Source organism: Capra hircus, chromosome 6 (genome assembly GCF_001704415.2).
Source record: "Capra hircus breed San Clemente chromosome 6, ASM170441v1, whole genome shotgun sequence".
Taxonomy (NCBI): Eukaryota; Metazoa; Chordata; class Mammalia; order Artiodactyla; family Bovidae; genus Capra; species Capra hircus.
This window is the reverse complement of record NC_030813.1, coordinates 37379020-37451108: the sequence shown is the minus strand read 5'-3', so window position 1 is coordinate 37451108 and position 72089 is coordinate 37379020. Positions and strand designations below refer to the sequence as shown.

The following is a 72089-nucleotide window of genomic DNA, read 5'->3' as shown; positions in this document are numbered from 1 at the left end:
CTTTGAGACCAACAATGGAAGATTTAACTGGCTGGCAAAGTCAGGCATAAGGAACTGAGATCTGAGATGTTCCTGGAAGTTGGCTGGTGAAGATGTGAAGGACAGTATTCCAGACAGAAAGAGTGGCTGTCCAAAGGCCCTGAGGCAGTAAGGGCTTTGGGGGTTTAAGAAAGAGAAAGGAAGTCAGTGTGGCTGGGGTGCAGAAAGTGAGAGAACTGACAAACCTATGGTTATCAAAGGGGAAGGGTGAGGGGGGAGGAATAAATTAGGTGTTTGGGTTAACATATACACACTGCTGCTGCTGCTGCTACTGCTGCTAAGTCTCTTTAGTCATGTCCGACTCTGTGCAACCCCAGAGATGGCAGCCCACCAGGCTCCCCCATCCCTGGGATTCTCCAGGCAAGAACACTGGGGTCGGTTGCCATATCCTTCTCCAATGCATGAAAGCGAAAAGTCAAAGTGAAGCCGCTCAGTCGTGCCAACTCTTAGTGACCCTACGGACTACAGCCTACCAGGCTCCTCCATCCATGGTATTTTCCAGGCAAGAATACTGGAGTGGGGTGCCATTGCCTTCTCCTAACATATACACACTAATACACATAAAATAGATAATCAACAAGGATTTACAGTATAGCACGGGGAACTCTACTCAATATTCTATAATAACTTATATGGGAAAAGAATCTGAAAAAGAATGGATATATGTATAACTGAATCACTTTGCTATACACCTAAAACTAACACAACACTGTAAACCAATCATATAAAATAAAAGTTTAATTTTAAAAAGATGAGGGTGTATGAAAACACAGCTGCCACCTCCCATGAACTTTATCAAGTTGATAAAAAACAGTCAACCCTGAAGAATATTAAGTTTATTGGACTTCAAAAATAGAGAATCCTTTGGGTATCCAGGCAAATCAGATTGTAAGTTCCCAAGTTAACTTACAAGGGAAAAAAAATGTCAGACTGCTCTCAGACTTCTTGACAACAAAATTGCACATCAAAAGGTAATGTAGCAAAATCTATAAGATTCTTAAAGAAAGAAAATATGACACAAAGATTTCCTACAAAGCCAAACTATATTCCATGTATAAAGAAAAGAGGTAATCTATTTTGAAAATACAAAAATTCAGGAAGCAAATTCTTCAAGGTAAAAGCTATAAAGTCTTCTTGAAGAGTTAATATATTGTTAGGCTTCTTTCTCAGCGTGCTTATTTGTAGTCTGTTTTTAAGTACCAGTGGTATCAATCAGGGTGCCTCTAGATCCCTGTTTAAGACAGTGACGGCACATAGTGAACTGTTTTATAGTTGCTATATCAATGACTCTGAACATAAAGGAAAAGTTGGGTACATACTTATTCTCTTGGATTTGAATTATTTTATTCCCAATTTTCAAGTAAAGCTAGTTTGTAATCCTCATTTAGCAGCTCACATTTAACTGAAGCTTGTAATTCATTGGCTCTTGAGTTATGTAAATATCTTCCTGAAGTGAAGTGTTGGTCTCCCAGTCATGCCTGACTCTTTGTGACCCCATGGACTGCACCCACCAGGCTCCTATGTCCATGGGATTTTCCAGGCAAGGATACTGGAGTGGGTTGTCATTTCCTTCTCCAAAATGTCTTCCTATCCACTGGCTAAAAATCACTGACAGAACTCATTCTTCTCTCCTTTTCTCCTGACTTACTAGAGCATACAACTCAATAATATTAGAATGTCTCAGAAGACACTGCAAATCTCAAAGCTGTGTCTGAACCTATTCACAGCATAACTGCTACTAGCAGTTGGCTCAAAATGAGAACTTGGAATTCACGTGCACAATTGGTACATCACATAAGTGCATTTAAATCCCTTGGTAACATGCCATATTTCTAGCAATTCATGACCTTTACTTTTTTAGTCCTAACTCCTCCAGGACAACAAAGACCAAAAAGAAAGAAACCATTGGGTGGCCGCTTGTGCACTGACCTCAGAACTAGCCCCAGAAGTTGGGTGTCCACACCATAAAAAATAAACACGCCCCACCATTGCTGACACTAATTGTGTCCTTCACTTGTATCTTCTCAGAAGAAAAGCCAAGAATGCAATTGCTGTGAAGGACAAGCTCCTTCTCATCGCTGGGGGTGGCCTCTTTACTACTGGGTTGAAGCCCAGCTCTCGCTTGCTGTGAGCTCAGCGCACATGGCCAATGCCTGTGCTATTCATAGTGTGTGGAGAAGGAAGGCAAGATTATCTCCTGGGACATCTAGCTTCCATGACTCAGCAGCACATCTTTTTGCAAAAGTTAAGAGGAAGTAGAATATCCAGAAAATAGGTGAGAGGGGACTAAATGTCATTACTCAGAACTTTCTTTTATGATACATAATTATCTATGATATGCCATCACTTAATGGCACCCCACTCCAGTATTCTTGCCTGGAAAATCCCATGGGCGAAGGAGCCTGGTAGACTGCAGTCCATGGGGTTGTGAAGAGCTGGACACGACTGAATGACTTCACTTTCACTGTTCACTTTCATGCATTGGAGAAGGAAATAGCAACCCACTCCAGTGTTCTTGCTTGGAGAATCCCAGGGACAGGGGAGCCTGGTGGGCTGCCGTCTATGGGGTCACACAGAGTCGGACTCGACTGAAGCGACTTAGCAGCAGCAGCAGCAACATAGTTTTACATGCTATCAGATTTGTAAGTTATCAACTTTTTGAACATTGACAGAATTGGACTGTTGATAGCAAAATGTGTTACTGGTCACCAGCGGAATAAGTCTGAGTCACCAGGCTCATTTTACTCTCACATTCTCCTACACTGGCTCCACTGGGACCACAATGGTACTTAGACTCCCATATACCCAAGGCTGATTGCATATATATGGCCTGCCTCCTGAACAGTTGCACACTTAGAAGGTCTCTGTGCTTATAGGTCCCTGGGCTTGGTTTATGCTCTGCTATCCCTGTCTTGAAATTCAAATTAGTATTAAACAAAGAGATTCATACTTTCATTTTATACTGAGCCCTCAAATGAGGAAGGTATTTTGCATATACCATCCATTAATTTTTATTTGTTACTTTGTTATGCTTAGGTGGAGAAGAGGGATGCTATTTATTGAGCAGCTCCCCCAATCCCAATACATCAAATCATATAAAGAGGGAGATTATTTAACAATTAAAAGCATAATTTAGGGAATTGCATGATTATACCATGCACTATAGAAATAAAATGTATATATTCAAGTATTAAAAGACAAGGAAAATGTGATAAAAATATGATTATAGTTAAAGACTTTAATTATACGTCTCTGAAATAGGATGACAATATAGTCGAAAATATTAACAAAGATGTGGAGAAATTGAGTATCCCTATAGTAGAGATTCACATTTTTCTCTTTGTCTATGAAACATTTACAAAAATTAATGGTGTGCCTACTCAAAGAAACTTCAAAAAATTAAAACTTAGGGATTTTATACCTTACATTTGATTTGTTGTTGTTTTCAGTTGCTAAGTCATGTCCAACTCTTTGCGACCCCATGGACTACAGCATGCCAGGCTTCCCTGTTCTTCACTATCTAACAGAGTTTCCTCAAATTCATGTTCATTGAATTCGTGATGCTACCTAACCATCTCATCCTCTGCTGCCCTCTTCTCATTTGCCTTCAATCCTTCCCAGCAGCAGGGTCTTTTCCAATGAGCTGGCCCGTCAAGTATTGGAGTTTCAACTTTGGCAATAGTCCTTCCCAACAATATTCAGGGTTGATTTCCTTTAGAATTGACTGGTTTGATCTCCTTGCTGCCCAAGGGACTCTCAAGAGTCTTCTCCAGCACCACAATTTGAAAGCATCAATTCTTCAGCACTCAGCCTTCTTTATGGTCCAACTCTCACATCCATACATGACTACTGGAAAAATCATAGCTTTGACTATACAGAACTTTGTCATCAAAGTGGTGTCTTTGCTTTTTAATACTGTTTAGGTTTGTCATAGCTCTTTTTCCAAGGAGCAAATGTCTTTTAATTTCGTGACTGCAGTCACTATCTGCAGTTATTTTGGAGCCCAAAAAAATAAAACCTGTCACTGATTTCACTTTTTCCCCTTCTATTTGCCATGAAGTGATAGGACTGGATGCCATTATCTTTGTTTTTTTAATTTTGAGTTTTAAGCCAGCTTTTCACTCTCCCTTTTCACCCTTATCAAGAGGTTCTTCAGTTCCCCTACACTCTCTGCCATTAGAGTGGTATCATCTGCATATCTGAGGTTGTTGATATTTCTCCCAGCAATCTTAATTCCAACTTGTGATTCATCCAGCCTAGCATTTCACATGGTGTTCTGTATATAAGTTAAATAAGCAGGGTGACGATACACAGCCTTGTTGCACTCATTTCACAATTTGAAGTCAGCCCATTGTTCCATGTATCATTCTAACTGTTGTTTCTTGACCTGAATACAAATGGTTTCTTGGGAGAAAGCTAAGGTTGTCTGCTATTCCCATCTCTTTAAGAATTTTCCACAGTTTGTTGTGATCTACACAGTCAAAGGCTTTAGTGTAGTCAAAGCAGAAGTAGATGTTTTTCTGGAGTTCCCTTGCTTTCTTTATGATCCAACAGATGTTAATTTGATTCCCAATTCCTCTGCCTTTTCTAAACCCAATTTGTAATCTTGAAGTTCTTGGTTCATACTGCTGAAGCCTACCTAGCTTGAAGGATTTTAAGTGTAACCTTATTAGCATGTGAAATGAGCATAACTGTACTGTAGTACAATTATGAACTTTCTTTGGCATTGGCCTTCTTTGGGATTGGAATTTAAAATGACCTTTTCCAGTCCTTGGGCCATTACTGATTTTCTAAATTGGCGACATGTTGAGTGCAGCACTTTAACAACATCATCTTTTAGAATTTGAAATAGCTCAGCTGGAATTCCATCACTTCTACTAACTTTGTTTGCAGTAATGCTTCCTAAGGGCCACTTGACTTCATACTCCAGGATGTCTGGCTCTAGGTGAGTGACCATAGCATTGTGGTTATCTGGGTCATTAAGACCTTCTTTGTATAGTTCTCCTGTGTATTCTTGCTACGTCTTAATCTCTTCTGCTTCTGTTAGGTCCTTACTGTTTCTGACCTTTATAATGCCCATCTTTGCTTGGAACATTCCCTTGCATTGGAAAAATATTCCCAATTTTCTTGAAGAGATCTCTAGTCTTTCCGATTCTATTGTTTTTCTCTATTTTTTTGTATTGTTCCTTTAAGAAGGCCTTCTTATTTCTCCTTGCTATTCTCTGAAACTCTGCATTCAGTTGTGTTTATCTTTCCCCTTCTCCCTTGCCTTTCATGTCTCGTCTTTCCTCAGCTATTTGTAAGGGCTTCTATGACAACCAATTTACCTTCTTGCCCCTTCATGGATCACAGCCTTGTTGTGCCAAAGGGGCTTGCATAACTCAGAAAAGCTGTGACCCATGCCATGTATGACCACCCAAGATGGATGGGTCATAGTGAAGAGTTCTGACAAAATATGGTCTGCTGGGGCAGCAAATGGCAAATCACTCCAGTATTCTTGCTGTGAGAACTCCATGAACAGTATGAAAAGGTAAAAAGATATGACACTGGAAGATGAACCCTCCCAGGTCAGAAAATGTCCAATTTGCTACTGGGGAAAGGCAGAGGACAATTATGATATAATAACAACTCCAGAAAGAATGAAGTGCCTGGACCAAAATGAAAATGACACTCAGTTGTGACTATGTCTGGTATTGAAAGTAAAGTCCAATGCTGTAAAGAACAATATTGCATAGGAACCTGGAATGTTAGGTCCATGAATCAAGGTAAATTGGACATGGTCAAGCAGGAGATGACAAGAGTGAGCATTGACATTTTATGAATCAGTGAACTAAAATGCATGAGAATGTATGGATTTAATTCAGATGATCATTATGCCTACTACTGTGGGCAAAAATCCCTTAGAAGAAATGGAGTAGCCCTCATGTCAACAAAAGAGTCCAAAATGCAGTTCAGTTCAGTTCAGTCGCTTAGTCGTGTCCGACTCCTTGTGATCCCATGAATTGCAGCACACCAGGCCTCCCTGTCCATCACCAACGCCCGGAGTTTACTCAGACTCACTCCATTGAGTCGGTGATGCCATCCAGCCATCTCATCCTCTGTCGTCCCCTTCTCCTCCTGCCCCCAATCCCTCCCAGCATCAGGATGTTTTCCAATGAGTCAACTCTTTGCATGAGGTGGCCAAAATATTGGAGTTTCAGATTTAGCATCAGTCCTTCCAAGGGACTCTCTTGGGTGCAATCTCAAAAACACAAAATGGTCTGTTCATTTCCAAGCAAACCATTCAACATCACAGTAATCCAAGTGTATGCCCCAACCAGTAATGCTGAAAAGGCTGAAGTTGACTGGTTCTATGTAGACCTATAGCACCTTCTAGAACTAATACCCCAAAAGGTATCCTTTTCATCATAGGGGATTGGAATACAACAGTAGGAAGCCAAGAGATACCTGGAGTAACAGGCAAGTTTAGCATTGGAGTACAAAATGAAGCAGGGTAAAGGCTAATAGAGTTTTGTCAAGAGAACATACTGGTCATAGGAAACACCCTTTTTCAACAACACAAGAGATGATTTTACACATGAACATCACCAAATGGTCAACACTGATTTCAGATTGATTATATTCTTTGCAGCCAAAAATGTAGAAGCTCTATATGATCAGTAAAAACTAGACCTGAGCTGACTGTGGTTCAGATCACGAACTTCATATTGCAAAATTCAGGCTTAAATTGAACAAAGTAGGAAAACCACTAGGCCAGTTAGGTATGACCTAAATCAAATCTATGATTATACAGTGGAGGTGCCAAATAGATTGAAGGGATAAGATCTGGTAGACAGAGTGCCTGAAGAACCATCAGTGGAGGTTCATAACATAGCACAGGAGTCAGTGACCAAAACCATGCCAAAGAAAAAGAAATACAGTTGATTAGCATAATCTAATAAAATTAGAAATAAATAATGAAAAAAATTACCAAAAATTTAATGATGTGAATATAAAGAATCATTACCTTGGGAAATTCTTCAACTAAACAGGAAATCAAACTGAAATTATATCAAGAAAGCAATGAAAAGGAATTCTTATTCTGAAAACCGATGGAACTAAGATGAAAATCCATAGCTGTGATTGACTTCATTTTTAAAGATGAAAAACCAAAAAAAGGAGCAAAGTACTCATGTTAAGAAATTAAAAAAAGAAGCATAAAATAATCCAAAGTTATTGGGCAGATGGAATTATTTAAATAAAAAGATGAAACAGATAAACCAGTGAAAGTTGCTCAGTCATGTCCGACTCTTTGTGACCCCATGGACTATACAGTTCCTGGAATTCTCCAGTCCAGAATACTGAACTGGGTAGCCTTTCCCTTCTCCAGGGGATCTTCCCAACCCAGGGATCAAACCTAGGTCTCCCTCATTACAGGCGGATTCTTTACCGGCTGAGCCACAGGGGAAGCCCAAATAAAGCATAATAAAACACTAAATAGAAACAAGAAGTATACATGCAAAGTATTGGTTTTTTAAAACAAATGAGATAGCTAACCCACTCTCAGATGAGCATAATTTAGAAAAATTGAGGGTAAAATATACATGACATTAAGAATGAGAAATCACTGATAGCCACAGATACGGGAAAGATTAAGTTGTCCATAGCAAGAAAATTGAAAATCTATATTGAAAATTGGAATCCACTCCAATATTCTCGCCTGGGAAATCCCATGGACAGAGGAGCCTGGTGGGCTACAGTATAAGTGGTCACAAAGAGTCAGACACAACTGAGCAAATAACATACATAGGATGCTATGGGCTTCCCTGGTGGCTCACTTGGTAAAGAATCCACCTGAAATGCAGGAGACTGTCTGCAATTAATAGATCCAGGTTCAATCCCTGGGTTGGGAGGATCCACTGGAGAAGGCAACTCACTCTGGTATTCTTGCCTGGGAAATCACACGGACAGAAGAACCTGGTAGGCCACAGTCCATGGGGTCGCAAGAGTCAGACATACCTTAGTGACTAAACCACAACCACAGGATTCTATAAGCATGATGAAGAAGTATAAGAATACACACTAAGCTGTTATGAATGGGAACATGGTTTATGTGGGAGAGGAGCAGGTTAGTATGATAGAAGGGAAAAATGAGAACCAAAAATGCGAAAAACAAGACTGAACTTAAAATAACCAGCACTTATAATACAATCTGCATTATGTATTCATGTAAAATTATTCCCACATACAGAAAATAAAAATTTTTTAAAACAGAGGACCAGAGCCTATGGCCAGCATGCAGGTTTTCCAAGAAAAATTCTAATTGAAGGCAGAGCATGGAATTAAATCCAGCTCCTGGCCCCAGCCCTAGCCTTCCTTCAGTGTCATTTCCTTTTTCAGATTTTTCATTTCCAGCATAAACTGGTTTGAATTTCCACACAGGACCAGGAGATGGAAACACCTTTAGGAAGGTGAAAATAGTATGAATGCAGAAAAGCCATGAAGTGCTTAATGGTGTCAGGTTTCCTTCAGTGGTGATGAAAATATTTTGGAAATACATAAAGGTGATGGGTACACAATATTGTGAATACATGAGATGCTACTGAATTGTCAAATTTTAATGGTTAGTTTTATGTATTGTAAACTTCACCTTAACTTTAAAAAAGCATAAAGAATGTTACAGACAAATATATTCTACATGCTATTTCTGAGCTTAGCTCAAGAGTCACAGCCACTTTGAAGCTTATTCTAAACACGTGGAGACAGGTGTGAGATCACCTACTTTAATTATATTCCTAGGTTACCTTTGAAATCCAATTTTTGAATTTTCCAAAGATACAGCCTACCCTCATTGACACAAACTGTAGGCTAAGAGATGCAGTCATGTCTGCAATGTTTATGTATTCAGCTGGTAGGTCCTCAGTATTCCAGGAGACTGTGTCCTTCTGAGATATAAACTCCTCAACCATCTTTTTCTGAAAATCCATGCTGTATCAAATTTCCCTAAACCCAGAAGCAGGCCTTCTGGCCCTTGAATACTCTAGTTCAAGACTTACATCTTGGCACTCCTGATGATACTGCCTGTCAGTGCAAGAGATGCAAGAGACACAGGTTCGATCCCTGGGTCAAGAAGATCCCCTCGAGGAGGAAATGGCAATGCACTCCAGCACTCTTGCCTGGAAGATTCCATGGACAGATGAGTCTGGTGGGCTTCAGTCCATGGGGTTGCAAAGAGTTGGGCATGACTGAAGCAACTGAGCACATCTGATGATCATATATCTAAAAAGACCTATGGGAATAAGTACAGACTTCAGAGGGTGCGTGTGTGTGTGTGTGTGTGTGCGCGCGTGTGCGTGTGCGTGTGCGTGCGCGCGCGCGCGCGCGCACATGCGCAAGTACGCTTGCGTGTCAGAAAAAGAACGCATACCCACAGCCAATGATGCTTGCTCAAAAATGACCACATTCTGGGGCTTCCCTGGAAGTTCAGTGGTTTAGACTCTGTACTTCCACTGCAGGGACTGCGGATTCAATCCCTGGTTGGAAAATTAAAATCCTACATGCTGTGTGGTGCGGCCAAATAAACAAACAAATAAACAAAACTTACCACATTCTTACTCTACTAAGGAATAAACTCCCCTCAGCAGCTGTGGAAACGTATGCTCAGAATCGACATCTTCCTGCTATATAGGCTCCTCGGCTATCTTATATCAGACTAGAATCCATATTTTAATTTACAAGCTCTTTTCTACCCACTAGGTTAAAACTCAAAGTCCTAGTTCACCATTCTTAAATAGTCCAAGAAAAGGGAAAATCTCCTCTTAAAATAGTACCTTCAGTGGTACTCACCTCCAAGCCAACTGGATATTTTCCCCTCCCACCACTGCATCAACTTAAAATAAAATCATCTGCTCCCACACAGGCACTGCAATAGCTATTGTAACACTTCCTAACTCCCACTCTACTCTATTGTCTCAAACACAGATGATTTCCCTGGAACAGTCTTTGGTACACATCCGCTTACTACAGTAACTTTCTGCAAGAAAAAGTAACTTGTGTAAATTAATCATGAGGGGAGATCTACTGCAAATGAAAAACTAAATACCATTTATTAATCCAATATCTCTGTCAACTAAAAAAGCTGCACAGTGTGAGAATTGTGAGTTAAGTTTTATTTGGGGCAAAATGAGGACTGCAGCCCAGAAAGCAGCACCTCAGATAGCTCTGAGAAACTTTTCCAAAGTGGTGTGATTTTGGTAAAGGGGAAGTTCAATGCAATCACACACTTGTTTTAAAAAAGGTTTTCTCCTGGTCATGAGGAGATGTCATCATGAAGGGATTTAGTGCTTTCCTGGATATGAGGAGATGTAAGGATTGGGATCATGCAATTAGTTCCTGAAAATATCTAACTGTCTAAAGACCTGTTGTACCAGTTTTCCTGGAGCAGAAGGTGCCTCATTCTCCACCCTGAACTCCCTTCGGGGCATGTCAAGGGTCAACAGCTGCAGCAGCATAGGATTCAACCTCTGTAGCTGGTAAGTCACTTCAGTCGTGTCCGACTCTGTGCAGCCCCATAGACGGCAGCCCACCAGGCTCCGCCGTCCCTGGGATTCTCCAGGCAAGAACACTGGAGTGGGTTGCCATTTCCTTCTCCAGTGCATGAAAGTGAAAAGTGAAAGTAAAGTCGCTCAGTCAAGTCCGACTCTTTGCGACCCCATGGACTATAGCCTACTAGGCACCTCCGTTCATGGGATTTTCCAGGCAAGAGTACTGGAGTGGGGTGCCATTGCCTTCTCCCAACCTCTGTAGAGGTGATGGCAAATAAATGTCCTTCTTGTTGTTCAGTCGCTGGCAAATACCCTTGGCAAGCACCAATTTATAGTTGACATCTCCAATCCAGGTCCTTGAACTTTCCTCTTTTTCCTGAAGTTTTTGTCCCTTTCCACTTCCCAATACAGTTTTGATTTCATTAGTTAAAATTCTTTCTTTCCATAGTTGTAATGTCCTTGCGCCCATTTGCTTTTACCACATTCATCGTATATCCTGCCAGTGCTACATCCAGTTTACTGCCGAGATTCTCCATTCCTACATCTGGGTTTTGGGTGCTTCTGGAAGTTACACAAAGGCATACAATAGAATTGGTGTCATTACAACTCTTGAGTCTATGTTAGGCATATTTCCAATGCTGAAACTGGAGTTGAGTTCTTTCAAAGCACACCCAAACTGAGATTAAGGAAGAGCAGAAACCAAGAATCATGCAGAACAGACAGGAGAGGAGAGATCACATAGAAAGCAAGACATGGACCAAGTTAGGGAAAAGAAAGGCTGACCCTCACATTCCAGTTTTGCTGAGTAACTCTACAACTCCTCTTTTGAGGTAGTGTGAGAAAACTGGCTCTTGAAAACAAATGATGCCTCACAAAATAAGCATCTATCTTTCCAGACACTTTGGTTTTTACACCTGTCACACAGACCATGCCCAAGTTCACCTTGCTGGACAATATGGCTTCCGTTGACCATCACTTTCTCAGCTAACTTATGGATTTGCATTGTAACATAAATTTTCTATTTAGTATTTTTCACTGGACTGCAGATTGTATTCTTTATTTCTTTTTATACTCTTGAATGCCTAGCCTAGCATCCTATGACCGCATTCATAGTAGATGATCTCTAGATACTTGGTGAATGAATAAACAAATGAATAAATAGCTCATTCTTTATTAGTCTTCAGAAAGGTGTGGTAACAGCAAGAAGACTCATGTAGAGTCTTTGGTCTTCAGAAAGGACAAGAAATCAGAAAGGGGGAAGCCCCAGAGAAGGAAATCTTGTTTTCACCAAGATTCAAAGGAGGACCAGGAGAAAAGCCAACAGAATGTCACTCCTGAGACCAGGACAGCAGGCAAACAGGCAAGATTCTTCCAGCTCTGCAAGACTCATTCTATTCAGGACCCTTCTGACCTGCCATTGATATTCAGAGGACCCCAAAATAAAGCTGAGCAGAAATATCTAATTATATTTTCGTCTTAAAAGCAGGGGGAAAATATATTTGCAGAGCCAAACATTGTTTTACCAGTAACCTTACTACCTGCAATCTAAAAGACATCACATTAGTTTTCTGTTTTGTTTGCTTTGCTTATTTCTGGAACTGTGGTTTCTCTTTAGAATAACTCCAAGGTGGAAACATGTGAATACTCTTAAGTTATTAAAACCACCACCACAGTCTTCAGTTCAAATGTGGCAAATATAAAAGGTGACTCTGTTTTCACCAAGCTATGAAAATAATATTTGGGGGATAAAATATGCAGAAAGAAGCCTCTACATACATGTAAGAAATGGCTAAAAATGATCTAACTCTTTGCTCTTCAAAGTTCAGGAATCTAAAGGGAAACATCATGGGGCCACACCTTCATTTGGCTAAAGATATGGTTTTAAGACACTAAGCTACTCATTTACAGGTTTCTGCTTAAATTTTCAACCATATTTTAAGCATGAAGCTTTGTGGTTCATGAGTTAACAAGATGCCACCCAAGAAAACATTGCTGTATGGGGTGTCACCCTTGAGATCCTTGGAGTCAGCAGGTCATCCTGTGACCCTCTGCATTTGAAATGTATTGGTTTGCTAATGGTTGGTTTCTGGCTACAGTGGTCCACAAATTGTTTGTTCTTTTTCTATGGTCTGTGAATGATATGCCTCAAGGAATAGTGGCTGATATTTTTTCATTTTCCTCCCTAATTTTCTCACTAAAATGTTTAATTAGTGAAAAGGCAACATATTTATAGATATAATAAAACAGTAGAGGAAAAGTTGTTTTAAATATATGTACAACATATTATATTTAGATACACACACATACACATGTATATATTAAGGTATATATTAAGGACACTTTACATTCATACATATGAGTTTTAGGAAACTATACATCTGTGTTTCTCTAGAGTATGATGAAAGTGAACTATCATATGAACAATAAATTTTTTGAGATGTTTCAAGATAAAAGAAATATATGTATGTGAAAATTATAAAAGGAATGTTTAATATTATGTTTATGTAATCCTAACTCTCTTGCTTTTTTGATGATCCAGCAGATGTTGGCAATTTGATCTCTGGTTCCTCTGCCTTTTCTAAAACCAGCTTGAACATCAGGAAGTTCACGGTTCATGTATTGCTGAAGCCTGGCTTGGAGAATTTTGAGCATTACTTTACTAGCATGTGAGATGAGTGCAATTGTGCGGTAGTTTGAGCATTCTTTGGTGTTGCCTTTCTTTGGGATTGGAATGAAAACTGACATTTTCTAGTCCTGTGGCCACTGCTGAGTTTTCCAAATTTGCTGACATATTGAGTGCCAGCATCATCTTTCAGGATTTGAAATAGTTCAACTGGAATTCCATCACCTCCACTAGCTTTGTTCGTAGTGATGCTTTCTAAGGCCCACTTGACTTCACATTACAGGATGTCTGACTCTAGGTGAGTGGTCACACCATCGTGATTATCTTGGTCATGAAGACCTTTTTTGTACAGTTCTTCTGTGTATTCTTGCCACCTCTTCTTAATATCTTCTGCTTCTGTTAGGTCCATACGATTTCTGTCCTTTATCGAGCCCGTCTGCATGAAATGTTCCCTTGGTATCTCTAATTTTCTTGAGGAGATCTCTAGTCTTTCCCATTCTGTTGTTTGCCTCTATTTCTTTGCATTGATCACTGAGGAAGGCTTTCTTATCTCTTCTTGCTATCCTTTGGAACTCTGCATTCAGATGCTTATATCTTTCCTTTTCTCCTTTGCTTTTTGGTTTTCTTCTTTTCACAGAAAGTTATGACCAACCTAGATAACATATTGAAAAGCAGAGACATTACTTTGCCAACAAAGGTCTGTCTAGTCAAGGCTATGGTTTTTCCAGTAGTCATGTATGGATGTGAGAGTTGGATTGTGAAGAGGGCTGAGTGCCTAAGAATTGATGCTTTTGAACTGTGGTGTTGGAGAAGACTCTCAAGAGTCCCTTGGACTGCAAGGAGATCCAACCAGTCCATTCTAAAGGAGATCAGTGCTGGGTGTTCTTTGGAAAGAATGATGCTAAAGCTGAAACTCCAGTACTTTGGCCACCTCATGCGAAGAGCTGACTTATTGGAAAAGACTCTGATGCTGGGAGGGATTGGGGGCAGGAGGAGAAGGGGACGACAGAGGATGAGATGGCTGGATGGCATCACAGACTCGATGGACACGAGTCTGAGTGAACTCCAGGAGTTGGTGATGGACAGGGAGGCCTGGAGTGCTGCAGTTCATGGAGTCCCAAAGAGTCAGACACGACTGAGTGAATGAACTGAACTGAACTGAACTGAATCCTAACTCTATCCCTAACTTTAATCCTAACCATCCAAGACATGAACTATATTGAAGACTCACAATAGCAGACATTCCATATGCACTATCTTATTGCTCATAAGGACTTTTAATAGGCATTATGATCCTCATATTAAAAATATGGAAACTGAAGGAATTCCCTGGTAGGAGTGGATAAGAATAAGCCTACCAATGCAGGGGACAAGGATTTGATCCCTGGTCCAGGAAGATCCCACATGACATGGAGCAACTCGACTCGTGAGCCACAACTACTGAACCAGCTCTCTTGATCCCACAAGCTGCAACTTCTGAGTCCTCCAGCCACAACTTCTGCAGCCCATGCACCTGGAGGTTGTGCTCCACAACAAGAGAAACCACCACAAACAGAAGCCCAAGCACCCAACAAAGAGGAATAGCTCCCACTCACTGTAACTGGAGAAAGCCTGTGTGCAGCAATGAAGGCACAGCACAACCAAAAAATAAACAAATGAATAATTTATTTTAAAAATATAGAAACTGAGGCTGAGAAGCTAAAATGACTCTTAATTCTAATAAAAGATGAACAGTTATGTTAGTTCAGTTCAGTTCAGTCGCTCAGTCGTGTCTGACTCTTTGCGACCCCATGAATCACAGCACGCCAGGCCTCCCTGTCCATCACCATCTCCTGGAGTTCACTCAGACTCACGTCCATCGAGTCCGTGATGCCATCCAGCCATCTCATCCTCTGTCGTTCCCTTCTCCTCCTGCCCCCCATCCCTCCCAGCATCAGAGTCTTTTCCAATGAGTCAACTCTTCGCATGAGGTGGCCAAATGTCAACAATATAAATTTGCTATTGACTTTGACAACATTATTTAAAAATGACAATATAGTAAAAATTGGTGACACAATATTTTAATGACAAAACTAATGCTCTCTAGCCCATTTTGGTTTCCAAAACACTTAATAGAAAAGCCCAGATCAGGAGGTAATGGATACTGAAAAAAAAGGTACAGGAGTCAGGAAAACAATAGAAAAAGCAATGAATTCCACCAGACTATAGACCATAATAAAGAATTATTACAACAAAATAATATATGAGAAAATGTTTCAGGGAGTCATGCATTAAATTGTGTTGCAGATTAAAGTAATGAAATGCAAATATTAGTTTAAGCTGAGAATAGTATTGTATTTTACTACATTCAATACAAAATTCCAGTTATCACCTAAGTAAATGAAAATGTAAGTTATTAGGGACCAATAAGTATTTTTTAATTGAAATTCAGTTGTTGTATGATGTTATGTTAATTTAAGTATATTACACAATGATTTGACATTTGCATATATTATAAAATAATCACTACAATAGGGGTTAGAAATTCTTGGTTATATCTGCAACGCTTTTTATATTTCCTAGGCTGTCTAACATTCAAACAAGAACTGAGTTCTCCATTCTTACAAAAATTTGCAGCAGATATATTTTTCCAAGTTCAAACTGTAGTTCCAGCAGCATTTTCAGGCTTCCATGGAGGTAGGAACAAAATTTTCATATTTTAAAACTTATTTAACAACAAAAATTCATTTAACTAACAACATTGAGGAGTTGCCATTTAACTTCAATTGAAGGTGATTAATTTGCAATATAATGACAGGATAAAAGGCAAATATCAAGAGACAAACTTAACAGAATTCTATCCATCTCTTCCTGGTAATGAATATGCTCAACTAAAATCACATGTTTATGGACTGATATCAGTATTTGGCTGGATCTATCTGCATGGAAAGACATTTTCAAAGATGAAGTATGTGAAATTTCATTAACAGATATCACTTTGCAATTAATTTTAATGATAGAGAATACCAACAGTGAACATTTTGCAAAGTTTAAGGGAAGGATCCCTAAATGGCATTTTATTTATTAAGCTGCTAACATTAGGGGGTTTACCCACCAAAGTATGTGGAATTTATTGCATCAATTTGCCCTATGTAAGTTCAACCAGAGAATCACCTGATGAAAACAAAACTTTCCCTTTTTGTATTGAGGTATAATTTATATACAACATTATATTAGTTTCACGTGTACAACATAACGATTTGATATTTATATATATTGTGAAATGATCACCACAACAAGCCTAGTCAGCATTCAAGAACTTACAGTATTTTTGGCCTTGCCACACAGCTTGAGCAATCCTAGTTCCCTGACCAGGGACAGAATCAGTGCCCCTTGCAGTGGAAGTGTAGAGTCCTAAGCACTGGACTACCAGGGAATTCCCCCAAAATGTTTTAATTTAAATCATCCCAGTGTATGAGCTGGAATTCAAATTACAGTCTTAACATATTTTGTCTCATAGGGGCTTCCCCGGTGACTCAGATGGTAAAGAATCTTGTCTCATTATGATACATAAATTATGCTATCTGATTATATTTTATACAAATTAAATTTTCTGTGACTTTAACTAGTTTTTTACCTATCACACTAGGAATTTTTTTATCTTAAAGATGAGAATGACTGAGGCTCAAAGTGGTCAATCAGTTTGTCTTAAGTTACAGAACTTAACCCAAGTATATTTGTCTCTAAGTTTGTCTTTTCATGTATAACTCTAACCAATGTCTACTTTCCCATGCAGCTCCCAGGGCAGTGGGGGTGAAGTGCTCAGAGCTGATGTGAGAGCAGTGCAGTGTGGAGGCCTTGGTGTGTCCTGGTGTTCCCCTCCCTGTCCCTGGTTATAGACCTACTAAATGCATTGTGCTGGCCCTTGTCCATCTCTTTTATACTCTGATTTTCTCAAGGTTCAGTTCAGTTCAGTCACTCAGTCATGTCCAACTCTTTGCAACCCCATGAATCGCAGCACGGCAGGCCTCCCTGTCCATCACCAACTCCTGGAGTTCACTCAAACTCATGTCCATAGAGTCCGTGATGCCATCCAGCCATCTCATCCTCTGTCATCCCCTTCTCTTCCTGCCCTCAGTCCCTCCCAGCATCAGGGTCTTTGCCAATGAGTCAGCTCTTCACATCAGGTGGCCAAAGTATTTGAGTTTCAGCTTCAACATCAGTCCTTCCAATGAACACTCAAGGTAGCCACTTAATTAAAGCTTAAGTATCAATGCTCTGATGCCATTATAGCTTAAATTTAAAACTAAGTATGTCATATATCCATAGAAAGATAGGCACATTAATGTTTACTGTAGCTTTTTTCATGCCTGAAAAAAATGGTAAATTGAAACATTTCATACTCCATTAACTAGAGTATGAATAATCAAATTGTGGTGTATTTATATAATACAATATTACTCATCAATAAAAACAGTGAACTACTGATACATGATCAAACTGAATGGATATAAAAAGTATGATGCTCAATGGAAGAAGTCAGACATGAAAGAAGACTTACTGTACAATTTCATTTCTATAAACTTCAAGAGATAGCAGGGACTTCCCTGGTGGTCCAATGGCTAAGACTCCACGATCCCAATGCAGGAGACTCGGGCTAATCCCTGGTCAGGGAACTAGATCCCACATGCCACAACTAAAAAAACCTACAGGCCACAACTAAAGATCCTACATGCCACAGCTAAGTCCTGGTGCAGACAAATAAATAAACATTTTTTAGAAAGAGAGATAACAAAACTTATCTATGGGATGAAAAGCAGACTTGTGGTTGACTGTCAGACAAAGGGAACAGAGTAGGAAAGAATATGAGAGAACTTTTAGAGTAAGGCAAATGCTCTGTGTTGACCTGGATATAAACAATTATCAAAACCTAATGAACTGTCCACTTAAGATCTATGTAGTTTACTATTTGTATTTATACTTTAATTTTTTTAAATACCAAATTTGTTAAAGGCTCCAAGGTTGAACTGGAGTCTGAATCTATTTTAAGCCTTAACAGCTTTGAAACAAATATTAGGTTTATTCTAGCAAGTATGCTTAACTTACTGCATCAACTCTGCCTTACATGGACACAATCACAGGACCACTGGCCAAAGCATGGTGCAGTTAACAAGGAAAATGAAAAGGCATTCTGAGTTAGATCGTCTAAAGAGTTAAGCTGAAAATAGCACCATGGTTGTTTTTACAGCTGGATACTACAGTAACTACTGTTCTCCATATACGTAAAGGTGTTTGAAAGTTTCAAGTGGGTCCTCAAGTTTCTTCCTTAGCGTGCATGCTAAAAATGTAATTCCATTTGTAGAGCCTATAACTTTGCTATGGTTCTAAAGAATAATGTGAATGTGAAAATGAAATAGAAGAAACCTTGTAGTAAGAGGCAGGCAAATTGAATTCCAATCCTCTGGAGATGAAATTAATTCATGTATTTTGGAGCTGATTAAGTATTTTTCATATATTTAAAACAATGAAAAAAATCTCACTTCAACTAAGTTTACACTTACCCACATGGGAATCTTTAAAAAGTTTCCTGAGAATGTGTTTTTTTTTTCTTTAGTTTTGTTAAGTTTGCTATCTGTTCTTTGAGAAAGAAAAAAAAGTCAAATGCAAAAATATAAAAGGCTTTGTCTGATGGCGTCTTTTGTCATCTTAGAAGACAGATATCAAAATGCCACGAGTGAGCTTACCTTAGACTCTTCACAAAGAAATTATGGACAATTTTAATTTTATTGGGATAATTTTGTACCTTGTTATTGGGATATTTTTGTATCCCTAGTATTCATTTGTCATTGCGCCTAGTACCTAGCAGGTATTGAAAATGATGGATAGATGAACTGATGGATGGATGGATAAGAATTTTGGAGAGTCTATGGCTTACAACATCACAGACTTACCAAGAGAAAAAAAAACGGCTTCTATTACTACTGACTTATCTATATCAATTTGGACCTCATGAAAAAACTGAAATTAACAGGCTCCTCCCTCCATGGGTACCTTTGTGGTCACTAAGTGGACAAAGAGGTCTATAGACTTTGAGTGTATGGAATATTATTGCTTAGCAACAGTGTGTTTTAGAAAATTATACTCTTCCTTCAAATTTTTGGACAAGTGTCTGCTGCTGCTGCTAAGTCACTTCAGTTGTGTCCGACTCTGTGTGACCCCATAGACGGCAGCCCACCAGGCTCCCCCGTCCCTGGGATTCTCCAAGCAAGAACACTGCAGTGGGTTGCCATTTCCTTCTCCAATGTGTGAAAGTGAAGTCGCTCAGTCGTGTCCAACTCCTAGTGACCCCACGGACTGCAGCCTACCCGGCTCCCCCATCCATGGGATTTTCCAGGCAAGAGTACTGGAGTGGGGTGCCATTGCCTTCTCCAGGACAAGTGTCTAGATTACGTTCATCAAATTCTCTCTTGAAATATGAATTTTATTCTAGGAAACAAATGAAACAAAAAAGATTTTCCCACCAGTGTCATGAAAGAGCTTTGTGAAGTTCTGAATTTCTGTGCCTTTCTTATGATTAGGCACAGTAAAGTGTTTAGTTTCTCTATTAGATCTATCTTTTTCTGCCACTATCTTTGTTCCCACCTCCTACCCCCACTCCTGCTACTCCAGCTCTCATTGGTATTATGCTTGTATCTTCTCCATGGGCCCCTGAACTGGACAGAGGTCCTTTACAATCCAATGCTTCATTTGATACACTCTGCTTCCTTCTTTGCAGCCCTTTAGATTTGGTTGTTCTCAAATAACACGTTCTTTCGTGAGGCACCCCCCGTCCATTCCTGAACAGAATCTACCACCAAACTTAAAATACCCAAATCCCTGGGGAACTTCTGTCTCTCATGGTGGCCAACACTTCTTCTACCACAGAGACCATTCCTGGTCTCTCATGGGTGGCGGCTTCTCACTGACACAGTAACACCAACAGAAGGAAAGGCTCTGCCAATTTACCTTAATAAAATATGAACTTGAATATGGAGTAGGAGCTCTTGAGCTATTACAGGAAAACATAATTACAAGGAGGACTTGACTCTGGTTTTGAATCAGCCTGAAATTGTAGGCAAATCCCTTGACCCCCACCCTACGTGTAAAGCCACAAGACTAAGGGAGGACATCATCTCCTGATGCCAGCTCATCAGATTTCAAGAAAAATAAGTTCCATGTATTTTAAAAGATTTTCTAACTTGGTGGATTTATATCACAAAAACTTGAATTTAATGGGCTCTCCAGTCCACCATCCCATACTATTTTCCTTTTACTATTGGGAATATTGAACTTAGCCTTTTGGAGAAGTTGTTTAATTTTATATTTCTACCAAAGAACAATTATTTCTAGGCTTTTAGATACCTGTATGTAAAAATGCCAAAACCCTCACATTTTTGCATATAAAGGTTATTCTTTCAAAAGAGAGACTTTGTCATATACCAGGTGGAAGAGGCATTTCAACATTTTTGATGGTGACAGTGATGTCAGTGACAGAAGATCATGTTTTCCAGAGTTGTTGAATTTCTTGCTTAATCTGATTGATTTTATTTCTGACTTGGCCTATTATTTAGTTAACTTGTCATTACTTTATTCCATCTGATTTTATTATAAGTTGTTTAATTTTTTTTAGATTTTAAAAGTTGAGGAGAGACATGTCATCTTATCCTTTGCCTCTGAGCATGGCTGTGCCTGGAGAATACAAGATACAGATATCCATCTTGAGTTTAACATATGTTTAAGAGGCTGCTCCTGACCTTCAGCGTGCCTGCTCCTCAGCCATGGTGCCCTCCAGGAAGTTCTTCGTTGGAGGGAACTGGAAGATGAACGGGAGGAAGAACAATCTGGGGGAACTCATCAACACTCTGAATGCGGCCAAGGTGCCGGCCAACACCGCGGTGGTTTGCGCACCCCTCACCACCTACAGTGACTTCGCCCAGCAGAAGCTGGATCCCAAGACTGCTGTGGCTGCACAGAACTGTTACAAAGTGGTCAATGGGGCCTTTACGGGGGAGATCAGCCCTGGCATGATCAAAGATCTTGGAGCCACGTGGGTAGTCCTGGGGCACTCCGAGAGAAGGCATGTCTTTGGGGAGTCAGATGAGCTGATTGGGCAGAAAGTAGCCCCTGGCAGAGGGACTTGGAGTGACTGCCTGCACTGGGGAGAAGTTAGATGAGAGGGAAGCTGGCATCACTGAGAAGGTCATTTTCGAGCAAACCAAGGTCATCACAGATAACGCGAAGGATTGGAGCAAGGTTGTCTTGGCCTATGAGCCTGTGTGGGCCTTGGTACTGGCAAGATGGCAACACCCCAACAGGCCCAGGAAGTACACGAAAAGCTCCGGGGATGGCTTAAGTCCAACGTCTCTGATGCAGTGGCTCAGAGTGCCCACATCACTTATGGGGGTTCTGGGACGGGGGCAACCTGCAAGGAGCTGGCAAGCCAGCCTGATGTGGATGGCTTCCTTGTGGGCGGTGCTTCCCTCAAGCCTGAGTTCCTCGACATCATCAATGCCAAACAATAAACCCTGTCCATCTCCGCTACCCTTCCTGCCGAGCCAGGGACTAGGTAGCTCAGAAGCCCAGTAACTGCACTGCCCCCAGACCTCCACACACGCTTCTCGTGGCGTCGCCTGACCCCTCTCGTGGCTGAATCCAATGCACCTCTTCCTTTACGGTGTACACCCTACCTTGTCGTGGTTGGGACCAGAACCATCCCGCCTCCACTTACTGTACCTGTTGGAACTAAACCTGTCACCAAGGTGGCTTCTTCTTGGCTGAGAGGTGGGAGGGTGGTTTGCTCGTGGGTCCCCTTAGTCCCCAGTGAAGACGGGAGAGAACCGGTCCTGTCCCGTCTCCCGCCATGAGGCCAAGGGCTGAGAGAAAGCCCTGTCCTCAGCTGAGGCCAGGGCGCTGCTCCCTCCCACGGTGCCAATGCCTGTGGTCTGAGCAGTCCTGCGTGTGGGGGAATAAATGCCTGGCACTGAAAATAAATAAATAAATAAAATGTCTTTAAGAAATGTTTTTCTTGAGCATTAAAAATTTGAATCTAGATAACTAATATTTTGTGGGACTTCCCTGGCAGTCTAGTGGTTAAGAATCTGCCTTTTAATGCAGGAAATGGTTCAAACCCTGATCGGAGAACTAAGATCCCACATGCACTGGGCAACTAAGCCACAACTAGGCCACAACTAGAGAGAAGCCCACGTGCTACAGAGAAGAGCCCACATGCTGCAATTAAGACCTGATGCAGCAAAATAATAGTAATAATAAAGGAATAAAATTAATTAAAATAACTGCTAATCTATTCCTTAGAGTAGTGCATAGGATTAAGAGTAGGAAGAACTTGAATACCAAATCCTGTTATAGTAGGAAGACTTTGTCCATAGTAATGAGTACGAGAAAATCAGTCATTCAGTTTGTCACCCTATATCTAAGAAGCTCTTTCTATAGGTGTAGTACCATGACAGCAACACAGAGAGTTATTTGGGAGCAGAGAAAAACAGTGAGTTAACTAGAAAATACCAAAAGGAAAAGAAAAAACCCTAAAACTAATAAATTTTTAGGGCAGAGGATCTAGATGAAAGCCCAGATACGAGGATAAAAAATCAGCTGGAAGAAAATGAGACATACACATAAAGATTACTCTTCCAAAATGGAGAAACTTGCTTGGAATGCATTGGACCATGGGTATCCCGAGGAATCTACACTGGACATATTCAAGCAGAACATACCAAACTAAATCCAGTAAATGTCCACTATGTGAACAGCTGGCCTCAGCTGTGTTGTAACTTTTACGGCTGATGCAACAGAATGAGCCATATCATACAAAATTACAACACAAGACCACAACTAAAGACTGGCAGTGATTTGTTTTATGTGGAATCACAAACTGTCATTATTGCAGGTCATTTCAGAAGGTCCAAGTCAGTGGAAAACCTAAGGAATACCAAAAATATAACCCTAGCTAGTAACTAAGACTATATTTGTCAATTGTGCAATCCCTGAAATGATTTCTGAGAACACATTTCTCGTATTTCGGTGTTTTCATATTTGGTATTTCTAGTATTTTGGTATTTTCGCTGAAGAATGTGCTGGTTTGATAAATATACTAGGTGTTTTAATTTCACAAAGTAAACATTCAGGTTTTTCACGAAGTAATTGAATAGTCACGTAATAGCACAAAACCTTATCCTTGGTAAGTAAAAATTTGGCTCCAGCTCAAAACACAAAGAAGGTATAAGAAAATTATTAACTAAAAAGTGAGATCAAAATAATCCTTCAGTCTGTCCGCATATAGAAAAGAGTGTTCTTTCCTTACTATGGCTGATATAAATAGGTATAGACATGACAGTGCTCTGGAAATCATAATCGGTTCCCTTCCCCATTCTCTTAGATATTACAGTGGTCCACGGCCTTTCAAAGTGCAATTCTATGACTCCTTAGTATTTAATTCCTCTCTTTAGGAAGATGGGCTTCCCTGGTGGCTCAGTGGTAAGGAATCTGCCTGCAGTGAAGGAGATGCAGGAGACCTGGGTTTGATGCCTGGGTGAGGCTTTGCTGAAGCGACTGAGCACACACAATCAGGGAGATACTATATTAGATTGATTTTTTCTTCTTACTGGACAATGATGGAAAAAACAGGTTGAGAAACACTGTGATAGATGGCCTTTCAGTCTTCATTCTTAGTTAGTCAGCCATTATTTCAAGAATATTTATTAAATAAATGTCCTACATCAGGCACTGTGATGACTAGTTGGAGATATAATGAATGGTAAATAAGACCTTGATCCTGTTCTCAAAAATGCCTAACCTATTCAGAGGTCATGAGAGATAAGCAATCAGCCCTGATAGTGAAGGGTCATTACTATCACAGGAGTGCTTTGGAAACATAGAAGGGATGCCAACCTAACCAAAGTGAGGCTAGGAACCAGGACAGGTTTCCTAAAGGATGTGACTTCAGAACTGAGCCCTGAATGACGGGTCAGAGTAAGACAGACAAAGACAGCATGTGTCAGAGCCTAGAGAAAGAGACATGGCAAAAAGGAAGGAAATGAAATACTTTAGCAAGGCTTGAGCTTAGTGTGAGACAGGAAATTAAAGGAGCAGGACTGGAGTCATTTGTAAAAATCAATCACAAAGTGTTTTCTATGCAACTCTGAGAAGTTTAAAGTTTATCCTGAGGATCCTAGAGTCATGGAGGATTTTAAGCAGATGTTGAAAATATATTACTGAAAATGCACTTTAGATAGTTTATTTTGGCCATGGTTTGAAAAATAAAGAGGTTCTTGTAGTAGCCCATGTGAGACAACAGTGGTCAAGTAAGATGACAGTTGTAGTGAAGGTGAATGGAAGTAAGATTTAAGGGGTGTGGAATTAACAGGACCACAGTGGGGTAGGAGGGGTAAAGGACAGACACTACAAGGATGATATCAAATTTCTAGTATGAGCAATTGGAAAAAAAAAACCAGAAGGGCATCTGGGAATTTGAGATAATCTGGGAACTTTCAAGGGGATATTTCCATTATAAGTTTGATATGTATGACCCTGAAGGCAAGAGGAAAATTTGAATTAAAAAAAAAACAACCAGCAGATGGATAAGTGAAACTACAGGAATGAAAAAGCTCATCCAGAAAGACTCTGGAGAATGTGAAGAGGAGATGGACAAGAAGAGAACCCTGGAAATATCAACATTTAAAAGACAGAAAAGAGGAGCGCATGAGAGCAGTTGTCAAATAGCAGGTGGGGAGGAAAGAGGAAACCGGAAATGCAGTATCATGTATGCGGGAGAGACGTAGAACTTTTGAAAGAGGAGAAAACAGTCAGCAGCATCAACCGCTATAGATGCTACCTAGGAAAGTGACTGAAAAGTGCTCACTACAATTAACCAGCAAGAACTCATTGGTTAACCAGAATGAAGTCATTGGTAATATTTATGAGCTAAGTTTCTACAGAATTATGGGGACAGAGGCCACACTGCTATGGGCTGAGCAATGAGCTGAAGGTGAAGCAGTTATATCCTTAAATACTGGTATCTCTTAAGAAACTTGTCTGTGAAGAGGAAGAGAAAAATATATGAGTAGCTAGGTAGGTGGGAATATTATGGAGGAAGGGGGGTTTTGTTTCTTTGTTTTATGAAAGAAACTCAAAAATTAAATTCCAGTGAAAGAGAGCCAATAGGCAGAAGTAGATGGTAAACCAGAGAGATAAACTCCCAGGGAAGGCTGTAGAGAGATCCAACCAGATTTAACTTTCATTCATTTATCTCTTTCCAAATCTTTTTTATTCAAAATTTGGAAGGAGACAAATTCAGAAACTTTCCCTTGGAGACAGGAACCACAACACAGAAAACAGTCTATAAGTATTCTTGGTTTACTTAGTTTACTGTCTGCTAATAGCACTGTGTGCTAACATATTTGCCTTCTCCTTTAGAAAAGACAAGGAATTCATTGATACATCTTATTATTGTTCACCTGATGTCAGAAGATATGAAAACATCCAGTCTCATGTAAATAACCATAGATGTGGTTTTCCTGACTCTGTAAATAGCAATTTAAATAGATATAGTCCTTGCCCTCTAGAATCTCACAATAAAAAACAGATGACATGGATACACATCACCACCACCAGTACCACACAAGAGAATATGATAGCTCTTAAGTAGGAATTTATATTAGGTACAGTTTGGTCTTTGTTTTTCCTGGCTGTGGAATATGTGGAAGTTTTCTGGGAAATTGAGTGTGGTTAGGAAAAGTATTACTTGACTTTCACATAAACAGGAGAGGCCTGGGAGGGAAGAGGGGTGGGAGAACTTGATTGGATTATAAACGTTAATCGAAATAAATGTATCTCTAGTGGCTCCCACCACCCAAGCTTATAATTCAATAAGTGATAGCAATTGATTGATTACATAAAAGTTCAGAGAGATCCTGATGGAAAAATTAGGCAAAAGTTGAACAGGTAAGCCTGGTTGGAGGGCAAAAATTTTATTGCATACTGGCAATAAAAAGGTTAAAGGTGTATGACACCTTACATTGGGTAGAAATGGGTCTAATGATGAAGTATCAAAGAGCAACCAGGCTGATGGGGAGATAGCTCATAGAAGAACACTGTAGATGTGAGGGTTGATGTCCAAACTACATACTACTTTTGGTTTCAGAGAGAAAGAGTGGATGAGGGAGATATGGAAGGAACAGTTGAAGGGTTTAGTAATAACCAGAATGTTGGCACACCCAGAATTTTTAGCATTTTTCTGATAGAGAAGACAAAACTTTGACATTTCTTCGAGAAAATTCTAGGTTATTAAGAATTCAATTAAGAGCTGCAAAGAGTCTTCACATGAAACTATGTTTTAGAATATTTATCTTCTTCCTTGTTGTTGCTGTTGTTCAGTCACTATGTTGTATCTGACTCTTTGTGACCCCATGAACTGCAGCACCCCAGGCTTCCCTGTCCCTCATTATCTCCTGGAGCTTGTTCAAACTCATGTCCATTGAGTCAGTGATGCCATCCAACCATCTCATCCTCTGTTGCCCTCTTCTCCTCCTGCCCTCAGTCTTTTCCAGCATTACGGACTTTTCCAACGAGTAAGCTCTTTGCATCAGGTGGCCATCTACTTCTTAGACTTGGCTATTTATAAGTCAATATAGAGCATCTTGAACTCTATATTCTAGCAGGCAAGAAGTAATAAACAACGTTGAAAAGAAAAGTTGTGGGGGGAGAGATTTTAGACTGAGAGAGTTTAATCCAAGGTAAAAAACTAGCAAGAAACACCAGGACTTCAGCTCAATCTCTGATTCTAAATCTTGTGGTCACAGAAGTCTGGGGACAGGGAAATAGGCCACAGTAATATTCTCCTCTAATATTACTACTATAACCTGGAGAGAAGTAATGAGAACTTGAAGAAAGGCAGAAGCGATAAGAAAAGAGGGAAGATGGATTTCAAAGAAACTGTGGAGGAAATATTAATAAGATTTGATACCCAAGTAAACATGGCAGGTAAGAAAGAAGTGTACCTCACAATAAATGTGGGGTTTTTCCAGAAATGACTCATCACACAGTGCAACTCAGCTGTGGCATCAATGAGATGAATGTATATTCATATGGCATAAGAGAATCAGTTCGTAACAACCTGTTTAAATAAAGAAGAGCATTATGATAGTGAGATTTCAACAAAAAGTTTTGTTGCATCAGCCGTGATTAAAAAAAAAAAAAAAGCAGTAAGGATCTGTGACTTTTTTCTAGCACCACTCCTCAGAAAGTTCCAGCTAGCATGCATGAAAAATGCAGCCAATTTAGATTAGAGGCTTCCTGGAAAAGATATATCAAGCTTAAATAATTTATAGAAAATAAGAGATTACAGAATATTGGAAACAGGAAAAGTCTTAAAGATCACTTAGTTCAATCATTTTCATTAAAAAATAACTATGTACAGACCTCTACAAACATATACAAAAATGAAGAGCATAGTATAATGAATCTCCACTGACTTATCACCAATTTGATGATTATAAATTTATGGCCAAGCTTGTTTCATCTTTTTTCCCCACCTCATGATATCTGTTTCATCCACGAATATTTTAAGATTGAATCTCTAAAAGATGAGAATTCTTTTAAAAACATAATTCAGTTCAGTTCAGTCGCTCAGTCGTGTTAATAATATCATTATACATAAACTTAACAATAATTTCTTAATACCATAAAATATGCAATTCAGTTCAGTTCAGTTCAGTCGCTCAGTCGTGTCCGACTCTTTGCGACCCTATGAACTGCAGCACACAAGGCCTCCCTGTCCATCACCAACTCCTGGAGTTCACTCAGACTCACATCCATCGAGTCAGTGATGCCATCCAGCGATCTCATCCTCTGTCGTCTCTTCTCCTCCTGCCCCAAATCCCTCCCAGCATCAGAGTCTTTTCCAATGAGTCAACTCTTCATATGAGGTGGCCAAAGTACTGGAGTCTCAGCTTTAGCATCATTCCTTCCAAAGAAATCCCAGGCTGATCTCCTTCAGAATGGACTGGTTGGATCTCCTTGCAGTCCAAGGGACTCAAGAGTCTTCTCCAACACCACAGTTCAAAAGCATCAATTCTTCAGCGCTCAGCCTTCTTCACAGTCCAACTCTCACATCCATACATGACCACAGGAAAAACCATAGCCTTGACTAGACGGACCTTTATTGGCAAAGTAATGTCTCTGCTTTTGAATATACTATCTAGGTTGGTCATAATTTTTCTTCCAAGGAGTACGTGTCTTTTAATTTCATGGCTGCAATCACCATCTGCAGTGATTTTGGAGCCCCCAAAAAATAAAGTCTGACACTGTTTTCACTGTTTCCTCATCTATTTCCCATGAAGTGATGGGACTGGATGCCATGATCTTTGTTTTCTGAATGTTGAGCTTTAAGCCAACTTTTCCACTCTCCACTTTCATCAAGAGGCTTTTTAGCTTCTCTTCATTTTCTGCCATAAGGGTGGTGTCATCTGCATATCTGAGGTTATTGATATTTCTCCCAGCAATCTTGATTCCAGCTTGTGTTTCTTCCAGCCCAGCGTTGCTCATGATGTACTCTGCATAGAAGTTAAATAAGCAGGGTGACAATAAGCAGCCTTGACGTACTCCTTTTCCTATTTGGAACCAGTCTGTTGTTCCATGTCCAGTTCTAACTGCTGCTTCCTGACCTGCATACAGATTTCTCAAGAGGCAGGTCAGGTGGTCTGGTTTTCCCATCTCTTTCAGAATTTTCCACAGTTTATTGTGATCCACACAGTCAAAGACGTTGGCATAGTCAATAAAGCAGAAATAGATGTTTTTCTGGAACTCTCTTGCTTTTTGATGATCCAGCGGATGTTGGCAATTTGATCTCTGGTTCCTCTGCCTTTTCTAAAACCAGCTTGAACATCAGGGAGTTCACGGTTCACATATTGCTGAAGCCTGGCTTGGAGAATTTTGAGCATGACTTTACTAGCGTGTGAGATGAGTGCAATTGTGTGGTAGTTTGAGCATTCTTTGGTGTTGCCTTTCTTTGGGATTGGAATGAAAACTGACATTTTCCAGTCCTGTGGGCACTGCTGAGTTTTCCAAATTTGCTGGCATATTGAGTGCAGCACTTTCACAGCATCATCTTTCAGGATTTGAAACAGCTCGATTGGAATTCCATCACCTCCACAGCTTTGTTCATAGCAATGCTTTCCAAGGCCCACTTGACTTCACATTCCAGGATGTCTGGCTCTAGATTAGTGAACACACCATCGTGATTATCTGGGTCGTGAAGATCTTTTTTGTACAGTTCTTCTGTGTATTCTTGCCACCTCTTCTTAATATCTTCTGCTTCTGTTAGGTCCAGACCATTTCTGTCCTTTATCGAGCCCATCTTTGCATGAAATGTTCCCTTGGTATCTCTAATTTTCTTGAAGAGATCTCTAGTCTTTCCCATTCTGTTCTTTTTCTCTATTTCTTTGCATTGATCGCTGAAGAAGGCTTTCTTATCTCTTCTTGCTATTCTCTGGAACTCTGCATTCAGATGCTTATATCTTTCCTTTTCTCCTTTGCTTTTCGCCTCTCTTCTTTTCACAGCTATTTGTAAGGCCTCTCCAGACAGCCATTTTGCTTTTTGCATTTCTTCTCCATGGGGATGGTCTTGATCCCTGTCTCCTGTACAATGTCATGAACTTCATTCCATAGTTCATCAGGCACTCTATCTATCAGATCTAGGCCCTTAAATCTATTTCTCACTTCCACTGTATAATCATTAGGGATTCGATTTAGGTCATACCTGAATGGTCTAGTGGTTTTCCCTACTTTCTTCAATTTGAGTCTGAATTTGGTAATAAGGAGTTCAAGTTCTGAGCCACAGTCAGCTCCTGGTCTTGTTTTTGTTGACTGTATAGAGTTTCTCCATCTTTGGCTGCAAAGAATATAATCAATCTGATTTCGGTGTTGACCATCTGGTGATGTCCATGTGTAGAGTCTTCTCTTGTGTTGTTGGAAGAGGGTGTTTGCTATGACCAGTGCATTTTCTTGGCAAAACTCTATTAGTCTTTGCCCTGCTTCTTTCTGCATTCCAAGGACAAATTTGCCTGTTACTCCAGGTGTTTCTTGACTTCCTACTTTTGCATTCCAGTCCCCTATAGTGAAAAGGACATCTTTTTTGGGTGTTAGTTCCAAAAGGTCTTGTAGGTTTTCATAAAACTGTTCAAATTCAGTTTCTTCAGTGTTACTGGTTGGGGCATAGACTTGGATTACTGTGATAGTGAATGGTTGGTCTTGGAGACGAACAGAGATCATTCTGTCATTTTTGAGATTGCATCCAAATACTGCATTTCGGACTCTTTTGTTGACCATGATGGCTACTCCATTTCTTCTGAGGGATTCCTGCCTGCAGTAGTAGATATAATGGTCATCTGAGTTAAATTCATCCATTCCAGTCCGTTTTAGTTTGCTGATTCCTAGAATGTCGACGTTCACTCTTGCCATCTCTTGTTTGACCACTTCCAATTTGCCTTGATTCATGGACCTGACATTCCAGGTTCCTATGTAATATTGCTCTTTACAGCATCAGATCTTGCTTCTATCACCAGTCACATCCACAGCTGGGTATTGTTTTTGCTTTGGCTCCATCCCTTAATTCTTTCTGGAGTTATTTTTCCACTGATCTCCAGTAGCATATTGGGCACCTACTGACCTGGGGAGTTCCTCTTTCAGTATCCTATCATTTTGCCTTTTCTTACTGTTCATGGGGTTCTCAAGGCAAGAATACTGAAGTGGTTTGCCATGCCCTTCTCCAGTGGACCACATTCTGTCAGACCTCTCCACCATGAGCTGCCCTTTGGGTTGCCCCGTGGGCATGGCTTGGTTTCATTGAGTTAGTAAGGCTGTGGTCCTAGTGTGATTAGATTGACTAGTTTTCTGTGAGTATGGTTTCAGTGTGTCTGCCCTCTGATGCCCTCTTGCAACACCTACCATCTTACTTGGGTTTCTTTTACCTTGGGCGTGGGGTATCTCTTCACGGCTGCTCCAGCAAAGCACAGCCTTTGCTCCTTACCTTGGATGAGGGGTATCTCCTTACCACCGCCCTTCCTGACCTTCAACGTGGGATGGCTCCTTTAGGCCCTCCTCTGCCCACATAGCCACCGCTCCTCGGGTTGCTCCTCCCGGCCGCCGCCCCTGGCCTCGGATGCGGGATAGCTCCTCTAGGCCACCACCCCTGACTTCGGATGCGGGGTAGCTCCTCCCGGCTGCCGCCCCTGACCTCGGACTTGGGTAGCTCCTCTCGGCCGTTCCTGCGCAGTTGCAGCCTGGCACTCTCGGCCGCTGCCCCAGATCTCGGACGTGGGGTAACTCCTCTCCGCCGCGCTTAGTGCACCGGGTCGCAGCCGCTGGTGCTGAGTGCGCCGGGTCAATTAGCTGTCAACATTTCTCTGTTTCATAATGTCTCTAGAAATGTCTCTGAAATCTTTTTAATCTATAATTTCCCTTCTCCCTTTTTTTTAGCTTCTCCTGCTAATAAGACAGAAGCCAGGTAATATGTTTGATAACCTTTCCCACTTTCTGAACTTTGCTGAATGCATCCCAATGATGTCATTTTAAATAGTCATCTGTTTCCTATAATTTCTCTAGATACAGAGATTTCATCAGGTTCAAGTCCTACTGATGGGGAAGAATCCTCCACAGGTGATGGAGGAATGATGGTCCAACTGATTGATGGTTAGTTCTTTTTTGGTGGGAAAATTCCCTTATTTTTAAAAGATGGCCTAAATTGAAGTCTTCTTGAGGTTAAGTGGTTCACATGTTGGTAGAACAAACTTTCAGTCTTTTGATTCTCAGTTCTCAACCCCTTTTATTGTATCTTATAAGCTCAACATTCAGAAAACGAAGATCATGGCACCTTGTCCCATCACTTCATGGGAATAGATGAGGAAACAGTGGAAAAAGTGTCAGACTTTATCTTTTTGGGCTCCAGAATCACTGCAGATGGTGATTGCAGCCATGAAATTAAAAGACACTTACTCCTTGGAAGGAAAGCTATGATCAACCTAGATAGCATATTGAAAAGCAGAGACATTACTTTGCCGACTAAGGTCTGTCTAGTCAAGGCTATGGTTTTTCCAGTAGTCATGTATGGATGTTGAGAGTTGGACTGTGAAGAAGGCTGAGTGCCAAAGAATTGATGCTTTTGAACTGTGGTGTTGGAGAAGACTCTCAAGAGTCCCTTGGACTGCAAGAAGATCCAACCAGTCCATTCTGAAGGAGATCAACCCTGAGATTTCTTTGGAAGGAATGATGCTAAAGGTGAAACTCCAGTACTTTGGCCACCTCATGAGAAGAGTTGACTTATTGGAAAAGACTCTGATGCTGGGAGGGACTGGGAGCAGGAGGAGAAGGGGACGACAAAGGATGAGATGGCCAGATGGCATCACTGACTCGATGGACGTTAGTCTGAGTGAACTCCGGGAGTCGGTGATGGACAGGGAGGCCTGGCGTGCTGCGATTCATGGGGTTGCAAAGAGTCGGACACGACTGAGCGACTGAACTGAACGGAACTGATACTATTATCAACTTACTGAGTGATTATATTGGAATTGCATGAGATGTGGCTGTACCAATTCTCAAAGTTACCCAAGCCCTAAATCCAGAAATCATCCTAATCTTCTCCACTTCTCTTACTTCTACTGAGTCCTATTACTTTTATCTATTTAACATCACTTTCCTTTGCTCCATTCTTTCCATTCCCCACAGCTACTGCTTTAGTTTAGACCTTTACTGTTGCTTTTATGGACCATTAAAATATCTTCTTGAAGGTCCCCCCCTCCACAACAATTTCGCTTCCCTCAATCCACCTCTGCCTTATCAACAAAAGATTTTTCCAAACTTCAATTCTAAATATATTGTTTTTCTGCTTTAATCTTTTGGGATTCTCTCATTTCCAGGTGGAGTCTGTACCCCTTAGTGCAGCCTAAGCCCCTTCCTCATCTGGCCTTTGCCTATCTGACCAAACTCATTTGTCCCTACATCCACTCACTATATTGCAATCTATTGAATCACTGAAGTTTTTTCAACGTGCCAGCAAGGATACATAGCGATTAAAAGTAGACTCTAGAACTGGACTTGACTTTGGTCCTTCAGTTCAGTCGCTCAGTCGTGTCTGACTCTTTACAACCCCATGAATCACAGCACGCCAGGCCTCCCTGTCCATCACTATCTCCCAGAGTTCACTCAGACTGACATCCATCGAGTCTGTGATGCCATCTGGCCATCTCATCCTCTGTTGTCCCCTTCTCCTCCTGCCCCAAATCCCTCCCAGCATCAGAGTCTTTTCCAATAAGTCAACTCTTTGCATGAGGTGGCCAAAGTACTGGAGTTTCACCTTTAGCATCATTCCTTCCAAAGAAATCCCAGGGTTGATCTCCTTCAGAATGGACTGGTTGGATCTCCTTGCAGTCCAAGGGACTCTCAAGAGTCTTCTCCAACACCACAGTTCAAAAGCATCAATTCTTTGGCACTCAGCCTTCTTCACAGTCCAACTCTCACATCCATACATGAGCACAGGAAAAACCATAGCCTTGACTAGACGGACCTTAGTCGGCAAGTAGTGTCTCTGTTTTTCAATATGCTATCTAGGTTGGTCATAACTTCTCTTCCAAGGAGTAAGCGTCTTTTAATTTTATGGCTGCAGTCACCATCTGCAGTGATTTTGGAGCCCAAAAAGATAAAGTCTGACACTGTTTCCACTGTTTCCCCATCTATTTCCCATGAAGTGATGGGACCGCATGCCATGATCTTTGTTTTCTGAATGCTGAGCTTTAAGCCAACTTTTTCACTCTCCTCTTTTACTTTCATCAAGAGGCTTTTGAGTTCCTCTTCACTTTTTGCCATAAGGGTGGTGTCATCTGCATATCTGAGGTTATTGATATTTCTCCTGGCAATCTTGATTCCAGCTTGTGTTTCTTCTAGCCCAGTGTTTGTCATGATGTACTCTGCATAGAAGTTAAATAAGCAGGGTGACAATATACAGCCTTGACGTACTCCTTTTCCTATTTGAAACCAGTCTGTTGTTTCATGTCCAGTTCTAATTGTTGCTTCCTGCCCTGCATACAGATTTCTCAAGAGGCAGTTCAGGTGGTCTGGTATTCCCATCTCTCTCAGAATTTTCAACAGTTTATTGTGATCCACACAGTCAAAGGCTTTGGCATAGTCAATAAAGTAGAAATAGATGTTTTTTCTGGAACTCTCTTGCTTTTTCCATGATCCAGCGGATGTTGGCAATTTGATCTCTGGTTCCTCTGCCTTTTCTAAAACCAGCTTGAACATCAGGAAGTTCACAGTTCACGTATTGCTGAAGCCTGGCTTGGAGAATTTTGAGCATGACTTTACTAGCATGTGAGATGAGTGCAATTGTGCAGTAGTTTGAGCATTCTTTGGCACTGCCTTTCTCTGGGATTGGAATGAAAACTAACCTTTTCCAGACTCCCACATTTATTAGCCATCTACCCCAAGGCATACTTACCATACCTGGGCCTCATTTGCCTCACCTGTAGATGGGAATAATCTCATAGAATTGTTTTCTGTGTGAGAAGGATAAGTAAAATTGCACAAATGAAGAACGAGCATGAGAGAACTCAGTGAATACTAGATGCTGTTGGTATGTTTTCCGTATGTTTCCATATCCTTTAAACTCATTCCCAAGAATGTTTTTTCTCTTCCTCCTTGATAACATCTTATCTATGTATAGTAAATTCCTATTCTGATGTCACAGCCTGGCTCCATTGCTCATTTGTCATTTAGAATTAAAACACCATACATTCATAGCACCTCTAAACCTTATATATATTTTGACTGCTCTGCCCCAGATCCGCCTACATGAACATGCATGCTCAGTTGCTCAGTCATGTCCGACTCTGTGACCCCGTGGACTGTAGCCCACCAGGCTCCTAAGTCCATGGGATTTTCCAAGCAAGAATACTGGACTGGGTTGCCATTTCCTCCTCCAGGGGATCTTCCTGACCCAGGGATTGAATCTGTGTCTCCCGCAATGGAGGCAGATTCTAAAATTTTTAAAGACGAAGACAGGATCTGTCTTGTTTTTGGCTCTCCTTCCTGGAACATTTGCTTTCCATTGTCCTGGGTCGGTGGACAGTTTAGTAATTTAAAGTTTGGCAAATTGAACTAAGATGAGGTTAAGTTGAATTTTTAGAGCTTATCCAATTGTCTTTACTATGAGTCTATATCTTTTAAACAACTTTTCTAAAACCAAAGACAATTTATCCAAAGCATCTAACAGGGTGACTGGCACATATGCTTAAAACTAGTATTTATTGATTTTTGGTTTCTCAAGTAGACTTCACAGTCAGAGGAAGGTTTAATGACTGGACAAGCAGAATATGCAAGCTATTAAGCTAAGTTTCTCTTTGCAAATTAAAAAATTCAGTACTTTAGTTTATCAATCAGTTTCTTGTGTGTCTGGTTCCCATGAATCATTTCTATAACAACAGCTCACCCTTGCCAGTTCTAATCATTGTTTTCTATACCCATGGGAAAAAAATTAAATGTGAAAATGAACAGGAAAGAGGTATACAGAAGTCCAGGAAAATACACTGAGGTGACATTTCTTATACAACGGAAAAAGACCATATAAGTAGATAGTCTAAATTGGTTTATTTTACAGACCAAAAAGTGCAACCTGCTTCTCAGTAGCAGGATTCTCAAAAACAGTATAAATTTTATACTCAGCAATATATCTCAGGAAATATATTCTATAAATTCTGACATTTAATTATACCAAATTTATGAGTCACTATTTGAATGTATAAAATAATTGATTTTAGAGTCTTAATTGCTTATTATCTCCTGTCTTTTATTATTCAGTTTTATTTTTCTTTTTTTTTTACTAAACTAATCATGTAGGATTGTATCTGATTACAGTAAGTTTTCCTTCCTTTCAACATAGTGGAAATTCGTATAATTATGAAAATTTTAAATAGTTAAATCTCTTGCTATTTATTTTAATTCAAATCCAGTATATTTTTATATATATTCAGAACTCAAACTATTCATCTTCATCTTAACCTTCAATTAAATTCCACAATGCAAACCTCTTGGCACTAGAACCACAGTTCATGTTTATTCAACTGAGCTTGTGTCTTGAAAAAGTGTGGAATTTCGGGAGTTTTCTGGTGAGAATCCACATTCTGACATCACTTTGGCCATGACAGTGATTGGCTGTGGGAAGGCAAAAAAGAGTTTATAGCCCACAAGAGCAAGTGAATGAGTGAGTGAGAGAGCAGAGAGAGTATTCAATCTGTGTTACTCACTCCTGGGAGCCTGCCTTCTCACTCCAGGACTGCAAAAGGTAAGGATTAATATAACAACTTCATTGCCTTATAAATCAGACACTCTGCATTTCACATCTCTGGGCATGGTTTTGAACATTCTATTTAAATATAGATATTAACACATTGTAGAGAATTGCTATGTAATCTAACACTTGTTTATCATTAAACTAGTACCTCAGGTTTTAGATTCTTTTGAAAAGGCTAAGTTTATTAACCTATGCTTGTAAATAAGCTCTTACTACTATATACATTAACTAGAAAATTATGCTTTCTACTTTCTATCTCTGTACCTTACAGATAACTGTTTTTACTCATTCTAATGCATTCAAGGTAACCTAACTGGAATACTATTTTGCATTTATAAATGTGCCTCGATGTATGTTGATTTCTCCATCAGTTGCCTAGTCTGTACTTCAGTTATAAACAATATTTTCCAAAATACATATTTGGTTTCAAAGTGTTAACATCTTATAGCTCTAAAATCCAAATGGAAAAATGCATAGTACTAGGGAAATAAACGATGCTGTTAGTTTATCATACTCTTCCCAATAAAAACTTGCAATTAGATTATCAAAACAGTCCTTTAAAATTTTTTGAATTGTTGTCTGGGTTAGTAGTGGGCACTATAGAGGTCTTTTGCTCTTGATGAGTCACAAAGTAAATAAAATGAGATTTATGTAGGCAGCCGATTGCTGCCTAGGTGAGTCACTTGGTTCTTTTTATATTATTCCTGTTGTATTTTCATCTAGTTGTTTTTAAGGTTTGTTATGAGAAATTTTATACTCTAAAGTCTTTATACAGTTCTATGTATTTACATTTTTAGCTCTTTAAGATATTGTGATTATTCCAACTCTTTTCATAAAGCTACAGAGCAGTAATCTTCCTGTTTGTTGGTGGGCTCCATCAAGAATGGCCAAATTCAAAGTATTATTCAGAGAACCTCAATAGCAATGAAAGCTTCTTAAACAGACAGGTCCCCTTCAGGGGGAAGTCTCTTTATTCTCATGTGGCCATCAAGAACTAAAGTAGACAGGACTGTGAGCAAGTTAACAAGCAACAAAATCAAAGACCCACTCCACCACAAAGACAGGTGACAGAGGACGCAAGACAGCTTTTCCAGGCCTCTACCCTTCCCCTGTGTAATGTTTATTTTAGCTTCAGATACTCAATAAGGATGTGATAAATCATGACCAGTGATGATAAAATGCAGAATCTATTTTCAGATATAGTATAGGACATGGATTTCATATCTTTTAAATATTACTTCTCCCAGTGTCTTTATGGGGAAATTCTGATCACCATTACATACTGCTCTTAAACATTGCCAAAGCTGTCACTCTGGAGGAGAACTCTCTCAGTTAAGTGTGTTGGTGGCTTTCAGCAAAGTTTGTTCAAATTTTATTAAATTAGGATTTTTATCAAACAGAATAAAATCAGGATAGGACTTCACAATTGCTCTCCTTTGCCTGTGAGAAATCTATGTGGAACTGAGATCTTTGCAAGGCTGCAAACCCCATGACTGCTTACAAAACTACTCCTATTCTGAGAGTTGCATCTTCTATTCCTCCATAGAATCGACATGACTATCACCCTGACCCTAGAAAGGCCCACGTCCATTCCATAACAATCTCCCACACCAGTGATTATAAGCTTAAATGGAACTGGAGAACAATGTAATTTGAGGAAATTTGCCTCTGATATCCCAAAATGAACTCTGATAACTTTTCTCATAGATTCTTCCTTAGACGTGGATGTTAGGGTGCTACACGTTGTGAGAATGATATTTCACATATCATGGATTTTTCACACACATAAAAATTCAAGTATTCTAAGATAGCCATGGAAAAATGGCTCTTAGTCTTCATAGTACAAACAAACTTTTAGTTTAAAAACTATATAGATGCTGGAAAGAGCCTGTAGGATAACTGGCATAAAAGTAATCATTCAAATGTATTCAAATTTTCCCTTAGTTTTTAATTATAAACAAAACAAACAGGTCACATAACTACACCAGTTGGTGTTCCATGTCAATGGTATTATAAGGCCTCCTCACCCCAATGTGAAACACACTAAACACTCAAACTCTGTCAGTGATGAAATGGATATTCATTTACAAGTCAGATCAGATAGGTTAAAACCAAATATGGAACTCATGATTATTCAAATAGATGAATAAAGTCTATCTTCTACCACTTACATAGAAGGAACAATTTTAAAACAAAAGCAGAAATTTGGTCCTAGTTAGTCAAAACTTTAATTGGACAAAAAATGAAAATTAAATACATCCCCTAGTATGTGAAGTCTGTGAAGAAAAGGTACATTCTTAGTTTTACTCATTAACTTTACCACTTCATTAATTCCAGAAGCAATCACCAAAATGAAGACAGTTTTAATTTTGCTCAGCATTTTGGGAATGGCCTGTGCTCTTTCCGTAAGTTCTTTACTAAAAACCTATAGTTATTTCCATTTTTTGTCTTTTGATATTAAAGAGAGAATATATAGTAATTGATTGCTCTTTTAAACAGATGAAAAATTTGCATCGAAGAGCCAAATTAGAGGATTCTGAAGAAAATGGGGTAATTAATTTTAGCATAATTCCTTGGTTTGACTACACTTACTCTAGATTTATTGTACATGAAATATGAATATATCATTTATTGTGTTCATGCAGGTATTTAAGTACAGGCCCCGATACTATCTTTATAAGCATGCCTACTTTTATCCTGCTCTAAAACGATTTGCAGTTCAAGTAAGTATAAAAATTAATTTTTTCTCACTCCTTATAATTGAAAAGGGATTGAATTTAACTACAAAACACCTAAATTCAACTCTCACTGAAATTCAGCCAGAAAGACCACTTGCTAAAGCAGTCTGTTTTTAATATAATAAAGTTTATTCCCAAGTTTTCTTATAAAGCAGAGCTATACACGCACACAGAATAAACTCATTTGGGCCCAGTCTAGAAAGCTATAATGAAAGCACACACCATGGAAGATCGAGTTCAGGTGTTTTGACTAATTCACTGACAAAGTGGACAATTTTATCAGTTGTTGACATTTAAGTCAGTGATGCAGCCACGAACTGCCATTTTATTGTAGATTCAATACTGTCATATAGCTGTTTCATATCCAATAATGTAGTCCTTTAATTTAGGGGGAAATGAATTCATAAACAACAAAAGACCATTACAAAATTCCTGATAATCTATGGTTTGCTGAAGATTTTCTTAACCTTTGACCTGTGTAATTCACTAGAATAAGAATGGCTCAAGAATGCAAAGGAAAGAGAGAAATTCAGGAAGCGAACTAAAAAACTTGTGAGAAAAACAAAACATTCTTAAAATTTGTAAACATACAAAAAATAACTAACCACTAAAAATAAGAGTTTCTGTTTATACTGGGTTACTACCTGTGAAGAGGGTTCTGAAAACTAGAGGGTGTGGTGCTGATTTTAAATAGACAACAAACCAGCATTGTGCTATTTTTATTACTATACAGTTTGGGTTCAGGGCACCAATTATGCACCATCTGACCCAGGACTTCTGAGACACTAAAAGCAGTCAGGACGCCGAAAACTATGCCTCAGCACAGTGGCTTGGCATAACATCCTGCCATATGTTGAGCTAACCCATTTCTAACTCATACAATGATAGGAAATGATCATTTTAAAGTATTTCTAGCACCATAATAATTATGGGGAATGTGTGTAGCCGCAGAAATATGAGCATGGTTGATACAAGCATTGTGGGTTTTCAGAATTGCCTTCCATTCTTTGGTTTGCCCATAAATAACAGTGCTCATTTGAAATTTCGTTGTCTTTCTTAAACTAAATGATAATATATTCAAATTTTGGACCACTTCCTCAACTTTTCTAAAATATCATATACTTAGAAATATTACTATCTAGAAAATTTTACAGATACATGTGGTCCAATTCAAATGTCCACACTGAAAAGATATTAGGAAAGGTTATATTTTTCCTTATTGATAGACCCAAACTTCATAGATTTTTAAGCAGACCTTTAATATTCAAAATTGCTACAGACTATATGCAGTAAGGTCTATCTCAAGCAATGTAGAATTTGTAAATAAGAGAGTTGTTTTAAAATAGAATTCATAACACAACATTGTAAATCAACTATACTCCAACAAAAATTTTTTAAAAAAGAAAAACTAAATTAATTAAGTAAAATAGAATCCAATAAAATATATCTCGCAATCTAACAGTCTGAGCTAGTATCGATGATCTACTGTTCCACTTTACAAAGTTTGATTTCCAAGATGTTTCTCCTTGCATGTCTATTTATATGCTTCCATAGCTCTTAATTATTCATTTTCTTAAGTCTATTAAGTATTTAGTACCCAGATTATCACCCCCCAAATCATTAAGCTTCATTGACTTTGAAATTCATGTTATATTCAGGTGGAATCTTTGTTTATATATAATCATTTCCAAAATACCAATATGCATGAAATACATTGATTGCCAGGCTGTCAACCTATTGCAGTTTATCTGCTTGGCTATAGAAATGGAAGTATATAAATAAGGTTAATACCCTAAGCATTTTTAATTGAGGAAACTTTTTTTATGATTAAAAGATTTGATTAGTGTGTGAACTCTTAGACAGCAAGGACTTTATCTTATATTTCTTTTATCAGACTCATCTCAGTTATCACAGCACTTGATGTGGAAAAACTGCCCCTATTTCCAACTTCTTCTCTTGCTATAATTCTGATTATCAGTACAACACCTGGAATGCATCTTCTGGAATTGAATAAATCCAGTAAGGATAGAGTTTGGAAGGAGTATATGAAAGACTTCCAGAAGGATCTGTAGGACTTAGTACAACTTGGTAATAAGGCCTCACTGAAAGAAAGGAAAATAAAAAAATTCTGAGGCTTCAAGGCATTTCAAGCAGTTTTTAAATTGTCCTTAAATACTAATTGAAAGGTGATGTAGTTGAAGTAGAATGGAAGCTAGGGGTGAGGAAGCTTGTAAAATGATAGAAACACTCCCACTGAGTATGATTTCAACACCTTTGACATTTTTGTACCTTGAAATTTTTGTACCTTGTTTTATGTCCCTGGATAAGTTTCAGAGTTTCCTGGTTTATAGTCTATGGGAACTTGAATAGAATTTTTATCCTGCTGTTGTATGAAAATTGAATAAATCTTAATTATATTAAAAAAATACTCCTGCTGAGACAAAATATGCTACACAAATAAGCTGTTCTCTCTATATATAATTTAACTAACAAATATAAATAGTTTCAATAGCACCTTATGCTTTTTTCACCTCTGGGCTAGGGAAAAGCACAGCCATTAAGGTCATGGCAGTGGAAGAGTCAGTCTAATTGTTCTCTTTTTCACCCAAGGTTATTCTTGGCTAAAGGGGAGAAGCATTCCTTTCCTTGGGTGTATGGCGTGGCCACCTGAAGAATGAGCCCAACAGGCAGAGACCTGAGCAGTACTGGGACATAAATATTCCCTCAACTGATCTCTCACCCTAAGGTTCTTCTATAGCTATGTTTTCTAAGACCCACCGTACTTCACAAGTCACCAGAATCAAAGATAAACTTGCAGGGCAGAAAATGATAGAATCTTATGTTGGGTTTTTACTTATACCAAGGAGAAATAGTGGTTGCAGAAAAAGAAGGAAAATTCAATTGGGATTAGCATTTCCTTTTAAAAAGTAGCAGAGTTGGGACTTCTCTGGTGGCCCAGTGGCTAAGACTGGACTCCCAATGCAGGAGGCCTGCGTTCAATCCCTGGTCAGGGAACTAGGCCCTACATGCCACAACTAAGAACTGTAAATATACATAAATATTTATTTATAAATAAATACATAAATACAAAAATATTTTTAAAAACATAGCAAAGCTCATTAACTTTTATTTTTATATAGACTCCTTGGTTTAATTTATTCTCATTCAATATTGAGCGTTCTAGAGAAATGGTACTCATAAATTTCCTAAATAGGTAAATTAATTTTTCTTCTTATATAGCTTATATCTCTTGTATGAATTTTTCTCTCATAAAGTTTTATAGACACACACACTTCAATTTAGGAATGGCTTTAATTAGATTAAAAGGTACTAAAATTATATGCAAATTTAATTTCAAGTCAAAGTCTAATTTAAATTCACCAGAAGAGCTCTTCATTTAAGAAAATCATCCAGGTGGTGCTACTGATAAAGAACCTGCCTGCAGTGCAGGAGAAAAGGAGACACTGGTTAGATACCTAGGTTGGGAAGAGCTCCTGAAGGAGGGCGTGGCTACCCGCTCCAGTATTCTTGCCTGGAGAATCCCATGGACAGAGGAACCTGGCGGGCTACAGTTCACAGGGTCGCACAGAGTCGGACATGACTGAAGCGACTTAGCACACAACAACTTATATTTTGTAATAAGTCTAATTATCATTTCATTCATATTTTATAAAGAAAATGAAACAATGATATCTATGTTATAGCTTAAGATTTGCCTTAACTGGTTGGAGAATTCAGCCATTGTGAGCTTCAGATTCCTTCTCTGTGAAATAAAAAAATTAGACTAGATAATCCTCTCATTCTCTCAGAGCTAAGTCATTCTGCCATTCTTTGCTCTAGTTTTTACATACAAAATGTTTCAACATATTGTCAATACTTTTGAAGTTAAAAATGGAGTATTTCAAAGCATATCTTGGTCACTGTAAAATTCCCCTTTTCCTCTAACCTCATTTTGTATATGTCTAGTCGCCTCATATCTTTCTCACAGTAGCTGAGAGCAGTTCTAAGTAAATAAATATATATGTACATATATTCATATGTGTATGAATTCATGTATACATATTTTTTAGAGCAGTAGTGACTCATCTGAAGAAAATGGAAATGGTGATAGCTCAGAAGAGGAGGAGGAAGAAGAGGTAAGGAATTTCTGCAGTCTTTTTTTTTTTTTTCCCATAACAAACCAGGCAGCACAAAATAAATAAATAGGAAACTAGTTTCCTGTAACTTAGACTCAGCAAATAGCCATTGCCAGCTTACCAACTGCCCTCGGTCTTCTGTTTTGGAGAAGGGGGGTATTATTTAAATTAAAATGAACTAAAACGATCTGTTTAAAACACTATTACAGTTTGGGGTTAAAGTTATCTGTAAGCGGTACATGAATACAAAAGCATCTCCATTTTAAGTGGAAGAAATGTTGATTCTGAAAAAAAGGAAGAAAGCATTATTTACATTTATAGATGGACAGAGGGTGATGGTAAAAGATAAATACATAATAATCCTAAACTTAGTGCAATACTTGTTTTATGTATTGCACGAACTTTATAAGGACCGAACTTTAAAAATTCAATTTGATGAGTGGGTAGTATAAGAAAGTTAGATTCTCTACAGTGTTACTGTGATTCATCTGCCTTTCTTTTTTTTAATGTTTATTTATTTATGGTTGTGCTCGATCTTTCTCTAGTCGTGAGTGGGGCTACTCCAGTTGCAGTGCTTGGGTTTCTCCTTGCGGTGGCTTCTCTTGTTGCAGCGAGCAGGCTCAGTGGTTGTGGCCCATGGGCTTAGTTGCCCTGTGGCACGTGGAATCCTCCCAGACCAGGGATGGAACCTATGTCCCCTGAAATGGCAGGCAGATTCTTAACCACTGGACCACCAGGGAAGTGCCTCATCTGCCTTTCTTGACTCACACAGTAGGGTTGTTCTTTTTAATTGGAATTTCATATGTCTTTTTGTCTAATAATAAAATTCATGTCCTTGCAGAAATGCAAATACTCAAGATGTAGAAATATCTTCCTATACAGTACTACAAATTAGTGTAGTTCATGGCTAAAATTCTTCTACATAATCTGGAAATTGTACTAACATGTTTACAGCTGACATCCTTGCCCATGCAAACTACTATTTAGGTACATTTTCCTGGATAGTCAATTATAGCTATCCACTGGTTTGAGAACCTTCTAAATTCAGGTATTCTTAGGTGCTATTTATGAAGGGACAATGACAGTCCAAAATGGATCATGGATAAATGTCTTCTATCCTGAAAACAAAGTGGTGTGGGAACTTTAAAAGTGACAGACAAATAATTAGTTTAATTTTTTAAACCATAAATTTTCAGTACCATAATTTAAACCCAATAGCTTTTAAAGGAAGACCTTACAAGAATGTCAAGCCATTACCAGGAAAAATGCCACCCATTGCCTGGAGTTCCACATACTAATCTTATACAAGAACTAAGCTAGGGTAATCCATTTAACTACAGCTGTTTGCTGTACAGTGACTGTAAAATTGCCTTACCAACTAGATTTCCCAATTGGATCGCATACCTTTTGGCAATGGTTCTTCATTTGTTGTAATGGTGTTTGGGGATGGAGGAAGATTAAGAGTCCTTCAGGACTCTGATGAAATCTCACCTACTCAAATTTTCCCAACAGTCTGTGAACATTTCTAATCCTCTCAGAACTTATCTGCAAACTCCCCGTGATCCAGGACACTTGAGACCTAGGTTACAACCCCTGCTTTGAGGATGAACAGTGTTGTAATCTCTTTTGCATCTCTTCACGCTGCCCAGCTCAGTTTCTTATACATATTTAGTGCCAAGTCAATATTTGGTGGTTTGGTTTTAGAACTTCAGAGGAATAAATGCTCCAAAGACCATTCATTCAAAGTGATAATGGAAAGCGATGTGAATAAAACTTTTAGTCTTCCATCCTGAAGAGAATTTAGAACTTCTTTTTTCCCCATCTCTTCTCTAAAATTTCACTGGCAATTTAGGTTAAATACAGAGTCCTCAGGAATTGTATTCCCAGGAACAGGTGCTTAGGCCTATTTTCTACTTGATGATCATACATTTTTTTCCCCTCTCCTAAATTATCCAGTCTCATATTTTAAAGTTTTATTGACACATCGGCTTCCGTTGTGGCTCAGCTGGTAAAGAATCGGACTGCCATGTTAGAGACCTGGGTTCGATCCCTGGGTTGAGAAGATCACCTGGAGAAGGGAAAGGCTACCCACTCCAGTATTCTGGCCTGGAGAATTCCATGGACTATACAGTCCATGGTGTCACAGAGTCAGACACGACTGAGCGACTTTCACTTTCAATATACATAACACAATTATCATAAGTTTGTAGATGATTGAAATTTCAGAAATCAAACACTGTAAGTATTACCCAGAGCCTACAGAAAAAGCAGCACATGCATTGCATTGCATTCCATTCATTAACCAGCCCCCACCAAGGGCAAATGCTAGGATGACTCCTATCAGAAAGATTGTTTTTGGCTCTGTGTTTCATTCATATACACACATATATGTATGGAATCATGCAGTATATACTCTTTTACATGTAGTCTCTTTCACTCTCAGCTTCAGAGACTGACTCATATGATTCTGTAGTTGTAAACCATTTGTTCTCAATATCAGTATTTCATCATGTCTGTGTATCACAATGTGCTAACCTGTTGATGGGCAGTTAAGGAGTTTTCAGATTTGGCCTGTGACCAAAGAGTGCTGCTGTGAATGTTCTAGTACTCCTTCTGGTGAACATATGCATTCATTTCTGGCGGCCACTTTACCTAGACATGAAATGTGTATGTTGAAAGGTCTGCATATATTCATCCTGAGGAGATGTCACCAATAGCTTCCCACAGCTGAGATACTAATATAAACTCCCACTATCCATATAGGAGCATTCCATCAACTCTACATTCTCATCTGCACATGTTTCTTTCAGTCATTTTAGTCATTCTGGTGGGTTAATAACACACTCAAGGACAAATGACTGCTAATTTTTCTATTCAAAAAGATATTTGAGGCCTAGGGCTTCCCTGGTGGCTCCGATGGCAAAGAATTCATCTGCAATGCAGGAGTCCTGGGTTTGATCCCTGGGTCAGGAAGAGCCTCTGGAGAAGGGAATGGCTATCTACTCCAATATTTTTGCCTGGAGAAGTCCATGGGCAGAGGAGCCTGGCAGGCTATAGTCCATGGGGTTGCAAAGAGTTGAACATGAGTTGAAAACAGAGCCACTAACACACATCCATCCATTAAAAGTTTGACCTACTTCCCTTTTTAAGTCATTGCAGCAGGACAACCTTCAATAAAGTACCAGAAAAAGAAAGCGTGTTGTAGGAGAAAATAGAGAATCCTGCGAATTGGGAGTCTGGGTCTGTGGTCACAACCCTGCTGCTAATGACCTGCCATGTCTTTGACCTCATGCTAGTCATTTGTCCCACTGGACCTCAGTTTTTTCATTTGTGAAACAAGCGTGAAGGACCCAATCATATATTTTCCTACCCAAAAGAGCTTTCCTCTTTCTTCCCTAAAAGGTTTAGTCTCTTGGACTAAAGCATATAAACATGAAAAAGTAAATAAACAGTATGATGTTTGTGGAATATTTGACAAACTTAGCTTGGAGACTGTTTGAGGTGGACTCTAGTAGTCCCAAGCGTTCACTGAAACAGTAAAATTTACATATCTATGAAACAGACATAGTTTGTTTTAGTAATAAGAAAAGCTAAATGTGGCTTTTGTTTGTTTGTTTTGAAGTCTTAAAATATAAGATGCCTAGTTAAAGTTATCCTAACATATAATCTCTTTTAAAATGCATTGAAATAAATTCACTTTACTAGTATTCATTTAAACTAAATAAATTCTCTGTGTATGAATTCCTGACTTTCAATACTAGCTATGAATTACTTTGGGAGATTAACTCAGTCAACAGTTTATTGCCTAACAACATGGAGTAAAGACAAAACAGTAAAATACTGAAGATGATAAAAATATTCATGGAGGAGTAGTGATTTTTAGAAAACATCTTCCTACAATAACATAATACATCAGTAAGAATTCATTGGAGTGTTCAGTTTCTTCATTTCACAGAAAAATCATGGAATCTTTTGAATACTGCACATAGCTCAGAACTGGCTTATATGTTAGCAGATGGAGTTTGAATTTAATGTATTTCTTTTTCTTTAAATACTCTTGAAAGTAAATGAAATACATTTCACTTCTTTTTTCTTATAGTACATGAGACATGCAATTAACTTGTTTGAAGAGAGGAGGTTCTATATAAAAAAAAATTCCTTAAAATAAAAACATCCTAGATTTAGTGTGGGCAATTCACATAAATCCTCCTCCTCATCAAAAAATCATCATGGTACAACAAAAGGGCTCAATTTTTCTTTTAGTTAGAAAGATATACTTTCATCATTCACCACAAGACTTTTGTTAATTATTTAATTTATCTCAGCTCACTTTCCTTTTCTAAGAGTGTAAGTAATAATCTTACCTTACAAAGCTGCTCTAGGGAATAAGAAAATAAGTCTAAATTTCTCAGCTTTTTTGTCAGCAAATACAATAATTAATGTACTATTATGTCATTGTAGTTATTAATAAGACTTCAAGAGCCTAAGCTATATATGGTATGATACCATATAGTCAGATGTGCTGTAATTATTACATAAATATTTTGAATTGATTAAGTAGAATACAGAAATATCTAAAACACACCATAGTGAGGTAAATAGGGTGAAAATACTTTGAATTCCAAGCAGTGAGAACTGCAACTGGCATAAGAGGAAGCAGAGGTGTCAACACTGGGCAACCAGATGGCTGAGGGAAACCATCAGCCATTGTTATTTTCCCAATAATCGTTCATGACTCCAACAAATCTTGAGTTAACTTTCAGCTAAAACAATTTTTTCTTGCTCTGGACATTTTCAACAGGAGACTTCAAATGAAGAAGGAAACAATGGAGGGAATGAAGATTCTGATGAAAATGAAGACGAAGAATCAGAGGCTGAGAACAGCACCCTTTCCACTACCACACTTGGCTATGGAGAGGAGATTACACCTGGAACTGGACACATAGGTCTAGCTGCCATCCGGCTTCCCAAGAAGGTAACAATTCCTCCAAAATGTTCAATCTGCTTTCCTTTCTTTACTGAAGTCCGAGGTTATCCTGATGCTATACCTACAGTGTTTTATATTCTCTTCATTAACTTGATGAAAAAGTAAGAGCAGGTGCAATATCCCTGTTTACAAATAAATAAGGAGAGATCTTTTCCCAGGCAAGATCTCTTCCCATGTTCTTACACTGACTTTTCAACATTATCACAGAAGACTAAGGCCAAGCATCTTAGCAATGGATAAAAAGTGCTGAGAGATGCCATTGCATTTCTGGGAAGAGGTTTCCAAGTCAGAGAAAGTGGGTAGCAAAGTTATAGGAAGCATCTCCCACAGAAAAGACTTATCAAGTGGCTTTTTCTCCATCAGCATCCAATGACAGAGGTATTCATTCTGGATTTAAAACCTCCACCTGTTCTTTTGTAAGTTAAACTGTTTTCAATTCAAAATTACATGTAGTACAAAGATGTCAGTACAGAAAGCTTGTGTTGGATGAAACAATGGCCTTAAGTTTTATGTTTTTCACACCTAGATATGGATTCTTTCAAACTCTTCCTTATAGGCTGGGGCTACAGGAAAGAAGGCTACAAAAGAGGATGAGAGTGATGAAGAAGAAGAGGAAGAAGAAGAGGAAGAAAATGAGGCAGAAGTGGATGATAATGAGCAAGGCATAAATGGCACCAGCAGCAACAGTACAGAGGCAGACAATGGCCATGGCAGCAGTGGTGGGGATAACGGAGAGGAAGAAGGCGAAGAAGAAAGTACGGAAGGAATCACAGTGGCTGGAGAGACCACTGCTTCTCCAAATGGCGGGTTTAAATCTACAACCCCACCCCAGGAGGTCTATGGGACCACCCCACCACCGTTTGGGAAAACCACCACCCCTGGGGAGTATGAACAAACAGGCACCAATGAGTATGACAATGGGTATGAAATCTATGAAAGTGAGAATGGAGATCCTCGTGGGGACAGTTATCGAGCCTATGAGGATGAGTACAGCTACTATAAAGGGCGTGGCTATGACAGCTATGATGGTCAAGATTACTACAGCCACCAGTGAAGGCCCAGACTGGGATGAGTTCACCCCTTCTGGGATTTTGCGTGGCTACCGTTTTCAAAGTTCAACTCAGGAAGGTGCAATATAACAAATGTGCATTTTATAATATGGAATGGTGCTACTGTTCCAAAGTGGTTTTCTATAATTGTTTCTGCAAGTAATGAGCTTCTTATTGCTTTTCCCTACTATGTTATTGAAAGGTCGTAAATCAGGGCCATTCATCAAGTGGTAAACCAATGCATGAGACAATGTGTGATTGAGTATTTTGAGGTTGTAGTCCTATAAATAGTAATTTTAATGTGTTTCCACTAACTGCTAAAACATATTCTGTGCAAGAGCTGCTTCTTAGAAGAGATTAGATTCACTAACATTAGTGACACTGTATACAATAAATGTGCAGTTCTTTAATCACACTATCTGTCACTGTATATTAGGTTTAATTATCACTGTCATGTATTTTTATGTGACCTGTATGTATATTGTATCTATGGATTTTATCACAAATAAAAATGCAACCCTTCAGATGTGTTATAATTATGGAAAAATGAGAGATTCAGGATGGAAAAAGGTGAGACTGGAGGGAGGACAATTCAGCTAAAGGACAAAAGTTTATTTTTGCTATGATTTAAAACTCAGAAAGACTATAGACATTTTATCATGGATAAGTGAACTTGACTAAGATTTGACATGTTTGTGGGCAGGGTCAGCCATGTATATCAAGATAAACAGCTTTTATTAGACTTGCCAGATTTTATAAATAAAAATGTAGGATACCTAAATTTGAATTTCAGATAAATAATGAGTAACTCATTAGTATAACTTTGTGCCATGCAATATTTGGCCTTTGTGAACTATTTGGGACATATTTGTACTAAATGAATGATTTATTATTTGAAATTTAAGTTTAATTGAATGTCCTGTGTTATATCTGGCAACCCCATACCTATTTGATTTGCTTTTAAGTAGGGTAGGGGTGCGATGAGGTAGAAAACTCTTACACATACATCAACCCATCATCTCCTAACTTTTTATTATTAAAGAAAGAAAGCTTCAGAAAGGTTGGGTAACTAGTACATGAGCACCTAGATTCACCAATGGTTAACATTTTGCCACATTTATCTCTATTTCTGTGTGCCTGTCTTCATATGTGTATATATTTTTGTTGTTCAGTCACTCAGTTTTGTTTGACTATTTGTGACCCCTTGGACTGCAGCATGTCAGGCTTCACACATACATATATACTTTGCCAAACCATTAAAGAGTGATTGAAGACATCATGGAATCATAATGCTTCACCCTTAAATACTTTAGCATTTAGTATTAGAACAAGGAATTCTCCTATATAGCTGCCATATCATTCTCATTCTCAAGAAATTCAACACAGATATGCTAATATTTTCTAATACACAGTCCATATTCAAATTTTCCCAGTGATTCCCATAATATCATTTATTGCTAACTCAGTAAATTCTCACAAAATCAGGTAGGTTTTACTGTCATTGCCAATATTATTGACAAAAGGGCTGAAGAACAAAGAGGTTAAGCAGCTTGTACCAGATCATTATGGCAAAACGGAAGTTAAGACATAGACAGCCTAGCTTTAGGATCTGTTTCTTAACCATTAGCCTGTGTTCATCAGGAATGCTATATTCATTAGTATGTATTCATTAGGAATGGATGTTAAGCCATGAGTGGGCAGAAAATCTTTAATGATGAGGGTCTGTTGAACAAATAAGCCTTGTTCTCTATCACAAATTTCTTAGAACCAGCTATATTTTATGAATTGAGCCCTAAAGAACATTTCCAAAACAAGGATCCTCTGATATTTCTGGTATACCTTTCTATATAGGCTGTTTGGTATTGTGCAAAATGCATGAAACCTGGAGTCAGGTAGGCTCGAATGATGGTGACATCAAGAGCTTCCTTCCTTAGTCTTTGTTCCCTCACCTTCCACATACGGAGTGTACTCTGCTGAGTACACTGTTTCCTGTGTACACTGGATTGCTGTTCAGAATCCAATACATTGTGAGATACCCAGATCATCATAAGCTCTCTCCTCTCCAGTCCTTTCTTTTCTGTATCTTAACACTTAGATGTATCTGATTGTAATAGAATTACCTGACCATAAAAATTGCCTTTTGAGAATTCATAGAACATTTTTTTTCTTGTTCTAATGAATCTTTGTAAGCAAAAACTTTTGATTAGATGGATGCCTTGGGAATAGTGTGATAAATATTTATTAGGGGATATAGGAGTGGTTCTCCTGGGTTTCCTTACCCTACTGCTCTCCGCCCGGGTGCCCTCTGCCAATAAAATCTCTTGCTTTGTCAGTACATGTGTCTCCTCGGACAATTCATTTCCGAGTGTTAGACAAGAGCCCAGTTTCGGGCCCTGGAAGGGGTCCCTCTTCCTGCAACAAATGGCGACTCTGGTGGGATTCTTCTTTGCTGAGACTGACATCCTGACCACTCGGGGTACTCAGGGGCCAGCTTGCCTGCCAATGGACCAGACCCAGCGGCTGCAACTGGGACCCTTTTGTCCCTGGTCTCCTCCTGACGCAGACAACTGGCCAGAGTGCCCCAATTGGTAAGGAACAAGAGACTTTATTGACCTCTCTTCCCTTCCCTCTCTCTTTCCTCTCCTTAACTCTTCCTATCCTTCCCTGTTTTTCTAGTCCCCCGGTCCTGGACACAGGTATCTGGTCAAAGGGCCCTCAGCCTGAGCTGAGGATTGGAGATTGATCACATCCTCTTGGCAGAGAACTCAAATTCTGGTTCTGGTCTGGTCTGATTTCTGGTAGGGCCGAGTTCCAGTCCTCCCTTCTCTGGAGGCCCAAGGAAAAGTCCCATAACGCCTGGGCATCTGTAGGTGGCAGGAGACGTCTGTAAGGCCACCCCTTTCGCCCCCCCTCTCCCACGTCCTCCCTCTTCTTCTTTCAACCTGGCTTCCTTTCCTCCCTTGAAATCTTTGAGGGCTTCCTTGGTGGTGCAGAGGTTAAAGCATCTGCCTGCAATGTGGGAGACCTGGGTTCGATCCCTGGGTCGGAAAGATCCGCTGGAGAAGGAAATGGCAACCCACTCCAGTATTCTTGCCTGGAGAATCCCATGGACGGAGGAGCTTGGTGGGCTACAGTCCATGGGTCACAGAGAGTTGGACATGACTGAGTGACTTCACTTTCACTACAGGTAATCTTTCCTATTTGTGACATTGTCATAAACCAAATCAATATATCATAGAATCATCAAACCTTAGGTTTGGAAAGGATTGCTGAAATCTCTGAACTTTATTCATATTTTGAAGTTATTCATTGTTATATAAGACTTCCCTATAGCTCAAATGGTAAAGAATCTGCCTGCGAGGCAGGAGACCAGGGCTTGATCCCTGGGTTGGGAAGTTCCTCCGGAGAAGGGACTGACAATCCACTCCAGTATTCTTGCCTGGAGAATTCCATGGACAGAGAAGCCTGGCGGGCTATAGTCCATGGGGTCGCAAAGAGTCAGACATGACTGAGCGACTAACACTGTCCATGCAGTCTAGTTCATTGTTATATACAAAAATCGGTTAATCTTTTCTTTTATGTTTGTTTGTTTGCTTTGCTTTTGACATGTAATATGGGTGTCCACTATTCTATCTCAAGGATTCAAGTCCCTGAGTGCAGAATGGTGACTATTCTCCACCATTGCTCAAGCATCTAGGAATCTCCTTCAGACTTGCAGCATAATTTTTAAAGGAGCACTGTGGCAAGGCCTTCACTTGGAGTATACAGTCGTAGCAGAGGAAACATTAAAACTGAATCCAGAAACTAGCACAAATGGGTAATCAGATAGAAAGGCCTGTGTACCATCAACTATCCAGTATCCATGGAGACAATGAAGTTCTTGGATGAAGACTAGGAGGTGGGCTGGTGAGGGCTATGATTTAACACAGTTCCTGAACACTTGTAGGCTTTCCTAGTGGCTCAGTCAGTAAAGAATCTGCCTGCAATGCAGGAGGAGACCTGGGTTCAATCCCTGGGTTGGGAAGATCCCCTGGAGAAGGAAATGGCAACCCACTCCAATGTTCTTGCCTGGGGAATCCCATGGACAGAGGAGCCTGGTGGGCTATAGTCCATGGGGTCAAAAGAGTCAGACATGACTTAGTGACTAAATCACCATGGCAAACCCTAATGCCCTTCATAGCTGCTCTCTCCTCTGTATCCTGTAATATCTTCTGCATGGAAGCACCCTCTTGAAATACTTTTCCTACTTCCATGTCAGAGTTCCAATCTCTTCCTGCCATTCTAGCTAGCAAGCCTCCTTGGCCTCTTGCTCCAAATTCCCTTTGATCTTCCCTACCAGAAGCCCTATTTTCTGTAATTCCTCATAGTATTTATTGAACGCTCACCTGGAAGAAACCTGACCCAAATTATTAAAAAAAGAAGAGGAACATTTTAATTTTTCCCAGAGAAAGATAATCTTTCCCCCAAGAGTGAATCAAATGACTCCTTTGAATGGAGAAAAAATAAAAAGTGAAATAAGTTATGCTTATATGGGGTGGTGGTGGTAATGAAGTTGGATATTTATACTCTCCTACACATAGAAAATTCTTTTATCCTTGTTTAATGGTAGAAAGCAGTCTGTATTAAAGTCTATTTTATCGGATATGAGTATTGCCACTCCTGCTTTCTTTTGGTCTCTATTTGCGTGGTATATCTTTTTCCACCCTTCACTTTCAGTCTGTATGTGTCCCTTGTTTTGAGGTGGGTCTCTTGTAAGCAGCATATAGAGGGGTCTTGTTTTTGTATCCATTCGGCCAGTCTCTGTCTTTTGGTTGGGGCGTTCAACCCATTTACGTTTAAGGTAATTATTGATAAGTGTGATCCCGTTACCATTTACTTTATTGTTTTGGGTTCAAGTTTATACACCCTTTTCGTGTTTCCTGTCTAGAGAATATCCTTTAGAATTTGTTGGAGAGCTGGTTTGGTGGTGCTGAATTCTCTCAGCTTTTGCTTGTCTGTAAAGCTTTTGATTTCTCCTTCGTATTTGAATGAGATCCTTGCTGGGTACAGTATTCTGGGCTGTAGGTTATTGTCTTTCATCACTTTAAGTATGTCTTGCCATTCCCTCCTGGCCTGAAGAGTTTCTATTGAAAGATCAGCTGTTATCCTAATAGGAATCCCCTTGTGTGTTATTTGTTGTACATAATGATCAAAGGAACAATCCAAGAAGAAGATATAACAATTATAAATATATATGCCCCCAATATAGGAGCCCCGCAATATGTAAGACAAATGCTAACAAGTATGAAAGGGGAAATCAACAATAACACAATAATAGTGGGAGACTTTAATACCCCACTCACACCTATGGACAGATCAACTAAACAGAAAATTAACAAAGAAACGCAAACTTTAAATGATACATTAGATCAGTTAGACCTAATTGATATCTATAGGACATTTCACCCCAAAACAATGAATTTCACTTTTTTTTCAAGTGCTCATGGAACCTTCTCCAGGATAGATCACATCCTGGGCCATAAATCTAAACTTGATAAATTCAAAAAAATCGAAATCATTCCAAGCATCTTTTCTGACCATAATGCATTAAGATTAGATCTCAATTACAGGAGAAAAACTATTAAAAATTCCAACATATGGAGGTTGAACAACACACTTCTGAATAACCAACAAATCACAGAAGAAATCAAAAAAGAAATCAAAATATGCATAGAAACTAATGAAAATGAAAACACAACAACCCAAAACCTGTGGGACACTATAAAAGCAGTGCTAAGAGGAAAGTTCATAGCAATACAGGCATACCTCAAGAAACAAGAAAAAAGTCAAATAAATAACCTAACTCTGCAACTAAAGCAACTAGAAAAGGAAGAGTTGGAGAACCCCAGAGTTAGTAGAAGGAAAGAAATCTTAAAAATTAGGGCAGAAATAAATGCAAAAGAAACAAAAGAGACCATAGCAAAAATTAACAAAGCCAAAAGCTGGTTCTTTGAAAGGATAAATAAAATTGACAAACCATTAGCCAGACTCATCAAGAAGCAAAGAGAGAAAAATCAAATCAATAAAATTAGAAATGAAAATGGAGAGATCACAACAGACAACACAGAAATACAAAGGATTATAAGAGACTACTATCAGCAGTTGTATGCCAATAAAATGGACAACGTGGAAGAAATGGACAAATTCTTAGAAAAGTACAATTTTCCAAAACTGAACCAGGAAGAAATAGAAAATCTTAACAGACCCATCACAAGCACAGAAATTGAAACGGTAATCAGAAATCTTCCAGCAAACAAAAGCCCAGGTCCAGACGGCTTCACAGCTGAATTCTACCAAAAATTTCGAGAAGAGCTAACACCTATCCTCCTCAAACTCTTCCAGAAAATTGCAGAGGAAGGTAAACTTCCAAACTCATTCTATGAGGCCACCATCACCCTAATACCAAAACCTGACAAAGATGTCACAAAAAAGGAAAACTACAGGCCAATATCACTGATGAACATAGATGCAAAAATCCTCAACAAAATTCTAGCAATCAGAATCCAACAACACATTAAAAAGATCATACACCATGACCAAGTGGGCTTTATCCCAGGGATGCAAGGATTCTTCAATATCCGCAAATCAATCAATGTAATTCACCACATTAACAAATTGAAAAATAAAAACCATATGATTATCTCAATAGATGCAGAGAAGGCCTTTGACAAAATTCAACATCCATTTATGATAAAAACTCTCCAGAAAGCAGGAATAGAAGGAACATACCTCAACATAATAAAAGCTATATATGACAAACCCACAGCAAACATTATCCTCAATGGTGAAAAATTGAAAGCATTTCCCCTAAAGTCAGGAACAAGACAAGGGTGTCCTCTTTCACCGCTACTATTCAACATAGTTCTGGAAGTTTTGGCCACAGCAATCAGAGCAGAAAAAGAAATAAAAGGAATCCAAATTGGAAAAGAAGAAGTAAAACTCTCACTGTTTGCAGATGACATGATCCTCTACATGGAAAACCCTAAAGACTCCACCAGAAAATTACTAGAGCTCAATCAATGAATATAGTAAAGTTGCAGGATATAAAATCAACACACAGAAATCCCTTGCATTCCTATACACGAATAATGAGAAAGTAGAAAAAGAAATTAAGGAAACAATTCCATTCACCATTGCAACGAAAAGAATAAAATACTTAGGAATATATCTACCTAAAGAAACTAAAGACCTATATATAGAAAACTATAAAACACTGATGAAAGAAATCAAAGAGGACACTAATAGATGGAGAAATATACCATGTTCATGGATCGGAAGAATCAATATAGTGAAAATGAGTATACTACCCAAAGCAATTTACAAATTTAATGCAATCCCTGTCAAGCTACCAGCCACATTTTTCACAGAACTAGAACAAATAATTTCAAGATTTGTATGGAAACACAAAAAACCTCGAATAGCCAAAGCAATCTTGAGAAAGAAGAATGGAACTGGAGGAATCAACTTGCCTGACTTCAGGCTCTACTACAAAGCCACAGTCATCAAGACAGTATGGTACTGGCACAAAGACAGACATATAGATCAATGGAACAAAATAGAAAGCCCAGAGATAAATCCACACACATATGGACACCTTATCTTTGACAAAGGAGGCAAGAATATACAATGGAGTAAAGACAATCTCTTTAACAAGTGGTGCTGGGAAAACTGGTCAACCACTTGTAAAAGAATGAAACTAGATCACTTTCTAACACCGCACACAAAAATAAACTCAAAATGGATTAAAGATCTAAATGTAAGATCAGAAACTATAAAACTCCTAGAGGAGAACATAGGCAAAACACTCTCAGACATAAATCACAGCAGGATCCTCTATGATCCACCTCCCAGAATTCTGGAAATAAAAGCAAAAATAAACAAATGGGATCTAATTAAAATTAAAAGCTTCTGCTACAACAAAGGAAAATATAAGCAAGGTGAAAAGACAGCCTTCTGAATGGGAGAAAATAATAAGCAAATGAAACAACTGACAAACAACTAATCTCAAAAAGTATACAAGCAACTTCTGCAGCTCAATTCCAGAAAAATAAATGACCCAATCAAAAAATGGGCCAAAGAACTAAATAGACATTTCTCCAAAGAAGACATACGGATGGCTAACAAACACATGAAAAGATGCTCAACATCACTCATTATTAGAGAAATGCAAATCAAAACCACAATGAGGTACCACTTCACACCAGTCAGAATGGCTGCGATCCAAAAATCTGCAAGCAATAAATGCTGGAGAGGGTGTGGAGAAAAGGGAACCCTCCTACACTGTTGGTGGGAATGCAAACTAGTACAGCCACTATGGAGAACAGTGTGGAGATTCCTTAAAAAATTGCAAATAGAACTACCTTATGACCCAGCAATCCCACTTCTGGGCATACACACGGAGGAAACCAGAATTGAAAGAGACACATGTACCCCAATGTTCATTGCAGCACTGTTTATAATAGCCAGGACATGGAAACAACCTAGATGTCCATCAGCAGATGAATGGATAAGAAAGCTGTGGTACATATACACAATGGAGTATTACTCAGCCGTTAAAAAGAATTCATTTGAATCAGTTCTGATGAGATGGATGAAACTGGAGCCAATTATACAGAGTGAAGTAAGCCAGAAAGAAAAACACCAATACAGTATACTAACACATATATATGGAATTTAGGAAGATGGCAATGACGACCCTGTAGGCAAGACAGGAAAAAAGACACAGATGTGTATAACGGACTTTTGGACTCAGAGGGAGAGGGAGAGGGTGGGATGATTTGGGAGAATGGGAATTCTAACTTGTATACTGTCATGTAAGAATTGAATCGCCAGTCCATGTCTGACGTAGGGTGCAGCTTGCTTGGGGCAGGTGCATGGGGATGACCCAGAGAGATGTTGTGGGGAGGGAGGTGGGAGGGGGGTTCATGTTTGGGAACGCATGTAAGAATTAAAGATTTTAAAATTTAAAAAAAATTAAAAAAAAAAAAAAAAAAAAAGAAAGCAGTCTGTAGCTGTGACTGAGATCCTAGGTGCCAGTCAGTATCTGTTCACCTTTATTTCTCTGAACTCTGGGGATTTTTAGCTAAGCCGGTGGTTACAGAATAAATTCTAATTTCTTCCACTTCCCTTGGAGCTAGACGTGTCCATTTGATTTAAGTTCTGGTGCAGTTAAATGTGCACAAGCTCTTGGTGGTCTCCCTCAGATGTTATCCTCTTTCTCTTCCTCCCATTTCTCCCTCCTATGGCTGGAATTCAACCATGGTGGTGAGCCATCTGAGACAGTCTTTGGATGATGAAGTCACAAGGTAGAAAAGGTCTGGCTTTAAGGAGTAAGATACCAGTCCTGGACACTCAACCCCTAGAAATTAACTTCTATTTTTTTAAGCCACTTTGCTAACAGGTTTCTATAATTTTTTTTTCTGAAAGTTACATCCTAATCCAGTAGTTCTCAAAGTGTAGCCATCAGAACAGCAGTATCAGTTTCACCAGAGACCATGTTAGAAGTGCAAATTCTAGAACTCCATTCAAGATCTATTAAATCAGAAACGGGGGCGGTGGAGGTGGGCAGGTGATTCCCATGCCCCTTAAGATTTAAGAAACACAATTTTCATCAATATAATAAGTAGTGTTTATTAGACACTTGTTAAGTGTCAGTTGGTTTCTAAGTATATTACATATATTCAGTTCAGTTCAGTTCAGTCGCTCAGTCGTGTTCAACTCTTTGCAACCCCATGAACTGAAGCACGCCAGGCCTCCCTGTTCATCACCAACTACCAGAGTCCACCCAAACCCATGTCCATCGAGTTGGTGATGCCATCCAACCATCTCATCCTCTGTCGTCCCCTTCTCCTCCTGCCTTCAATCTTTCCCAACATCAGGGTCTTTTCAAATGGGTCAGCTCTTTGCATCAGGTGACCAAAGTACTGGAGTTTCAGCTTCAACATCAGTCCCTCAAATGAACACCCAGGACTGATCTCCTTTAGGATGGACTGTTACATATATTACTTTATATATGGACTGTTACATATATTCCTTTAGGATGAATGTTACATATATTACTTCACTTAATTCTTACAGTTACTGGAAGTCAACTCCATTTCATAGGTAAGCACACTGAGTTACAGAGATCTTTAGTAACTTGCCTGAGACAATAGGACTGGTAAGTGGAGGAAAGGAGACTGGTCCAGGGTTCATGCCCTGGGTACCTCTCAGAGCTTCTTTCTTCATACAGAAAGGATACCCTGTTAAGATAAGTGAATCTATCTGGGAATCAGAAGAGGAAGCTTTCGATAAGAGCATGTGTAACAACTATGACAATGTTTTACTCCTTTGCTCTTCAGAGTTAATAAGATAAAACTTCACAGCTTTCATGTCATGCTCAGGTGACCAAAGAAAAAAAATCACTTTGAGAACAGCAACTGCTTGTAACAAGGAAAATCTCCTTTCATGCTGTTGCCAAAATAGGGCAATACCTTGCTCCTTTTGAGCAGTCAAGCATCCCCACATGGCAGTGTGATTCTAACAGGGCCATCAAGACCTAACTGCAGCTGTTGGGTTTGGTCACTGAAATTCCACAGATTCAGCCAGTAGGGAGACTGAGCTCTGGTGGAGTCAATCAGTTTACACAAGAGCAAGAGCAGGGTCAGCATGAGGTCCTCTCCCTGCATCCCTGGTCCCATGGGAGACCCTGAACCAGAGAGGCCAGACGACAGACAGCACAGGTCCTGGGTCATTCTGCTGATGAGCAGCCAGCTCTCACCTCTAGCCAAGGAGATTGTTATTCAGTTTCTAAGTCATGTCTCTTTTGGGACCCCAAAAGACTGTAGCCCATGGACGGTAACCCACCAGGCTCCTCTGTTCATGAGCAAGCATACTGGAGTGGGTTGCTATTTCCCTCTCCAGGGGATCCTCCCACCCCAGGGATTGAACCCGTGTCTTCTGCTTTGGCAGGTGGGTTCTTTACCATTGAGCCACTGGGGAAGCCCAGCCAAGCAGAAAGACTTATGCTGAGGTGTGCAACTAAACCCTAAGGCGAGGCAGGTGGGGATAAAATTGGAAGTCCTATACTCAACTGACACTAGGGATGTGGATGAGAAATGACCTTGTGGTTATCTCCCGTAAGACAGAGAAGGGGTCTGCCTAGAACATCTCCTCAGCTGGCTGCTCATCCCTTCTTGCTCCAGGAGAAATCACAAGGCACTTTTCCCAGACTAATGCTGGACTGCAGTCAGTTCTTGCCCATATGGTTTACATGGAGATGTGCAAAGTTGTCAGAGAGCTGCTCCTTTAAACGCTTCTTTTAAAAACTAAAGTTTGGGAGGCTTAGGAGTGTCCTGGACCATTTAAAGAAGGCTGGCAACATAAGCAAAGGGAGTCTGGATGGACTAAGAAAAGTCCTAGGGCATGAAAGAGGGCTACTTCTGCAAGACAATTCATGGAAACATGTGGGCTCTCACCAGGCAATGAGATGCTAATTGGCCTCCCAGCACATGCCACACTTCAGGGGTGGCTGGTCTGGATATTAGCATAGCCACAAGATAACTGCTTCTGAGAGATGACTTTGGCCCTCTCTCTGTGGTCACTCCAGGGCCTGTCTCCTCACTTCAAATCCCTCTTACCTCCTCCATCATGATGCCTCAACCAATATCCTCCCCAGCTGGCAGCTAGGACAAGCCATATTTAATCTGAGCACTGAATATCCCTCTTGGCTGCTGCTGCTGCTAAGTTGCTTCAGTCGTGTCTGACTCTCTGCAGCCCCATAGACGGCAGCCCATCAGGCTCTGCCATCACTGGGATTTTCCAGGCAAGAACACTGGAATGGGTTGCCATTTCCTTCTCCAATGCATGAAAGTGAAAAGTGAAAGTGAAGTTGCTCCATCGTGTCCAACTCTTCACGACCCCATGGACTGCAGCCTCCTAGGCTCCTCCGTCCATGGGATTTTCCAGGCAAGAGTACTGCAGTGGGTTGCCACTGCCTTCTCCCATATCCCTCTTGGACTTTCCAATTTATTATTGAAACATAAAGTCTATACCCTGCCTCTTTCATGGTTGGCCCTGTTGATTTTCTATCACCCTTTCTGCTCTTAAAAAGATTTTCACATTGCAAAACTATAGCTTTAGCTTTCCAAATGACTGCTTCTGCTGAAAGTTTCAAGAGCCTATTTCAGAACTGAAAAACCAAATGTTGACTTTCTTTCCATTTGGACTTCTCTTATTAAAAAAGACAAAACAAAATAAAACCCAATCCATCTCTAGGTAAAGTGAACCTCTCTGAATGATAAAGAGAAGAAATAACAAAGATATAAAAAAGCAGAAAAATACAAATACACTCTTCTGAAAAGGACAGTCTAATGTCGAGAAATGTGAATTTCACTTTAAAAAAAGAATCAACGTGGATCAAAAGGAAACCATGAAACAATCACTTTTGTTTATCCAAATACAAGTACTTGTAAATACCTTCTCCCCTTAGATCTTTAAAATACTCCATGGGAAAGAAAGAAAAACACCAATATAGTATACTAACACATATATATGGAATTTAGAAAGATGGCAATGATGACCCTGTATGCAAGACAGCAAAAAAGACACAGATGTGTATAGCGGACTTTTGGACTCAGAGGGAGAGGGAGAGGGTGGGATGATTTGGGAGAATGGCATTGAAACATGTATGCTATCATGTAAGAATCGAATCGCCAGTCTATGTCCAATGCAGGATACAGCATGCTGGGGGCTGGTGCATGGGGACGACCCAGAGAGATGTTATGGGGAGGGAGTTGGGAGGGGGGTTCATGTTTGGGAACGCATGTACACCCGTGGTGGATTCATGTCAATGTATGGCAAAACCAATACAGTATTGTAAAGTAAAATAAAGTAAAAAAAAAAAAATTAAAATAAACAAATAAAATACTCAATGGGTTAGAAAGTCATTAACTTGATTTGTTGTTCTAAGAATGAAAGTTCCATACGAATTTCATTCTTTCGTAATCTGCTTTATTTCAGGAGGCTTTCCTTCCTGTATTTTATAACTCCCAGGATCCAGGAAGATAAGCCCTCCATCAGTCTGCGCAGAATTTGTCTTATCTCTTTTTCTAAAATTTTTTTATTGGAGTATTAGTTGATTCACAACGTTTTGTTAGTTTCAGGTGTACAGCAAAGTGAAGCAGCTATACATGTACATATATCCACTGTTTCTTTTAAAGATTATTTCCACATACATTCCATTACAGAATATTGAATAGAGTTCCCTGTGCTATGTCTTATCTTTTTAAAAAATACAAATTCAACCATTTTATTTTATTTTAGTTATGGGTCAGCAAACTGTCTCTGTAAAGGACCGGATAATGAATATTTTTGGCTTTGCAGGCCATATGGATTCTGTCACAACTCCTTACATCTGTTACTGTAGCAAAAACTGCCATAGACAAAATGTAAACAAATATGCATGACTGTGTTCCAATAAAACTCTATATGCAAAAACAGATGTTGGGCCAGATTTGGCTTACAGGTCACAGTTTGCTAACTCCCATTTTAGATGACTGTATAAAGTCATAACCATAAAGAATTGATTAATTTAAAATTTTTGTTGTTGTTTAGTTGCTAATTTGTGTCTGACTCTTTTATGACCCCATGGACTGCAGGCTCCTCTGTCCATGGGATTTTCCAGGCAAGAATACTGGAATGGGTTACTTTTTCCTTCTCTAGGGGATTTCCCAACCCAGGGACTAAATCTGTGTCTCCTGAATTGGTAGGCAGATTATCACTGGGCCACCTGGGAAGCCCAATTTAAAATTTTAGCTGTTGTTAATCACTTTGAATACAAGCCAACTAGCAATGAACTCACAAAACATGTAGTAAAATTTCTGGTATTTGGTACATCAATCTGTGAGTTATTTCTTTTCTGCATCCACTTAATAAAATGCTTCTGATATTTCCCCAACCTGAACACATCAAGAATGCTATTTATCTTTAATAAACAATGTTGAAGATAATATTTTTATTATCCTAATTGTCTTTTGAAATTTCATGACAGAGATTTTCAGGCATGTCTCACCTTTTAGGGAGAAGGCAATGGCACCCCACTCCAGTACTCTTGCCTGGAGAATCCCATGGATGGAGGGGCCTGGGAGGCTGCAGTCCGTGGGGCCGTGAAGAGTTGGACATGACTGAGCGACTTCACTTTCACTTTTCACTTTCATGCATTGGAGAAGGAAATGGCAACGCACCCCAGTGTTCTTGCCTGGAGAATCTCAGGGACGAGGGAGCCTGGTGGGGTGCCGACTATGGGGTCGCACAGAGTCGGACACGACTGAAGCGACTTAGCAGCAGCAGCTCACCTCTCAGCGAGCTGAGGGAAAGCTTAATCTTGATTCTAGCTGTAGGACAGTTATAGAAAATCAACAGCATAACATAAACCATTACTTATGCTGTATAATTCTATGGTTGCAGAATGTGGGCTCAGTACTTGTAATTCCCAGGCTCTAGAGCAATAGTTGTGGTTCATGAGCTGCACATGGCCCACAAAAACAAAAATATTTACCATCTGGTCCTTAGCAGAGAAAGTGTGCTGACCCATGTTAGCAAGAAGCATGCAGGATCTTCCCGGATAAGGAATCAAACCCATGTCTCCTGCACTGATGGGTGGATTCTTTACCACTGAGCCACCAGGGAAGCTCCAGTTAAAGAGCTTTTAACCCATGGAGTTATTTTAAGTCCTGATCCACCATGTAAGAAGCACCAAAGCACCATCTTAGATGGTGTAGCCTAATTAAATCTTCAGAGAACTCTTGAAGCTACTCTGTCTGAATGTCCCAAATGAGAGATCTAGTAAGGACCACACAGCTGAACCAAGTCACCCTATAGACACTTGAGAGAAAATAATCAGTGGGTGTTTTAAACCACTAACTCTGGAGGTAGTTTGTTACATGGCAATAGATAACTGAAACAAGAACAAACAAGCACAGAGACAATCTAGGTTTGTGAAAATTAAGATAGTCATAAGAAAAGAGCTGCTGCTGCTGCTAAGTCGTTTCAGTCGTGTCCGACTCTGTGCGACCCCACAGACAGAAGCCCACCAGGCTCCCTTGTCCCTGGGATTCTCCAGAAGTAAAATGATACACAATACAGATAAACACGAAGTTTAAAAACTGAAGAGACCAGATATGCCCAAATCAGGTAAGAAAACAGCATGTGTCCAATACAATGAAAAACTAGCTGGTATATGTCATCATGTTCTGTCTCTTAAGAGGATGCTTAGTCCTGTAAAACTAAACGGCAAGGACTATTGGGAATGAAAGATATTTCCCCCTTGAGGTCACACAACAAAATTTTACAGCTACTTCCAGTAATGTCACCATGTCCTGAAGGAAAAGTCTGGTGTCATTATAATTACATTTTAACCACACCCTCTGAGTTACACTTTACGGTGCAATAAGACATCTTCCAAATATAAAAATACAAGTAAATTATATTGACATATCTTTCGTTGCTAGTAATAGCTGAATTGTAAACAAATAGCCTAGAGCAACGAACACGGCTAGCTTGACACTGTCCGTGACTCTTTGTGGTTCCATGAGTCTTTGTGGTTCCATATCTGGCTGAAATTTGTATGTACTTCTGTTGAAATTCCCAAACACCAAGAGAAAAAAAAAATAAAACCAAAAATAAACATAATTTGGGGGTAGATGAGAAAGTTGTAAGTGATGTTTTAAAAAGTGACCTTTCTAAAACTCAGGATGAATATTGATCCTCATGAATGAACATATTTAAAACAGAAGTGTGTCCTTCTGCTAAAAACACAGCAAGCCTCAACAGACCCATTTCAGACTCACTTCTGGAAATCAATAGGGAATAATTCTTCTATGAAATGCCTAAAGCCTTGACAAGTCTTCAGCCTTGATAAGTCTTTAAGGGTCAATATGGTAAAGAGGAGATGCTCAATAAGGGTACCCCTTTTTCATTCACAACACTGTGAAGACCCCCCTCAATGATTCAGAAGGGAAAACTCTTTATATTTATTGTGTACATAAATTAGAAAATAGAGCATTATTTTAGTCAGAAATATGTATAGTATATACACACCTCTAAAGCCCTGCAATCATACACAGAATTGTATTATCTAACATGTTAACAATGTGTTGGGAACCAACATCTCACAAGATAAAAATAGTTCCTACAATCTTAAGTTGATGGCTCAGAGGTTAAAGCGTCTGCCTGGAATGCAGGAGACCCGAGTTCGATCCCTGAATCGGGAAGATCCCCTGGAGAAGGAAATGGCAGCCCACCCCAGTACTCTTGCTTGGAGAATCCCATGGGGGAGGAGCCTGGTGGGCTACCGTCCATGGGGTCGCAAAGAGTCGGACACGACTGAGCGACTTCACTCACTCACTCACTCACTCAGAGCACAAGTACAGAGAAGACAGGTGGGAGGTCCCAGAAATAGATGGAAAAACATAACAAGACAAAACAAAAACACATAGCTTTACTCCTAGATGAGGGTCCAGTAACTGAACAGACTGTAGGTTATTAGCCAGCTCATATTTTATATGATTGTTCTCAATCAAGTGAAGAATAAGAAATTTTAAAAAATCAGCACAAGATGAAACATGTTTTGTGGACTATTTTGTCTAAAAATCTCTTTGAAGATCAACTCCATGTGTCAGGCGGGCCCAGGAAGGCCAAGCAAGGTGCATCATCTTCAGCCATGAACCAAGAACCAGAAGAGGGTTCATGTCTATTTCCTGTTCTTTTCTATTCTTTCCTAATTTTATTTTGTTTTGCGATTAAATATAAATAGTGTGAGGCGAGATAACATTTTTTTACTGAAACCTGGTCTTTATCTTGGGTTCCTAAGAAATGTTATGGCAAACTGTTTTTACAGAAAAACATTTCGGAAATTTATATTGAGTTTTTGAAGCTCAAGCTCAATCAGGGGGCAAGTTTTAGGACAGTAGATGTAACATCTCTATTTCACAGAACTTTAGTAAATTCTCTGTTTTCCCCCCATGGTTTCTTCTCTGCAAACTTTCAGCCAAAATAGGCTCTTTTTTTTTCTCTCTCTCTTTTTTTGCTTTAGTCAATTGTAGGTTCCAAATTTAAAGCTCAAGTTGCATTTTTATTTTTTGAGCTTTGAATTCGTTTTAGCTTTGGGAGTGCATATATATTTAGCTACTCCCAGTTTATTCCTTGGTAGGGCTGGTAGCTAAGTCAACTTTTCTCTTAATATTCTATGAATTTTCTCTCATAGAACACAGATTCATCTAGATAGAATTAAACAGTTTCTCATCACTTGAATGAAGGGGAAATCTCTTATACACCAAATTTTTTTGAAAAGAAGGAAAGGCAAAGGAGAGAGAATGATTTCTCTTCTAGTTCAGGAAATTTCTTGTCTAGTCCTCTTCTATAATAAGAGGACAAAACCTTAAAACATTGCAGACTTTCTAATTGTTATAGAAATTTGTGAATGTGTTACATAGCTGTATGCTTCTGTTCAGTCTTACAGTTGACTGAATACTGTTGGTTGGCCTCTCCTTTCCTTTACTTCGATTTCCTTGTTAGCCTTTTTCTGTATCAGTCAAATCTTTTACATTTTGTTGAAATTCTGGTCATTAATATTTGCGATGTTTAGGGAAATAGCCCACCATATGCTCTTAAACTGCAACTCTATTATTTCTTTCACTAATTCATTGATTATTTTTTTCCCTTATCAAATGAGTCATAAAAGGAAATATGGTGGGAAAATAAGGACAGAAAGGAGATACAGAAGGATGTCATCCGAATACCAGGTTAGTATACAATGATGGGAGAATGGAGGGGATGAGTAGCCATCGTGTATTTATCATTCAGTTTAGAATTAAGAACATCTGTCAATTTAATGTGTATGCTGACTTTATGAGATAGTACAGTGCAGTGCAGTTCAGTTCAGTCGCTCAGTCGTGTCTGACTCTCTGCGACCCCATGAATCGCAGCACGCCAGGCCTCCCTGTCCATCACCATCTCCTAGAGTTCATTCAGACTCACGTCCATCGAGTCCGTGATGCCATCTAGCCATCTCATCCTCGGTCGTCCCCTTCTCCTCCTGCCCCCAATCCCTCACAGCATCAGAGTCTTTTCCAATGAGTCAACTCTTTGCATGAGGTGGCCAAAGTACTGGAGCTTCAGCTTTAGCATCATTCCTTCCAAAGAAATCTCAGGGTTGATCCCTTTCAGAATGGACTGGTTGGATCTCCTTGCAGTCCAAGGGACTCTCGAGAGTCTTCTCCAACACCACAGTTCAAGAGCATCAATTCTTCTGTGCTCAGCCTTCTTCACAGCCCAACTCTCACATCCATACATGACCACAGGAAAAACCATAGCCTTGACTAGACGAACCTTAGTCGGCAAAGTAATGTCTCTGCTTTTGAATATACTATCTAGGCTGGTCATAACTTTTCTTCCAAGGAGTAAGCATCTTTTAATTTCATGGCTGCAGTCACCATCTGCAGTGATTTTGGAGCCCAAAAAAATAAAGTCTGATACTGTTTCCACTGCTTCCTCATCTATTTCCCATGAAGTGATGGGACCAGATGCCATGATCTTCATTTTCTGAATGTTGAGCTTTAGGCCAACTTTTTCACTCTCCACTTTCACTTTCATCAAGAGGCTTTTTTGCTCCTCTTCACTTTCTGCCATAAGGGTGGTGTCATCTGCATATCTGAAGTTACTGATATTTCTCCCAGCAATCTTGATTCCAGCTTGTGTTTCTTCCAGTCCAGCGTTTCTCATGATGTACTCTGCATAGAAGTTAAATAAGCAGGGTGACAATATACAGCCTTGACATACTCCTTTTCCTATTTGGAACCAGTCTGTTGTTCCATGTCCAGTTCTAACTCTTGCTTCCTGACCTGCATACAGATTTCTCAAGAGGCAGGTCAGGTGGTCTGGTTTTCCCATCTCTTTCAGAATTTTCCACAGTTCATTGTGATCCACACAGTCAAAGGCTTTGGCATAGCCAATAAAGCAGAAATAGATGTTTTTCTGGAACTCTCTTGCTTTATCCATGATCCAGCGGATGTTGGCAATTTGATCTCTGGTTCCTCTGCCTTTTCTAAAACCAGCTTGAACATCAGGGAGTTCACGGTTCACATATTGCTGAAGCCTGGCTTGGAGAATTTTGAGCATTACTTTATAGCATGTGAGATGAGTGCAATTGTGCGGTAGTTTGAGCATTCTTTGGTGTTGCCTTTCTTTGGAATTGGAATGAAAGCTGTCATTTTCCAGTCCTGTGGCCACTGCTGAGTTTTCCAAATTTGCTGGCATATTGAGTGCAGCACTTTCATAGCATCATCTTTCAGGATTTGAAATAGCTCAACTGGGATACCATCACCTCCACTAGCTTTGTTCGTAGTGATGCTTTCTAAGGCCCACTTGATTTCACATTCCAAGATGTCTGGCTCTAGGTGAGTGATCACATCATCATGATAATCTGGGTCATGAAGATCTTTTTTGTACAGTTCTTCCATGTATTCTTGCCACCTCTTCTTAATATCTTCTGCTTCTGTTAGGTCCAGACCATTTCTGTCCTTTATCGAGCCCATCTTTGCATGAAATGTTCCCTTGGTATCTCTAATTTTCTTGAAGAGATCTCTAGTCTTTCCCATTCTGTTGTTTTCCTCTATTTCTTTGCATTGATCGCTGAAGAAGGCTTTCTCATCTCTCCTTGCTATTCTTTGGAACTCTGCATTCAGATGCTTATATCTTTCCTTTTCTCCTTTGCTTTTCGCCTCTCTTCTTTTCACAGCTATTTGTAAGGCCTCCGCAGACAGTTATCCAAGTCTATGCCTCAACCAGTAACGCTGAAGAAACTGAAGTTGAACACTTTTATGAAGACCTACAAGACGTTTTAGAACTAACACCCAAAAAAGATGTCCTTTTCATTATGGGGGACTGGAATGCAAAAGTAGGAGTCAAGAAACACCTGGAGTAACAGGAAAATTTGGCCTTGGAATGTGGAATGAAGCAGGGCAAAGACTAATAGAGTTTTGCCAAGAAAATGCACTGGTCATAGCAAACACCCTCTTCCAACAACACAAGAGAAGACGCTACACATGGACATCACCAGATGGTCGACACCAAAATCAGATTGATTATATTCTTTGCAGCCAAAGATGGAGAAGCTCTATACAATAGTCAACAAAAACAAGACCAGGAGCTGACTGTGGCTCAGATCATGAACTCCTTATTACCAAATTCAGACTCAAATTGAAGAAAGTAGGGAAAACCGCTAGACCATTCAGGTATGACCTAAATCAAATCCCTTATGATTATACAGTGGAAGTGAGAAATAGATTTAAGGGCCTAGATCTGATAGATAGAGTGCCTGATGAACTATGGAATGAGGTTCGTGACATTGTACAGGAGACAGGGATCAAGACCATCCCCGTGGAAGAGAAATGCAAAATATAGTACAGTGCAGTGGGTTTCAAACCTCACTTTGGAGTCAGATTGCCAAATTGTAAATTCTGGCTGTTTATATTAGCTGGATATATGACCTTAAGCAAGTCACTTCACATAATTGCTTATGTCTTATCACTGAATGTCTCATCACTGAAATCAGAATGATAGTAACAGTATCTACAACATAGAGTTTTTGTAAACATTAAGTGAGTTAAAGACCACACTAAGAATAATACTTGGATCTTAGTAATCACTCAATGAAAATTTAGCTTATTATCAAGCTCTCCATTCTCAGATGGAGAAATTGAGGCTTACAGAAGTTCAGTTTAGTTGCTTAAGAAACTGACCACAGCAAACAACAGGTAAGAGTCAGTATTTGAACTCAGGTGTGTTTGACTCCAAAGCTACCAGTTAAATATCTCCACTGTCAATGACAATGTTCAAATACTCTAAACTTCTTTGTTAAATGGTTGTGAATCAACAGGTGCCCCAGCCCAAGAGCTAAAATTCTAATCCAGGCAAGTGTTCTAAGAACCAGCTTCAGACACTCAAAAGAGGATCTGCAGAATTTGGGAAAGCAAAAATAGGGATTCAGCCTGAACTAGACTAGAAATCATTCTCTCAACTAAAGCCACCCAAGGGCTGTTGTGCTTGTTTCCTTTTGTTTTTTTCCTGTTTTGAAAGTTAGAAGAAATTGGGAGCTTACACTGAAATCTCATTACATACCATTTATAGTCTGCTAAATTGTATTAAACTATAGGTAGTTCTTGGGCTTCCCTTGTGGATCAGCTGGTAAAGAATCTGCCTGCAATGCTGGAGACCTGGGTTTGATCCCTGGGTTGCGAAGATCCCCTGGAGAAGGGAAAGGCTACCCACTCCAGTATTCTGGCCTGGAGAATTCCATGGGCTGTCTAGTCCATGGGGTCACAAAGAGTTGGACACGACTGAGCAACTTTCACTTCACTCCACTTCATAGGTAGTTTTTATTGTTTGGCATGAGTTAAAAAATTCTTACACTATCTTTTATTGATGTTTCACATAAAATTCTAACATAAATTATCCCTTCAGGTAGTATAATATTTTAAACTAAATGGAACCTCCTGAACTCTTGCAATCATGATTTTGGCAGGCAGACTGGACCAAACAACTGCCCTAAAAATACTTATTCCAGTATGCATGTGCTACTTGTTTCACTGAAAAAGTCAATGTCCTAAACTGACCATTTTATAACATGCACATACAAACCCAAACTCTCAACGTTTCCTTCTAAACCACTTCTACAGTTTTCCCCATAACAATACCATAGTGTAACTTTATTGTGCCAGTTGCTCAAAGGGAAAACCTTGGTGCCATCCTTGATTCTTGATTTTCTCTCACAGCCACATCCAGTATATCCGTCATTCCTATTGGCTTTACTTTCAAAATAAATCCAGAACATGACCACTTCTCACCACCTCTTCTGGTTCAAGTCCCAAATGTCTCATCCCGGATTACTGCAGGAGCTTGCTTGCTAGACTCTGCCTTTTCCTACTCAGTCCCTCCTTCAATCCCTCCTTTGCCCAAGATCTCTAAGGGCTTCCTTCTCACTCAAGTGAAGTCAGGAGTCTCACGATGACCCAGGGGCACTACATCATCCGCCATCTAATACCCCTCTGGCCTCATTTCCTGCTATTCCCCTTTGCAGTCCATCCAGCCAAACTGACCTCGTTCCTATCTTGGAACAAGCCAGCAGGCTCTTGTCCCCGAGAAGTCTCCTCTTCTCTTCCTTTTGCCTAGAATGTTCTTCCACTACAAAGTCATATGTCTACAGGTCTTCACTGGAAAGTCACCCTCTCATCAAGGCCTTCCTGGGCCTCTTAATCTAAAATTTCACCCAATCTTCCCACTCACAGTGCTTGTTATTGTCATCTCCCAGCAACACTTTTTCTTCTTAGACTGAGCCTGTGTCACTACCCAACATAATGTATTTTACTTATTTATGTTGTTTATTGCTTATAAACTACGTGAAGACCGGGATTCTTCTTCCTATCTGTTTCGTTCACTGCTGCTGCTGTTTCCCTAATGCCTGTAACATAATAGGCACTCAAATGCATTTTTCTTAAATATCACTGTTTCATTCAGGCACAATTGAAACTACAAAGTTTCTACACAAAA

At 39.5% G+C, this 72089-nt stretch overlaps 1 protein-coding gene and 1 pseudogene across 2 annotated transcripts; both read left to right on the top strand.

Moving 5' to 3' along the window:
* On the top strand, positions 20951-21755 carry LOC102176111 (annotated as a pseudogene). Its single transcript, XR_001295788.2, has one exon. The product of XR_001295788.2 is annotated as a triosephosphate isomerase pseudogene (transcript).
* On the top strand, positions 36486-49980 carry IBSP (integrin binding sialoprotein). The gene is made up of 7 exons (XM_005681454.3): positions 36486-36547; positions 38894-38961; positions 39056-39106; positions 39202-39279; positions 43365-43430; positions 48232-48405; positions 48974-49980. The coding sequence occupies exons 2-7, from the start codon at positions 38908-38910 to the stop codon at positions 49469-49471; spliced, it is 921 nt and encodes a 306-aa protein (XP_005681511.2). The 5' UTR covers positions 36486-36547; positions 38894-38907; the 3' UTR covers positions 49472-49980.

Excerpts from the sequence above, each read along its gene's own strand:
- IBSP (XM_005681454.3), top strand. The coding sequence starts at position 38,908 with ATGAAGACAGTTTTAATTTTGCTCAGCATTTTGGGAATGGCCTGTGCT. Across the intron at positions 38,962-39,055 it reads GAATGGCCTGTGCTCTTTCC|ATGAAAAATTTGCATCGAAG; the intron begins GTAAGTTCTTTA and ends TCTTTTAAACAG. Across the intron at positions 43,431-48,231 it reads AAGAGGAGGAGGAAGAAGAG|GAGACTTCAAATGAAGAAGG; the intron begins GTAAGGAATTTC and ends CATTTTCAACAG.